The sequence below is a fragment of the Leguminivora glycinivorella genome, chromosome 24, assembly GCF_023078275.1.
Source record: "Leguminivora glycinivorella isolate SPB_JAAS2020 chromosome 24, LegGlyc_1.1, whole genome shotgun sequence".
NCBI classification, from domain to species: domain Eukaryota; kingdom Metazoa; phylum Arthropoda; class Insecta; order Lepidoptera; family Tortricidae; genus Leguminivora; species Leguminivora glycinivorella.
This window is the reverse complement of record NC_062994.1, coordinates 4,423,005-4,495,093: the sequence shown is the minus strand read 5'-3', so window position 1 is coordinate 4,495,093 and position 72,089 is coordinate 4,423,005. Positions and strand designations below refer to the sequence as shown.

General features: G+C 36.4%; 5 protein-coding genes across 5 annotated transcripts; 4 read left to right on the top strand and 1 right to left on the bottom strand.

The window, feature by feature from the left end:
• The first annotated feature begins 32,788 nt into the window (after window positions 1–32,788).
• Window positions 32,789–34,755, top strand: LOC125238969. The gene is made up of 2 exons (XM_048146469.1): window positions 32,789–33,538; window positions 34,657–34,755. The coding sequence occupies exons 1-2, from the start codon at window positions 32,789–32,791 to the stop codon at window positions 34,753–34,755; spliced, it is 849 nt and encodes a 282-aa protein (XP_048002426.1).
• A 20-nt stretch (window positions 34,756–34,775) lies between these two features.
• On the bottom strand, window positions 34,776–35,586 carry LOC125238778. The gene is made up of 3 exons (XM_048146214.1): window positions 35,454–35,586; window positions 35,130–35,371; window positions 34,776–34,898 (listed from the first exon to the last, which is right to left on the bottom strand). Exons 1-3 carry the CDS (start codon window positions 35,481–35,483, stop codon window positions 34,805–34,807), a joined length of 366 nt encoding a protein of 121 aa, XP_048002171.1. The 5' UTR covers window positions 35,484–35,586; the 3' UTR covers window positions 34,776–34,804.
• On the top strand, window positions 35,055–36,581 carry LOC125238777. Its single transcript, XM_048146213.1, has 2 exons — window positions 35,055–35,774; window positions 36,050–36,581. Exons 1-2 carry the CDS (start codon window positions 35,703–35,705, stop codon window positions 36,386–36,388), a joined length of 411 nt encoding a protein of 136 aa, XP_048002170.1. The 5' UTR covers window positions 35,055–35,702; the 3' UTR covers window positions 36,389–36,581.
• Window positions 36,582–49,024: 12,443 nt separating this feature from the next.
• On the top strand, window positions 49,025–66,149 carry LOC125238967. The gene is made up of 2 exons (XM_048146468.1): window positions 49,025–49,574; window positions 65,253–66,149. Exons 1-2 carry the CDS (start codon window positions 49,080–49,082, stop codon window positions 66,147–66,149), a joined length of 1,392 nt encoding a protein of 463 aa, XP_048002425.1. The 5' UTR covers window positions 49,025–49,079.
• A 456-nt stretch (window positions 66,150–66,605) lies between these two features.
• Window positions 66,606–68,399, top strand: LOC125238966. The gene has a single exon (XM_048146467.1). It carries the CDS (start codon window positions 66,606–66,608, stop codon window positions 68,397–68,399), a length of 1,794 nt encoding a protein of 597 aa, XP_048002424.1.
• The last annotated feature ends 3,690 nt before the right edge of the window (window positions 68,400–72,089 follow it).

Below are 72,089 nucleotides of genomic sequence, written 5' to 3'. Positions count from 1 at the left end.
CAAATATTTGTACCTATGTATTATTTCATTGTTTTGATTGTTGAAGCTTAATTAAGTAAAAATGTCATCTCAAACACATCACTTTAAAAATGTAGAGTAGGTGATAGAGTCAAAAGGTCGGGGATTATTTTACATAGTTAAACCTTGTCTCTGTATTCTTTAAAGCGTACCAGAAGCATACATATTTAACAATGCCGATTATCGTCACATGAACAGAATAATTATTTCATCTATACTAAATTTAGTAAATTTCCATGTATGTCGTAACTTCTATAGGTTACTTTAGTAGGTATATTATAAACTGAAAGAGAAACCATACACCAAAGAAAAAGCGATCAAGCCCACTGGTGCATGGTGGCGAAGCCGGGAACCGAACCCAGGTCTCCAGTTGCTACACAACCCCGATCCCCGACCGCCGCAAAAAAAATTTAATAACATAATATTTTGATTGTTCCCTACATCGTATATGGTACGTATCTTAGAGAGATTCAATAGTTGACTAAAATTAAATTGCAATGAAAAAACCCCAAAAATCCTAACTATGTACCATAGGTACTTGGTATAACAGAAATAGGTAGTTAGTTTTGTGTAGGTATTTTTATATTAAGTAAGTACAAAGGGACACAATTCAGAGCACATGGTCTAACGCGCTTACAAATCCGAGATAATTGAGGCGAACGAGGCGAGCTTAGTCTAGCATCAATAAAATAAAGTACTATCAGTTGCAAAATTGCATGGAGAAATTATGAACAAATTCATTGATATATTCGCCATGCACTTTTGCATCTGATAGTACAGTTACATTTTAGCACATTACCTATATATTAAGTAAATAGTGTAAAGACAAGATTAGGTACAAAACTATCGCTGAAAAAAACTGCATTTACAATATGCAAGATTTTCAATCCCCTTACTGACTTGACTTGACACAACATCTAGTTTAGGTTTCAAATTATTTTCTAAACGTTGTGCGTACATGGTGTTTATATTAGTCTAAAGTTATTTTAGCTTTATTGGAGGATTTTTATAAACCCTTAATAAACAAAATTATAGCCTGAAAGATTTTTCCTTCTAAAAGGCTAAAAGTACTCTTCCAAGGATAGGTATATTTTCAGTCAGTGTGCTCCCTTATATCAAGTCATCACACAGCCGCCCTAACCCCAGCCCTCACATATTTCGCGTGCTCGCTTTGAGAGACATTCGAACTATTCCAAGCGGCTGTGCTGAGATTAAAACGTTTTTTTGGCATGAAAATTATACGTGTAATCATGTAAAAATAACAGTTGTAGGTATCATAAGTGGTAGCTTTATAATTACTTCTGTAAATAATTGTATCACAGAAGTGGTTAAAATAGATATTAAATGAGTTTTCATAAGAAATAATTATCTAGTCTAAGCTCACGGTAGTGCGCAGGCCAAGTTCCAGCAACACAAGTTACGATAAAGAACTGAAAATAGACTTATATTGACCGGGACCATCATCCTCCTTGCGTTATCCCGGCCTTTTGCCACGGCCCATGGGAGCCTGGGGCCCGCTTTGACCGGGATATAGACCGTGATTACCTATTTGATTTTTTCAGGTCCCGATATCTCGACGCAGTTTTAATAATATAAGTCTAATTAAACTAACAGTGAATAATTTAAAACTCTAACTGAAAATATATAGCCTAAAATTCTGCAATATATTATAAGAGGACCATTTTGCAATTTCAAGCGCTCATTTAGTGTCTCGAAAATCGGTAAAATGCTGTTATTGAAATACGAGCTATGGTAATTGAGAATCTAGTGGTATTGATATTTTCTACACGTTTCCAATTATATTTATAATTATCATAAAAATTGAGAAAACGTTTCAATGATAGCCTGCTAGTTCGCCCACATTGCAACTGAATCACCACTTCAGCGTTCATTATCCTCACATAATTAGATATTACAAAAGTGGGAGGAAAATTCCCTTCAACTTATTATTATAACTCGTTGTTATTTTATTTTCTCTGCCAATTATTTCTAATAATACACAATTTGCTGCTATTTCTATACAACTTTTCAATTACAACACAAAATCTAAATCTTTCAAACCAAAACCCAGTTTAGAAACAATATTCGCTATACGAACTTTAATTTCAAAAATCAAAATGCCTTTAAATTCCAATGCAAACACGCTTTTACAATTCGCAAATGGTCAAAGAATCAGAAACCCGCCAAACATCTGCCCGTAGCCATAAGCCCCATTTCAATTAGTCCCATTGAAAAACGCGCGTATTCCGAAAGCTTGCGCACACGCATATCCACTCTCAATTAAACCAGCATAAATATACCCAGAGCTCACCTAAAGTTTTAAACGGGGGGGCGAATGTAACGAAACATGCTCAGAGCTCAACTTAAACTGGGGGCGGTTGTAATAGAACCCCAGTTCCCAGGGACCAAACCCCAGACGGTATTGTCCAAATCCACCACGTGCGGGGCAGATGTGCGTGAGTTTTATTTTTAACTAGGCTGCCCAAGCGTCTGTTAATATAAGGATATTAGTTAATGGAATTCCTTTTTGAGATAAGCTGTTTTTCTTTTGGGGGTTTTAGGTTTTTTTTGCAATGGATAGCTGTTTGCTCAGGATATTGCTTGTATTGTTTACTATAATTAACAGTGATCTGGGTTTTGGTAGGAACGCGGCCGTAAATTGTAACATTGATACAATTTAAAGGCCGTGTTGCCTTTGAAACTGTTAGAAAATAATTATATTAGAGTGTAGATGATATTTTTTTATAATAAACTACAATAAAATATAATGTAGGCAGGTAATTTTGCTCGAGTTGCAACCAAATCCCCGATAATTAAAGTATTTGTCTCTATCGTAATTACCCAGAGCGGTTTTCTGAAACTTGTATTATTATAAAATCATGTAACCTTTCAAAATGTATCATAAAATACTGCTAACACATAAAGTAATAAACTAAATAGTATGTGTAAGAAATAGAGTATTTAATTGACATGTAAAGTCAGGGTTCCTAATATGCATTACGGATTCTGCTAACACCTTTTCTTAGCTCAAAACCTAGGTACGTTGCAGAAGTTCTGAACGTCTGCAGCATAAACACAAAGTTTCAAAGAACTCTCATTTGACTTAGGTCCCCAAGCACAGCACTGAAAGATATCTCATGGCACAGTGTTACATACATAAATAAATTTTCATATTTAAAAATATTTTATTTTAAGCGGGTTACTCACGTATTAAGTATATAGCGTTCGACATGTTTCGATCCAATTTTCGAGGATCCTTCTCAAGAGTAGCGACCGACCCCGCCTTTACATGTCGAGAGCGCGACGCAATGCGCGTGTTCGAATTGGATCGAAACATGTCGAACGCTATATCGACTTAATACGTGACGTGAGTAACCCGCTTAAAATAATAGTTATTTGTTATACAAGGGGGCAAAGTTGTATTTTAACGCCGAGTGTGGAATTGAAAAAAGAGCAAGTGAAGGGATTCTATAGTTGAACCACGAGCGAAGCGAGTGGTTCGATAATAGAATCCTGAACTTGCGAGTTTTTTAACACACGAGAAGTAAAATACATTTGCACCCGAGTGTAACACAAAACTTTTCCTCTCACTATAGCGAGGAAACTACAACGCAAAAAATGCGTTTATCGCTGCTTCCAGTAGTTCCACAGGTGGTAAATCATCTATATTACTAGATTCACCTATTTTTATCAATTTTAAAGCAGGTAATTTGACTTTATTCAAGGTCAAATTACTTTACCCACTAGTGGATAAAATGCGTTTTTACCCGCTGGTATTAAAGGACAAAACACGTGTTTCCGAGCTAGTGAGGGGAAAAATATTTTGAAATATGTATGAGTCTCACGGAAGTTTTATAGTTAAAAAAAATTTCCGTTCACAAAATAAAACATTTTCCATTTGCGTGCATTGCGTGTTGCCATTTTGTAGAAATATTGCAAATAAGTATCTAATTCATCTCTTGTCTCATTTTCAACATGGTATCTACTTTTGTCACTATACGCTACACTAAAAAAATTAGTGGTTTGTTTGTTATACTGCTAATGATAAAACTGGTGAGCCACTTTTATCTAGTACCTAATAATTGTGTACCTAATTTACTAATGATCGTCTTCTGGTAAAATACAACTGTAACTATGCCGAATTCGAAGAGGGCACGATAAGATAAAAAAAATCACAACACTTATTATACACAACCATTTTTATTCTCACATCTGTTTGACATGATATGAGACAATGATTATATTATATTATTCGATTGAATGAAGCACTGGCAATGAAGTTTTAATTGACAATTTCTTATTATCAGTCTCGTTGCAGAGTCAAGTTAGCATGTGGCTATTATGTGTAAATTATTGTAAAATTGTTTTCCCCTCACTAGCTCGCAAACATGTGTTTTGTCCTTTAATACCAGCGGGTAAAAACGCATTTTATCCACTAGTGGGTAAAGTATTTTGACCTTGAATAAAGTCAAAATAACTGCATTAAAATTGAAAAAAGTAGGTGAATCTATTAATAAAGATGATTTACCACCTGTGGAACTACTGGAAGCAGTGATAAACGCATTTTTTGCGTTGTAGTTTCCTCGCTATAGTGAGAGGAAAAGTTTTGTGTTACACTCGGGTGCAAATGTATTTTACTTCTCGTGTGTTAAAAAACTCGCAAGTTCAGGATTCTATTCTCGAACCACTCGCTTCGCTCGTGGTTCAACTATAGAATCCTTTCACTAGCTCGTTTTTCAATTCCACACTCGGCGTTAAAATACAACTTTGCCCCCTTGTATAACAAATAACTATTTACATCCATTGACTTGCACAACGTATATATTTACTATGAATTTTTTAAAGATTTTTTAAAGGTCTTAGGTATATTCGATATTTATGTATGTATATTATGTATGTATTGATATACTAATGTATTGGTTAGGTACATATTTTGTATTATATTTATGTACTCTAGTATGTAATTTATTTTGTATTTATGTAGTTTATTTAATTGTTAGCAATATTTTGGATTACTAGGTCAAAACCTTTATTGCACTGCTGTAAGTTTATCTATCTTGCCTACTGGAACGATCATCTCATCTATTCCTAGGTTAGCTGGAAGAGATCCCTTGTAGGGATAGGATAAGCTCGCTTTTGTATCTCTATTCCTACAAATTGTATATAAAGTGTTGTACAGAATAGTGATTGCTACTACTAGTACTACTACTACTATATTAATATCTAATTGTTGTTTACAGTAAAATATTATTTCATATAAGTACATATATTTTGCTATATTAGTATTAATCATAGCACATGTTAATAAAACCACATGTTGATAAGTCAAACCGGAAGCCGCGATACAATATTTTAACAACTTGAAAAAAACCTTATTTCAATGGCATTAAGTCCACCATGGTACTTAATGTGAACATAATCAATTCATAAAAACTTATCAAGTCGAACTCGAACCCGTGGCCCGGAGTATTTCCTTTAAGTTAATGATATTGTTAATTAAAGCATTAGAATGTTGCCCTCATTAGGCCCTTTTTAGAATTACAGTATAAATGCTATTTTTACGTTTAAGTGTGTACAAGTTTCTAATGAGTCGACAACGCGCATGTGACACCCCTTGAGTTGCAGGCGTCCATAGGCTACGGTGACCGCTTTCCATCAGGCGGACCATATGCTTGTTAATCACCGACGTGGTATTAATTTTTTTTATATATATTTGTTTAAAAATTCACAAACGTTGTATGTAGGATTATAATCATTTTTTTAATTACTACGCAAAACATGTCAAGACATATTGTGTAGGTAGCCACATTATTTGTGCGAATATAATGTACGTTTTTAATATAACAGCAATATATATAACTTGATTTGACTGTGACTCTTTGTATTAGAACGGTATTTGATTTAATTTATAATCTTTTTATTACTTAACTGACTTTACAGATGTGCGTAGTGCGAAAATACGAAGTTAAACCTTTCCCTTCGTATTTTTCCGGAAACGTTCGTATTTGTCATGCTGACTGACTGAAATAGGATGACACGTTCGTACATTTCCGTAAAAATACGAAGAAAAAGCTTTCCGCACTACATCTGTACCTAATACTTAATTTATTACATATTATAAGTCTTTATCTTAACTGGGTATTTATTTTTTATTTAAAAATTGTATGCTATTATAATTACAAAATAAATAATATCCCTTTATTCGAGTTTCCATAGCAACCTTCAGTAATTTTGTATAGAAATAGAAACACTTTGTGAACATTATCTTTATGAGGCCAACGACCGACGCTTTTATTTCATTCATCTTATTTTTACTCATTCTGTTCATTCACTTATCTATAGCGCGACAAATAACGTTTACAACATACTCATATCTTATTTAAATTTACCTTTTTATACACAAAATGAGGACAGTCTCACCAACCCCACGTACCCATGTCACCCTACAACGGAAGCTGGCCTATTGTGATAGAGTACCATAAGCGCGCTTTGACGTATTCAGTTAGAACCATGTCGCGTGTATTTGTACAGGATATACTTCAATGGAATTAAAAACAAATTTATATTTGCGGCCAGTTACGGAACCATCTTGTACTGCTTAGTACAATTTTGTGCAACACGCGCGCCGTTATTTATTTCGCCAAAAGTATTTATAAGTTTGTATTTTCGAATATCGAATAATATTTTTTTACAAATTTATTTTTGCCGATGATCGAAGAGTTGTTATCGAACATTTAGTTTGGTGAGTTTTAAATTTTTAATTTGTTTGACTGCAAATGTAAAGTTGTATTTTTGAATAAAGTAGCTCTCACATGAGTTTGGACACGTCGTATTTGCTATTGTGTTTCATTCTATATTAATAAGTAGCATCTTTTTTAGATCAGAGATTTGATGATAAAGTAAGCATAGACGGTCAACCAAGTCTTGTTAGGGTGCATTGGGGTAATTTCGAAAGGGGAATCCTGATATGATGGAAATAATGGTGATAATTATGTGACTTTCGAAAAAAAACGACCTCGAAGTTACCCCAATGCATCCTATTACAAAAAGGCGGCAAATTTACGACGGTATATATAAAGTTAAAATTGTAAAAAATATGTAACTAGAAACTTCTGCACAAAAATGTAACATAGTAAAAAGTTGGCAAATGGCATTATTTTGTGCCAAAATCCTGCTAAATTTAGCACAAGTTGCCAAAGGGAAATCTGAAGGCGTTGGGCCTTCAGATTACCTGGTCCTATTAAGGATCTTTTGAAATCGAGTTTAATCGATAGACGAAGGGCCCTTTACAGAAAAGATCGATTGATCAAAGGTCCTTAAGTGTGCTTAGGGTACCTTTTGTCAATGGTGTATATAATATACATATACTATTTGAATACCTACAGAGTTAAAGGTTAGATGTAACACGATCTTAAAATTATTATGTAGGGTAGTTTTGCGTAAATAATTTTTTTTTTTTTTTACTTTCCAAATTTTTTTTTTTGGTGTTTCGCGGGTCCCAGTCTGTAATCATTTTGGCCCACCTTTCCGGGTGCATGCGGCAGACATGTCCAGCCCAGTCCCACTTTAGCTTAGCGGTCTAAAGTCTTAGGCCAAAAAGGAGATGGCGGGCCGACCTGGGGGCCAATTTTTGAGTCTCACGCGTTCGAATTCAGAAAATTGTCACTGAAAATAATAAGCAAGTCACGGTTTTCAACCGGTATTTTAGTGACAAAATTCCATATGCGAGATTCAAAAATTGCCCCCCCTGGGGGCCGATTTTTGAGTCTCACGGCGTTCGAATTCAGAAAATTGTCACTGAAAATAATAGGCAATTCACCGTTTTCAACCGGTATTTTAGTGACAGTGAGACTCAAAAATCGCCCCCCTGGACGCATTCTACCCAAAATGGTGGGAAAATGCCGACAACAGGGTCGAGTGGAGAAAGCGAGGGGATAGGCCTTTGCCCAGCAGTGGGACACAAAAGAGGCTAATTAAAAATTTTTTTTTTTAAGTTAGTCGCAAGTCTGTAAATAGGCGGCAGATTGTAACATACGCCAGATTATAAAATTCCTAGGCACATCATAAATCGCAATTTGATTTATAGACTTGCAAAGATGTATGTCGATTAAAATGCCAAGTCTGCTAATGTCATGTTACCGTTTGGAATATACATACATACAATACATACATACATACAATACATATAATCACGCCTGTATCCCATAAAGGGGTAGGCAGAACGCATGAAACCACTAAAGCTTCAGTGCCACTCTTGGCAAATAAGGGGTTGAAATGGGTTGAAAGAAAACGAAACTGTGACATTGCAGTGACAGGTTGCCAGCCTCTCGCCTACGCCACAGTTTAACCCATATCCCATAGTCGCCTTCTACGACACCCACGGGAAGAAAGGGGGTGGTGAAATTCCTAACCCGTCACCACACAGAATAATATTTGGAATATAATTGCTCAGTTTATTCCGTTGAAGTATGTGTAAACATAAATCAAATCAAGTGTGAACCTTCTGTGCGAACTCGTTCCATCGTAGGCCACGTCTTCGCCTAGGCCCTTCTATGTCCGTAAGTAAGCCCATCTATAATAATTAAAAAATATATCTATATGTGAGTGTGTTTAGTAAAACGCCCCACTTTGTCGGTTACCATTAAGGCGAGATTTACTTGTATCTATATCTGAATAAACTGACAAAGCGGCTTTATAGCAATCGACAAAGTGGGACGTTTTCCCGTGCACACTCACATATGAATAAACTGACAAAGCGGTTTTATACAAATCGACAAAGTGGGACGTTTTTCCGTACACACTCACATACAATCATACTTCCTTACTTTTTTGATCTAGTCGATGCTTTAGTTTAGATTTGAATTCTCCATCATTATTATCAAATAATGAAATGATAAGATAATGATAAGTGATAAAGCTTCACAAAGCCTCTCGCAGTTCTGAAAGCTATCGGATACTACGTAAAAACCACCACCTATACAATCTTGTTGCCCACAATCGATAATTAACAAGTTACAAGAAAATAGCGGAAAACTATTTTATCACTCGCCTTTCGGCTAGTTTCATAAAACGACACTCATGTTTTAATGCCTCTCATTATGCACCAGTCACATAAATAATTATTATGACTGTGGCTGTACATAACCTAAACACAAAATTAAAATATTGAAAAAAAACCCCCGACACAGTAGATCGATTTTCATAAAACATGGCTAAGAACACTCCCGACTAACTCAGCTTTCAAAAAAAAAACTAAATCTAAATCGGTTCATCCGTTCGGGAGCTACGATGCCACAGACAGACACACACACAGACAGACATACAGACAGACAGTCACGTCAAACTTATAACACCCCTTATAAATAGCATGACACGTTCGTACGTTTCCATAAAAATACGAAGGAAAGCCTTTTCGAACTACATCTGTACCAAAGAGGATCAAGTATTATAGAGAGTTACTGTCAAAGTAAAACGTGTAATCACACTGCATAGACTGCCATCTCTCGACACAAGCTTAAAACTTTTAAACCTCAGTTTCGACAATTTGGCCCATTGGATATTCTTAGCTTGATACATACATACATACATACATACATACAATCACGCCTGTTTCCCAGAGGGGTAGGCAGAGATCACGGATTTCCATTTACTACGATCCTGACAAACCACTTTCGCTTCACACACTTTCATAACGTTTCTCATACACGCTCGTCGGTTTCGAGTACTTCTGACCTGGCCTTTTTGCAATATGTGAGTTAGCTTGATATGTGTTAAAATGTCAAATATTAATATTAGCGCCATCTAGCCGAGCGCCCCCCAAAGGTGTAACGCCATTTAGGCCACCGTAGCTTTTTCTATATGGTTCTGACGGCCCAGCCACGACATTGGTCTAAGCGCGACAGCGGTGAGCGGCAGCTCGGCTCAGCACTCAGCACGGCTCGCTCCAATGTATGACCGCCGCTCACCGCTGTCGCGCTTAGACCAATGTCGTGGCCGGGCCGTCACGTACGTTTTTTTCTTAGACTGTAGCTGTCTATACGGAGTTATAATTATGTGTCTTTGATCTGTACCTAAATTAGTGTAAATCTTGTAACTTGGACCATCGGCAAGGTCAGACGGGTGTGGCTATAGCGCTCCCATTTTAGGGATTAAGACATTAGCTGTGAGTGCTCTACATTCTGTCTGTCTGTCTGTCTGTAACTTTGCTGCTCGTAATCTAGTTACTGAAATTATACTGCTACTAGCTTTTGCTCGCGGCTTCGCTCGCAAATTTCCACCTCCCCCTCCCCCATTTTAGGGAAGTGGGGGGTTAGAAAGAGACAAAAAGTAGCTCACCCACTCTAAAACCCTTCAACTATTTCCACTTGAAAAGTCACGCCAATTTGTCGCTCCGTTTTGCCGTGAAAGAGGGACAAACAAACAGACACACACATTTTCGCATTTATAATATTAGTAAGTATGGAAGTATGGATTACTGTCAAAAATGTGTAGTCACAGTCTCACAGTGCATATAGACTGCCATCTCTCGACTCAGGATTAAAAACTTTTGAACCTCAGTTTTGACAATTTGGCCCGTATTGTTAACTTTATATGTCTTAATATAGGTACTTAAAATTGTCAAATATTAATATTAGCGCGATCTAGCCAAGAATCAACTAAAGGTAGCGCCATCTAGTTGACCATATGTGAGTGTGTTTAGTAAAACGTCCCACTTTGTCGGTTACCATTAAGACGAGATTTACTTGTATCTTTATATAAATAAACTGACAAAGAGGCTTTACAGCAATCGACAAAGTGGGACGTTTTCCTGTGCACACTCACATATTATGTTTTTGTTGAAGGTTCGGAGGCACGTTTTTTCAGACATTATCTGTGTAAACGAGTACTTAAGCAGTTATACCTCTATATCGTCACTACTTTTAAAAAAACTTGTATCTTCGTCTGTCAATGAAATAGTTATTTGTTATACAAGGGGGCAAAGTTGTATTTTAACGCCGAGTGTGGAATTGAAAAACGAGCAAGTGAAAGGATTCTATAGTTGAACCACGAGCGAAGCGAGTGGTTCGAGAATAGAATCCTGAACTTGCGAGTTTTTTAACACACGAGAAGTAAAATACATTTGCACCCGAGTGTGACACAAAACTTTTCCCCTCACTATAGCGAGGAAACTACAACGCAAAAACATGCGTTCATCACTGCTTCCAGTAGTTCCACAGGTGGTAAATCATCTTAATTACTAGATTCACCTACTTTTATCAATTTTAAAGCAGTTAATTTGACTTTATTCAAGGTCAAATTACTTTACCCACTAGTGGATAAAATGCGTTTTTACCCGCTGGTATTAAATGACAAAACACGTGTTTCCGAGCTAGTGAGGAGAAAAGAAAATTGTAGTATGTATGGAATGCGCACAGACTTACTGCTTAACTTTGAGGAGCAGCGTGAGATACGAGATTTTTTCAAAGTAGTGACGATATGTGCTTTCTATCTCTGTCTAGTAATATGTCGAGTCAAACTCATGGTATGGCTACTTCAAGTGTTGGAAACGAAGGGTGCGATATCATCCCATGTAATAAATATTAATGGGAAACAAATTGAACGTAAATTAATTTGGTTTTATCAGTATTATAGGGGCGAGGCCATATGTGGTCCGCTTATACTTTATATTAAACAAGCTTTTGCCCGCGGCTTCGCTCGCGTTAGAAAGAGACAAAAAGTAGCCTATGTCACTCTCCATCCCTTCAACTATCTCCACTTAAAAAATCACGTCAATTCGTCGCTCCGTTTTGCCGTGAAAGACGGACAAACAAACAGACGCACACACTTTCCCATTTATAATATTAGTATGGATTGTACCCCGATCGACGTTGACGAAAAAAACTACACCGTGAAATTAGGTACCTACTTATATAAATATAAATACTTATATAAAATATAGACATTCACGGATGCGGCATCGTGAGGAAACCGAACTAATTCCAATAAGGCCTAGTTACCCTTCGGGTTAGAAGGTCAGATGGCAGTCGCTTTCGTAAAACCAGTGCCTACGCCAAATCTTGGGATTAGTTGTCAAAGCGGACCCCAGGCTCCCATGAGCCGTGGCAAATGCCGGGATAACGCAAGGAGGATGGTGATTCGCGAACGCGGCAGGCCCAGAAGGAGATGGAGGGACGACCTAAACACCTTTCTCACTAAATGGCCGGAAGACGCACTAAACCGGGAGTAGAGATGGGCCGAATACGGACTTTGCCGAATACGAATATTCGGCCGAACATTCGGCCGAATATCCGGCTGAGCCATATTTTAAATCCTTTGTCTTAGAGTTAAAAACGTATCAATGATTGGTAATGGGTACACATTTATCTTAATGTTCCTATAATTTAGTGCCTGTGTGGTGACGGGTTAAGAATTTCACCACCCCCTTTCTTCCCGTGTGTGTCGTAGAACGCGACTGTGGGATATGGGTTAAATTGTGGCGTAGGCGAGAGGCTGGCAACCTGTCACTGCAATGTCACAGTTTCATTTTCTTTCAACCCCTTACTTGCCAAGAGTGGCACTGAAGCTTTAGTAGTTTCATGTGCTCTGCCTACCGCTTTATGGGATACAGGCGTGATTGTATGTATGTAATTTAGTGCATAAGAAAATTTTGGTTTTTGTTTGTTAAGTAAGATACGTTATTTTTACTTTCATACAAAATTATTGTATTTTATATTTTAACGCATTTTTAGCTCCCTTTGGAAAAGGAAGGAAGTTTTTTTTTTATACTACGTCGGTGGCAAACAAGTATACGGTCCGCCTGATGTAAAGCGGTCCCCGTAACCTATGGACGCCTGCAACTCAAACAGTGTCACATGCGCGTTGCCACCCCATTAGAAACTTGTACACTCCCTTTTGCTGTGTTAAGTACACAGCAAAAAGGAGTGTACAAGTTCCAAGGAGGGTTCGGGTTGCCGACGACTCAAAGGACAATAGACGGAACAAGTTAGTTCCGTAAGTCCTCCCGTCATCAGCACACCGCACCCTCGTTGAGCTCCTTCCTTAGAATGCAGAAATAGGATGTCATTATGTGATGAATTACGAAACAACTTACGCTATTTATTTACTTTGTTTATTCGGTAAATATTCGGCAATGTCACCGAACTATTCGGCCGAATACGAACATTGAAAAACTTGCCGAATATGCCGAATACCGAATATTCGGCCCATCTCTAACCGGGAGTCATGGAGGTCAAGGGGAGAGGCCTTTGCCCAGTGGGACACCATTATAGGCTAGCATAAAAAAACCGGCCAAGAGCGTGTCGGGCCACGCTCAGTGTAGGGTTCCGTAGTTTTTCGTATTTTTCTCAAAAACTACTGAACCTATCAAGTTCAAAACAATTTTCCTAGAAAGTCTTTACAAAGTTCTACTTTGGTGATTTTTTTCATATTTTTTAAACATATGGTTCAAAAGTTAGAGGGGGGGGGGGACGCACTTTTTTTCCTTTAGGAGCGATTATTTCCGAAAATATTAATATTATCAAAAAACGATCTTAGTAAACCCTTATTCATTTTTAAATACCTATCCAACAATATATCACACGTTGGGGTTGGAATGAAAAAAAATATCAGCCCCCACTTTACATGTAGGGGGGGTACCCTAATAAAACATTTTATTCCATTTTTTATTTTTGCACTTTGTCGGCGTGATTGATATACATATTGGTACCAAATTTCAGCTTTCTAGTGCTTACGGTTACTGAGATTATCCGCGGACGGACGGACGGACGGACGGACGGACGGACGGACGGACGGACGGACGGACGGACGGACGGACGGACGGACGGACGGACGGACGGACGGACAGACAGACATGGCGAAACTATAAGGGTTCCTAGTTGACTACGGAACCCTAAAAAGGACATTCTTACAAAGATTGACTGAGTCTAATATAAAATTAAGATTTCTAGTTTAAGAAAATCCTTTTTTTTAACCCCCGGCGCATAAACAACGTGGTGTTATAAGTTTGACGTGTCTGTCTGTGTGTGTCTGTCTGTGGCATTGTAGCCCCCGAACGGATGAACCGATTTAGAATTCCATCGTTTTTTTTTGTTTTCTAAAATTTGCCAAGAAAAAAAAAATATATCGGAAAGGACATCTACATATTTGTGTGATACTTAAACAGATATTTGATCCTGAGTCGTGGTTATTTTTCTATGTATATAAGTATGTATTTATCTATTTAAGTATGTATATCGTCGCTTAGCACCCATAGTACAAGCTTTGCTTAGTTTGGGGCTAAGTTGATCTGTGTAAGGTGTCCCCAATATATTTATTTTTTATTTATTTATCTAGTACCTATGGGCTCAGCAGGCGTGTACCTATTAGGCTATGTAACACCCAAAAGGCTAGATTTTTCAAACACCCAGGGATTTGGTCAAAGTAACCCCGATTTCAAAGACATTTTAGGATTTGGGTCGAGTGGGTATAAGCTTGGACACTTTACAAATAGATAGTCCAATTGACGAAGACGTGGATACTGGCGTTTATTGAATAGAATAGAATAAATAAATAATAAATATTATAGGACATTCTTACACAGATTGACTGAGTCCCACGGTAAGCTCAAGAAAGCTTGTGTGAATAGAATATAATTAGTTTTATTGCGCCATTTTGAGTCAGTACTATATTTTTACTGAGGTTCTGTTTAAAAATGAACATGTTTTAAATCCTGACGCAAAAACGATGGGGTGTTATAAGTTTGACGTATCTGTCTGTCTGTTTGTGTGTGTCTGTCTGTGACATCGTAGCTCCCGAGAGTCCCAAACGGATGAACCGATTTTGATTTAGTTTTTTGTTTGAAAGCTGAATTAGTCGGGAGTGTTCTTAACCATGTTTCATGAAAATCGGTCGAAGGTTTTTTTCAAAATTTTAGTTTTGTGGTTATTTAGGCATTGTACGACAGATGCTGGCGACATTTTCTTGACGTCGTTGTGCGAAATAGTCGCCAGCTCTTCGGTTCAGTTTTAGAATCCAAAATCGACTCATAAACACCTGTTTAAAACCTATAATGAATTAAAAAAACTACTTACATATGTTTCACGTGGTTGTACAGAATCCGCTGACTCCTAATTCTGACTAATCTTAGTCTAAACAGCGGACAGATGACTTACCCATAAGATGAAGCATTGGAGAATTTTGTTTAAATTTTAAATTAATCATTAAAATTACCATTTAAAATCACGAACACGTAAAACATTTATCCCAGTTTTTGATACTAAGAAAACATTTTTCAACGTTTGTTTGGACCTACAAAGGCGTAGAATTTTTTTTAACGTCATATTTCATCGCCATTTTTATATTTTTCATTTTTGAGATGTTACGCAAAAACTCTCTTGTAAGAAATATTTTTACAGTAATAGCTTCTAGGTATTTAAAGAAACCCCTTTTTAACCCCCGACGTAAAAACGACGGGGTGTTATTTTTTACGTGTCTGTCTGTCTGTTTGTGTGTGTGTGTGTGTGTCTATGCCATCGTAGCTCCCGAACGGATGCACCGATTTAGATTTAGTTTTTTTTTTTGTTTGAAAGCTGAGTTAGTCGGAGGTGTTCTTAGCGATGTTTTATGAAAATAGGTCCACTATGTCGGGATTTTTTTTCAAGATTTTAATTACTGTAAGGAGCTGCAGAATCAAGTACAACTATATTAAGTTTTGGAGCTCAAATATCTCAGCATATTATGACTTTGTAAGTTCATATAAGAAAGTTTTGATTAACTTTGCTATTATTATCTCTTGGCTTACTTAACGTCATAATAAATACCCTCTAAAATATAAGTGATGTAGTTCGCAAAGCTTAGTATTTTACAAATAATAAATACAAGTATATGTCTAGTATGGTATTTAAAAAAAAACTATATCTACTGAGTAACAGTCGGTCGGAGTCTGTGGAAAGTAATCTGTGAATCAGCATCTTGTTCTGCTGACGATCCAGACGTAATACAAAACCATGTTTGTATGGCGCCGTGCCATAGTCTATACTAGTTATGTATGGTAATTATGGTCATATAATATACATAATACTATGTAGTAGCTGAATGACGTATGGTCGTAATCACAATTAATGCCGTTTGTTGAAATGTAACTTATTGTTCATTGTTTTTTTACGCTGTAGGTAAAAATTATTTTTTTTTAATTTATTTCAATTTTTTTTTCGATTTGACTGTGGATAGATGTCTCAACTAAAATTGGATGCATACATATTTATTTCTAAAGAATGACAACTACGTATTTACTATTTACAAACCGATATGTCTCACATAAAGAAAATAAAAATCGCTGGAATCGAACCAGTGTCCTCTGTTTACCGGTCGGATGCCTAAACCACTCGGCCATCCGGTCACAGTGGTATTTGATCTTTAATGTCAATGATCTAGTAAAATTATAGCTTACGCATATTTCTAATGGAGTTTTTCCAATAGAAAAAACTATAAATTCTGAAATGACTCATGAGCAAAAAAAAACAAAACAATGACTATATACCTAATGATAATGAAAATGAAATATTTATTTTTCAAGTAGGCATATTACAATGCGCATATGAACGTCAAATAAAGTCAACTAAACAATTTAATATATGTACAACTTAGAACTACACAGATTAATATATATTTACATGAATTCTGAAAATGTATTGTATGTATATGTGTTTAAACTATTTTTTTTTGTTTTCAGATTGGAACTGTGAAACAACATTGACGTAAACAGAAATGGTAAGTTTTTTTTCTTTAATTCTATATTATTTAGGTAATTTTACCTTCTTCAAAATGTTATTGGATTCTCAATGTACAGTCAACCAATTGGAACCCTAGGCCACTCTACAACCATGTCAAAATGACAAGCAGTAAGAGATTTCTTACAATCTGATTTATGACATAAGGTACAGCGGGGCAAACCTCGACTGGGGGGCAATTGTAACAGATCCATTTTTTCCATTATTACACTATGATGTTGAGTTCTACATGTATCCACTGAACACGCCCACCATATGTAACCGGCGGACACTCTATTTAGTAATGCAAATATTGTAAAACATTGGTTGACTGTATTTACATAGTTTGGGGAAAGTTTACTCATATTTAGGGAAGGGGGAAAACCAACAAGAAGGTGGGTCGACGACATTAAGGACATAGCGGGAGACAAATGGCAAGAAAAGGCAAAGGACAGGAAACAATGGGCAAAATTGGAGGAGGCCTTTACCCTACCGAGGGGTTCTCATCACAAATAAAAATAAAAAGTAACACTAAAAATGTACCTGAAATTTAAAATGTAAAATTATTTTTTATCTTTTAAAAATTGTCGCATGTACATTAAGTAATTTTAATAATGCATGTAAAAAAGTGAGAAAAAATAAAAGGCTTATTTATTTATTTATTTATTTATTTATTTTATTTACTCATATTTACTTGCAAGTTGTGATTTCTAGGTTATATTTGTATGAAGCTTATTTTATTGATAAAGTATATCTAAATAGTAATGTTGTCACATTGAAACTGTCAGTGTCAGAGATAACAATAACAACATTGACATTATATAATTAAGATTATGTAGTTCGATGTCTTAGTAATATAGGGTTCCTTTACTTTTAACTATAAAACTCCCGTGAGACTCATACATATTTAAAAATATTTTAAGCGGGTTACTCACGTATTAAGTCGATATAGCGTTCGACATGTTTCGGTTCAATTTCGAGAACCTTTCTCAAGAGTAGCGACCCCGCCTTTACATGTCGAACGCTATATCGACTTAATACGTGAGTAACCCGCTTAAAATATTTTTAAATATGGTTCCTTTACTTGTTTATTTAAACTTTATTGCACAATACAAAACCGGCCAAGTGCGAGTCGGGCTCGCGCACAAAGGGTTCCGTAGCAGCAAATATTTAACCAAAATTACAGTTAAATCAACCTATCTCAAAAACTATAAGAGATACTTTGATCAAACCAAAAATCGTTGAAAGAGTTAATTAGCATGCATCACCTCTATTTTTTTTAGAATTTTATACCCCGTAGTTATAAAAATAGAGGGGGGGGGACATACTTTTTACGACTTTGAGAGCTGATATCTCAAAAACCGTTCACTTTAAGAAAAATGTTTTTTAGAAAACTTTATATCATTTTAAAAGACCTTTCCATTGATACCCCACACGGGTATGTACATCGAAAAAAAATTTTCATCCCTCAGTTACATGTATGGGGGGCCCCACCCCCAATTCTTTTTTTTACTATTTAGTGTCATAATTTTGTAGCGGTTCATACAACACATATTCCCATCAAATTTCATCACTGTAGTACTTATAGTTTCCGAGTAAATCGGCTGTGACAGACGGACAGACGGACAGACGGACAGACGGACAGACGGACATGACGAAACTATAAGGGTTCCGTTTTTGCCATTTTGGCTACGGAACCCTAAAAAAGTACAAATGGCGGACTTAATGCCAGATGGCATTCTCTACCAGTCAACCATGGGCTAAACCGAAAGATTAAGCAGGGTCCTAGTATAGTTAGCGTGTAATGGAAAAGAATTTAAGATACAAACAATATCCATATATGCTACATATAAATACAGACCTAATATTATACACTTAACTTAACCTTAACACCTAATATTATAACTTGTTCTTCAAAACTATGGCTGATAAAAGTAACAATCGATTAAGATCATTTTGTTAGACAATAAGTATACAACTATACACAATTATACAGATGTAACATGAAAAAACAGAATCATTTTAACAGCGTATTCCTCATCATATTAAAAGACTAAAATGCCATAAAAACATACATACATACATATAATCACGCCTGTATCCCATAAAAGGGTAGGCAGAGCACAAGAACTACTAAGTTTCAGTGCCACTTTAGGCAAAAAGGGGTTGAAAGAAATCCAAATTGTGACATTGCAGTGACAGGTTGCCAGCCTCTCGCCTACGCCACAATTTAACCCATATCCCACAGTCGATTTTACGACACCCACGGGAAGAAAGGGGGTGGTGAAATTCTTAACCCGTCACCACACGGGCCATAAAAACATTTCTGGATTTCGCCAACTTTCAAAATGTTGCATTAAAAAGAAACGATTACTTGTTTATTATTTTTCAGAACAACGCTATTTTTTTGATGGCGTTGATGCCATTATCGGACATAATATAACTATCTTAGTTAATAGGTGTCAAAAAATAACTAGTAACTTATTGCAAAAAAGTATTTTTTAAGAAAAAAAAATGTTAATTTTTTTTTAAGTGCCAGTTTTAAGAATAACATTTACTTTTTATGTGAAGATACATCCAAAAAAAATTGTTATAAGTTTGACGCGTCTGTCTGTCTGTGGCATCGTAACTTTAGAACGGGTGAATCGATTTAGATTTCGGTTTTTTAGTTTGAAAGCTGAATTCGCCGCGCCGGGAGTGTTCTTATAGCCATATCTGATGAAAATCGGTCACATTTTGACAGCGGTTTTTCGAAAATTGTAATTTTGTACTGTGGTTATTATATTGTTCATATTTATTGAATTTTATACAGAACCCTAACACATGTAGACAGATAAGCCTGGCCTTCGCCCGTTGATAAGAACTTGATAACAAGCGATATCGTTCAGTTGTGTTTCTGAATTCAAATAAAATGCCCTTTGAGTTGTTAATGTTAAAAATGTGTGTAAAATTCTGTGGTTGTGTGAATCAGTGACGTGTAATTTCTTTAAGGGTTATTAAATTGAAATAGCCGCCATATAATCGATGCAAGCAGTGGCCCGTTTCTCGAAAGTTACAAGCCTTGTATTACAAGTGTGTTTCCATGACAACCCATAAGATTTGACAGTTCGCGTACTAGTAAGTCACCACATAAAACTATTTTACTCGAGTGCGCATAATTATAATAGGCGAGACGACTAAAAAAAAACTAATTAGTCCGCCAGTTAGATTATCAAAGAATTTTAGACACGTATTTTTTCTTTTTTCTCGTAAACGAAAAATTATGACGGTACAGTGCGTTGACAATCGCGTGACGTCACGCCTAGGTACAATTTTTACTTAGAAGTGACGTAACAAGTCCCCACTCCGGAACTTTGATGCTCTATATCTTTGTATTTTTTCATTAATTAAAAAAGCGAAAAATATGTGTTCAGTATTTTTGGACGATCTAACTGACGGACTAAACAGAATGGCATTTTTTTATGTTGTCTTTCTTCATCCCTATTATATGATACTGGTACTGAGAAAATAGCACAAGTTGTACTATATGTAAAAACATAACTTCAGGTACATTATATACACGAAAGTTTCATTCATATTCATATTCATATCTATTTATTTCATTTCATTCTCTTTTTCTTTAATACGTAAGCGGTAATTAGCGCAAAACTTCCCAAAATCTCTAGAGAAATTACTCTATAGTTACCCTTACATTATTAATTTTATCATACGAAACAATAAATAAACGAGAATCACCCTTAAACATGAAATAAATGTCATATACAAAGAAAGCCTGTGTGGTGACGGGTTAAGAATTTCACCACCCCCTTTCTTCCCGTGGGTGTACGACACCCACGAGAAGGCGACTATGGGATATGGGTTAAATTGTGGCGTAGGCGAGAGGCTGGCAACCTGTCACTGCAATGTCACAGTTACGTTTTCTTTCAACCCCTTATTTGCCAAGAGTGGCACTGAAGCTTTAGTAGTTTCATGTGTTCTGCCTACCCCTTTATGGGATATAGGCGTGATTGTATGTATGTATGTATACAAAGAAAAAAATACCAAGGCCTCTAAGGGTCCCGAGATGGCATCGAACCAGCGCCCTCCGTTTACCGGACGGATGCCTAAACCACTCGGCCATCGGGTCACGAAGGCAAGGGTCGAAAATTCCAAGTATAACTATTAACATTTCCGAAGGCTCGTGGCGCCCTCTCATCATGTATAATAGTAGTGTAGCTACTTAAAAAATACAAATAAAAATATTTTCTATTAAAATATTTTCTATTAAAATATTTTCTATGAAAATAATTGAATGTTATGAAAATATTTTATATCAAAATATTTTCTATTAACATATTTTGTATTAAAATATTATCTATTAAAATATTTTCTATTAAAATATTTTCTATGAAAATAATTGAATGTGTTCTTAGAGTGAGTCCCTTATTAATAATGACTTAAGACTGAAAATAATCATTAAAATCGGACCACGGGTCTCGGAGTAATCAGGTTTTAACATACATAATATGAACCCGAATATATAACCTCCTTCTTTATGTTCTGTAAAGAAGTATGTTAATAACTTAGTAATATTAAGATTAATAGTACATTACATCAGAGGCCGGGAATCCGTTTTCACGCCGAGGCATGTATAGTGCTTTTCTCAAACATACAATGAAATAAAAAAAAAATGCTCTAAAGGACAATATTTTATAAAAAAAAGTTACTTTGCAGGCCTAGGCCTGAAAAATAATATGAAATCCCTTTACAGTCCTCTCGAGTTGTTGCGCCCAAAAAGCGATACTTCCCAGCCCATTTTAAGGAACGTAAAGACAATATTTCATTGCATGTTTGAGAAAATGATATTTTAATCATTGCAAGTTCGGCCCTATACTAAGCAAGTTATAGTTCAATTTGATATGACAACTAATGGGAATGTAGCCGTTGAAAGCTAAAATCAATCTTAACACAGATTAATAAAGTTCAAATTTAAATGGACATCGTGAAGCGTAACCATAGGTTCTCGAAAGAAATTTTGGACAAAGACTGTCAGCTGCCATTTTTTTTTTAAACTTAACAAAGGATTTTTGACAAAAGTTCGGGTTTTTTTGTAACAATGGGGTAACATCGGAAGTTGCGTTGCTGTGGGCTTTTTATAATGATGTTGGTGTTTCTGTGATTCGATTCTTGATTTATTCGATTTTAATAAGGTGAAGACAGGACTTTATTTTAATAATTACATAGTATTTACATTTAATAGACCTTGATAATGCAATATATAAAAATCACAGTTTTTATATACAGACTGTGTTTATAGAATTCCGTTAACTTTAAGGGAAGATCCATTACATCAAATGAAATTAATTTCTCTAAGAAACTAGCTTAATAATTGCTGAAAACGTGTGTCACACCTGCCTTTACCTATTCCTAATGTTATTTGTTTTGACATGTGCCGTCAATCACTTGACACTAACTTGAATGTTATTCTTAAGGATCTCTCACACTTAATGAATTCATTTATTATGTATGCAAAAGGATGATTTTTTTTTTTGAGAATTTAACTAAAAGTGATAAACAGGGTGGTTCCTGATAATGAACCTAACGACGTGTCGAATGTCGAATTTAACGGAAAACAAAAAAAACACGGTGTATTTTTCTTTATTTTACGCAAAAATATTATCTGTGCAAGAATATTTTGCGAACATAGTATGCCTATTTCAGAATTTCTGGAAGTGTCACCGAGCTCATCTAAGGTGGAAAATTGGTTGTTTCTCAATAAATAAAAAGCTACGTCAACCGCTTACAACCGTACGTCTATAAAAACACCAATGAGTTTCGCGCCATTAGAGAGAATTGGGGTCAATTGTTCCTTGTTTGCTGTCCGCCATCTTGGATTTCGGAAATGGGCCGGCATGGGAATATTGTGCGTATCGTGTTCATATTATAACAGGGTGACCTAATTTTTTGAGTATTTTTTTGTATATTTTTTGTCAGATTTGGATAAAATGGGTAGGATTATTAAACTTCTCATTTAGTTGGAGTCACCAAAAAAGTGTCAATGTGTGCGTTAGTCCGTTTTCACATTATCCGATTCGATATCGGATGTCCGAAGGATTTCAATGGAAAAAATTCAAGATAGCGCCTGCAATGTATAGGATATCGGTCCTACATCCGATATCGGATCGGATAATGTGAAAACGCACTTAAGTAGCGTTTTTTTTTGCGTAACTATTAAAGTTTAAGATAGTATAAAGAGAGAAAGTGAAAAGTTTCAGAAAATATTTCCATACGATTACAAACAGAAACACTACCCAGGAATAATCAATTTCACTCCATTTGGAGGACCTTCAGCTTTTTTAACCAACTTCTAAAACTTTTGTTTTTTGAAACTGTCACAGAAAGTTCGCTCGCTAGTTAATATATGCAAAACCGCTGGATTTGGCGCTAGTGGGTAGGTATTATTTTTAGTTCTGTCTATGCAAAGTGAATGGTATAATTGGGTAGGTAAAGTTTTTTGAAATAATATATTCTTCACCACACTAACTGGTAAAGTATTCGCAAACGGATAGCAAAATTGCATTGTATCCACAAAAGTGCAAAGTAATTTCATACATATTTTTACTTGATGCCTTGGGCTGGCTGGTAGAATTTACCTACAAATAATTATTTTGAATCATAAATATTGAATAGATTGCTGGATTTGATTTAGTTTGATGTTTTATAGTCAGTGTTCGTGTTGGTGTGGTGAAAAATGTTGTGTTTCACTCGGTGGCAAAGTGTGTTTAGCCTAATACGTAACGCTCGCAACGCTCAAGATTTCACTTTTTGAACCACTTGCTACGCCCGCGATTCAATATTGGAATTTTTCGCTTTCCCGGGTCGGGTATCAATATTGGCACGGCTAAACAACTTTACCCCCTTGTAAAACAAATAATTATTTTCTGATAGAATACGTTATAACGATCACGGAATGGTGACTCTTATTTAAATTTCGTTTTATTTATTAATTATCTTCTTTTAAGTGACCAAAATGATTGTGAAATTTAATGGCGGTTGAGGTGACAATGCCTTTGCGCGTTCGGCATGTATGAAATTAGAAAAAAACACGAATGACAGCTAAATGACACTGACAGTTGATATTGCTTTTTTTTTTCTAAATGAGATCAGAATGTGCCAGAGCCAAACTCACAAGGCATGGTCTTTAATCTGTTGTTTAAGATAATAATTTTAACTGTAACATTCCTTAACAGTTCTGAGAACTAACAATGTCTGATGACTATTCCAGCTAGCAATGATCTAATTGTCATATCGTTTAATTTATACGGCATAAGTAGGGTATAGAGTATGTTGAGTTCTTTGACATTTAGTATAGCAATGTAGAAATAGTCTTAAATATAAGGGTTTTACATATTTTTAAATTAAATGAAAAATGATAAAATTCACACCTCTGGCAGGACTCGAACTTGAATCGCTCGAATGTTTCTGATTGATAATAATATTTTTTTTGGGTATTTGTATGTATTCTGCCCAGAATAGAGAGCTTATAAAATTTTCCCAAATGTTATGAAAAATTTACCTAAATAAGTGTACTCGATTCGTAACTCTAATATCCTTTTATTCTGCAACTGCATATCAATTATACATCATCTATGACATATGTGCGTAATAAAAAAGGCCTTTTATTTCCTACAAACAATTCATGCATTTTACAATTAGCTTATTAATCTGATACATCTGTATTCCAAAATATTTTTTTTTTGTAATTTAGGTATTTTATTTATTTTTATTCTGCAGGAACCCCTCCAAAGACGCCCAGTTTTCCCTGTCCTGGGCTATTTTTTTTCCATCCTGTATACTCATGTTTTTTGTTGCATTTGTTATCGTATTTTTGCTATTTATAAAAAAAAATCCTTTGTACTTTTGTGCGTTTTTAAGAGGAAGCTAATTCGTAAATGACGAAACAAAGAAGTATTTAAACCGATTACTGAAAATCCGAATCATACGAACGGTACGAATTAGAAAAAAAAAATAACTCGCTCACAAAATTTGTTTTAAGTTTTTGAGGAGAACATACGAAATTATTGTCCCCAAGCTTAAACGAAAACCTTCAGTCAACCATTATGACCCATAATAGTTTAACTGTAAGATAAAATCTATAAAATATTATTATTTCAAATCTGTAGCCGACATTTCCCCAACCTCCCAATATCTGTTACCACAGATAACCTCCATTGTTGTCATTCCCAGTTCCGTATCATCCAATCACAGCTGATATTCTCTTGCAATTTGTAGTTAAAATCTTTGAAAATGTTGTTAAGAAATGTGGAAATCCGTAGCTTTATTTACTAAAAGATTGTGGTGTTTTTTTAACAAACAGTTAATTTTTACCAAATGTAAAAAATTTTTTTTATCTAAGTCGACTATAATATCACAATTTCGTTCCTTGTTAATTGAAAAAAGTAGCATTGAAACATCTGCAGTTTCATGTGCTCTGTTTACACCTTTTGGGAAAACAGGTGTGAGTTTATGTATGTGATTGTGCATGTACCTATAAAATAGCATAGTTACGGGCCGTTTGCAATAAATTGTTTCAATTCTCTCCAATATTTTCTAATTTCCTTATGTTTATTTTTTTTTTAATTCACCGAATTAAAGTACTTAAATAATTAGATGTATGTAAAAAATTTAAGCAATAACTACATAATACAATTATTTATTAGAGATGCAACGAATAGTTGTTTGGCCGGATACCGGATACCGAATATTCGGCCCAACCATCGGCCGAACATTCGGTATCCGGCCGCCGAATATTCGGAAAGCAGAATTTTACCTACAATACCTAAAATTTTATCAGGGAGTGTGCAGCAGGTTTTGACTTGTTGATAATAAAGGGCTATGATTATAAGTATTATAATAATAATAATAATAAAATACTTTATTGCACACTACAGAAGAAAAGAAACATAATTCAGAACAGATACAACGTGGTAGGTAACAACAGGCGGTCTTATCGCTAAAACAGCGGTCTCTTACAGACAACCTTCAGATAGTCGAGTGGCGATCGGAATAAAATTTACGGGTGGTGCAAAAAAGAATAACAGAAGGCTAGTACCTAAATGTACAATATAATAAAATACATATACTACAAATATAAAAACTATGATAGACTACATATACTAATAAATACAACAATATATGAGATATAACTATGGAGACCATTTCAACGACATGAAATTTCTTGGAAAACAGAAAGACATACATTCATTTTTATAGATTATACATACTTTCTTCTACTTTTTACATTTAATTTGTTTGCCCCAAAATCATTCAATCAAAAATAGCACATCCGGTATCCGGCCGGATAGTACGGCACTATCCGGTATCCGGCCGAATATTAAAATAAGGGCCGAATAGGCCGGATACCGAATAGTAACCGAACATTCGGTGCATCTCTATTATTTATCGTGCAATGAAGTTTAAAAGATTTTTTTTTTCCGATACCACCCTGTATGACTTCTCTTGACATAGAAAAAGTAAATAAAAGGCATATCACTATTACTAACTTTTGCCTCAGAAAGTAAGATGTCTGCTCCCATGAGACACCTTGCTTCTGTTTTACTTACAAACTTTTATTGGATACCTTGTTTTTTGCGTAAAATAAATAAACATTAATTTATGTGGAGATATTTCGTAGTTTTGTACAGTATTTTTTATTTAATCTAGCTATTAATATGAAAATATGTGAGAATGTTTAGTAAAACGTCCCACTTTGTCGGTTATCGTTAAGGCGAGATTTACTTGTATCTTTATATGAATAAACTGACAAAGCGGCTTTATAGCAATCGACAAAGTGGGACGTTTTCCCGTGCACACTCACATGCCACACAATTATGCCTGAATGTTAATTAAATAGTTTTCTAAGTTACTTCCACTACAAAAGATTCTCCTCTATGAAGAATTAGGTTAATGTGTACCTACTTAATTAAAATATTAGATTCAGATTTATTTACACAAAACATTTTGATGACACAAAAAAATAACATTAAGTACCTACCCAGTGACTGAATTATTTAAAATGAAATGATTATTAAATCTCGGAACCGAACCTAAAAATATCATCACAAAAAAAAAACTAAAAGTAAATATTCAAATTTGGAATCGAACGTAAAAAATGAACTGTCATCAGCCAGCAAAAAACGGGAAGTGAAGATAGGAGCTGACCCGGCCGATAACGAATATGATTCTAAATTCAAATTTTGAACGACAACCGTTTGTAGGGTTCTGTGGACTATTTTAACACAGTGACTTTGACACTTGACACTGATTCTGTGTCTATTTCTGGGTTGATGTAAGATTCATGAAATAAAAACAATATTGATACAATATTGATATTGAAGACAATATTGATGTAAGATTGTTATTCAGCGTAAATATTTCCTTGTTGAACGGCGAGATTGTCATTATTGTGAAATAGGCCACTGCTCGTAAATTATATTATAACAGGTATTTTATGTAACAGTTATTAATAACAGTTTTTAAGTTTTAAGTTATCATTTTAAATAGGCTAGTTTTCTATACTTAAAATTAAATATTTTGGGCAGTGCACGAAATAAAGCACCACATAATTAGAAGAAAAATATTATGGACAGTAGTTATTTTTAAACATAATTTCTATTGAATAAGTCAAAGAGAAAGATATAAAGTAAATGAATTGACCGCGACGTCACTTCTCAGTATTTCATAGTAATTCCGTATTAGCAAATCGTTTTGATAATTCTTAAAAAGAAACAGATTTTTCAGTACAGATAGTGTTTTTTTCACGCACTAGTGCGAGAAGTGGTTCATTATATGCCAGGTCGAAACTTCGGAGGCTCATCTGTACTGAAAAACGTCGTACGATACACGTGCGAAAAGGAAATTCGTAACTCGTGTCGATTAAAAACACTCCCTTCGGTCGTGTTTTAATTTATCGCCACTCTTTTCGAACTTCCTTTTTTACGCACTTGTATCGTAATGTACTATTACTAGTAGGAATCTAGCCTATTATATTAAATGAACATTTTCAGGCAACTATCGTACTGATAGGTAGGTAACTTAAAACTAGCATATATTTTGAGAAAATATGTACTTATGTAAGAAAAATAAAGTATCTACGCAAGTACGCACAATACCTGAGGAGGACTTAATGAATTTTGGCAGTACCTACCAGTCAACTATAGGGCGAAAAACAAATGGACTCAAGTGCTTCATTTAAATATTTATTTATAATCCATAACTTAATAAATCTTTATGCAACAGTTTTTTAATTTGCCAGTCGGTCTTGCTGACAAACTTAACTTACCAAAAATATGATTTTATTCTACTTTGAAAAGAACCAGAAATATACACGTCCGATTCGCACTTCACCCTTTTCCGATTTCCAAAGGACCAGCTATAATGACAGTCTGAATCTTTATCTATCTGACCCACATTTCGTGGCACTGCCAAAATGGTGGCACAATAGGCTACTAAACTCATACCGAATTTGGCCCAATAAATGATTGTCTTCTGTAGTATTTGACTTAAAATAACAATATTTTAGATTTTGGGTATTAAAAGCGTATGATGACTACGTATTTTCGATTAAAAATGTGTAATTTTTTTATTTATTTTGGCCACCGAAAACGCTCTCAGCGATGTTTGTGACGTCATCGAATTCGAACCTTAATGCATGTCAAAACAATCACTGACATTGAACTTTATGTCTTCATACTTAAAAAGTCAGAAAATGTTACATAGATAATTAACAGGACTGTGTTGTTTTCGCCTGATTACGTAAAAGCAAACTTTAAAAAATATTTTTGGCTGTTTTTAAGTCAATAATAAAATATGATAATATTTTATTTCGGTTAATTGGACAGTGCTTAATCATATAAGACAGACTTTAAAAAAATAGGTCAAATAGCCTAATTCAAGTTGATGTCCATTGAAATTTGTGGGCCAGTTATTTAATTGAAATGATTAAAGCAATCTCATGGTTTTAATTATCCTTGACATTCCCAGAGTACTTATTGAAGTACAAATTAAAGTTGTATATCCATACTGTGTCTGTTTGTTTGTCCGCCTTTCTCGTCCAAACGGAGCGACGAATTGACGTGATTTTTTAAGTGGAGATAGTTGAAGGGATGGAGAATGACATAGGATACTTTCGTCTCTTTCTAACGCGAGCGAAGCCGCGCTCAAAAGCTAGTTGGTAATAAACTTCAAATATGTAGAGATTTTGGGCTAAATTCCTTAAATTAGCTATCTTACATTTCAAATTCGGTCCAGTAATGAAGGAGATATCGAATAATAAACATATAGACGACTTGATAACCTACGCCCTTGAGATTTGGAAGTCGGTACGGTTAAATGACTTAGGGTGCCTTGGGGTAATTTCGAAATACAGAAATAAATAAATAAATATTAAATATTATAGGACATTCTTACACAGATTGACTGAGCCCCACGGTAATTTCAAGAAGGCTTGTATTGTGGGTACTCAGACAACGATATATATAATATACAAATACTTATATACATAGAAAACGTCCATGGGAATCTTAATAAATATGATAGATATAATGATGATTTTCATGTGAATTTCGAATAGACGACTTTCGAAATTACCCCAATGCACCCTAAATGTGTTAACGAAAAATTAAAACGAAGTTCCTCTTTATAAATCAACAAAAAACAACTCATTTAGATTCCATAATAGCTATTTTATTGGAGCAAGGTGCTATACAAACCCATCTTTAAACTTTTAAAAGTAAGATATCCTTCAAATTTCAATAGATTAACTACACGTGTTTCTTTCTTCATAAAAGACCTTTTAAAAATCACGCCCAGATACTGAACAACAATGTGTACTGTAAAGAACCTAGTAGAACACAATACTGGCCTGTTTATCGGTGACGACATCGTTCTATATTTGAAATTTAAATTGATAAAGAATAAAAAAGGGTGATGTGGAAAAAATCATCGTGCGATTTTCGACGCTTTTCTTTTGAACTTAAGACTGGGAATGTGTTAGTTTTAAATGCGTTTATGACCTTTTGATGTGATATTATTTTGTAGTTGACAGTTCTTAGGTTAACCTTATAAGGATTTTAGTGCTAAACAAATAAGGTTGCTTTTGTAAAGAAGAGAGACAGTGTTAAAATTCTTAAATTTGTTTTTAAAATTGTTTTGAATCTAAAATCGAGTTGTTACTTACAGTTTTTTCGGTTGAATTTAAATTCTTCAGTGAATAATTTTGGTGCAATGATTTGAAATGTCCCATAAGAAATTCAAATAGTTTTTTCCGTGGCTGCTTGAGTTTATTTTTAAACTTATGGCTATAGGCTGGTCTGGGTTGTACAATCAAATTTAAATATTTTGATAGTGTTTCACACAGTCTTTTGAGTCGTACGGTCCAACGTAATTTCTTTGGGAGGAATATTCATTTCTCGAAGTAAATACAATTAATTTAACAAACTAATTTAAATATTCGTTTGTTTTTTGAACTTTGGATTGTAATTTTTGTTTAATACAGAATGATGTGCCGCAGGGTAGACTTCTAGGACCTATGTTTGAGTTCTGAAATAAAATCGTATGTCTCATTGAGCTAACTCAATGATAGGTTACAGAAAATGATCCGAATATTGCGAATTTGTTATGAATAAACATACAATAAACATACAATCACGCCTGTATCCCATAAAGGGGTAGGCAGAGCACATGAACTACTCAAGTTTCAGTGCCACTCTTGGCAAAATGGGGTTGAAAAAAAAAACGAAAATTGTGACATTGCAGTGACAGGTTGCCAGCCTCTCGCCTACGCCACAATTTAACCCGTATCCCACAGTCGACTTCTACGACACCCACGGGAAGAAAGGGGTGGTGAAATTCTTAACCCGTCACCACACGGGCTTAATAAACAAATAAATATACATAAAGGACATTTTTACACAGATTGACTAAGTCCCACGGTAAGCTCAAGTAGGCTTGTGTTGTGGGTTGTGGGTACTCAGACAACGATAATATATATAAATACTTATATACATAGAAAACACCCATGACTCGGAAAATAATATATGTGTTCAACTCATCACACACAAAATGCTCTTACCGGGATTCGAACCCAGGACCGGGTCGTCACTAAACCAAAACAGTTGTCAGCAGATAAAGTGGCATATTTTTATTCAGAAACGTTTTGTCCGTGACAAATAGTATTCATTTATACAATTCCTATCCAAATACTGTTATTTTAATCAGAATAAGTCTTTATAAGTTGTGATGAGCGATCATGAAAGATTTCATTCATATTGGATATATTAAATCAAAAAAATGAGTCTGGTACTTGGATAATGATAACCTGTTGGCTTATAATTAAAAACTGTGATTAAGTTTATCTGTTTTAATATGACTAAACTGACAAACATATATGAATGGAATATGTCAAGATTTGTTAACTGTATGATCTTTCTAGATTTGATTATTGAGAGTTTAGGAAAATGTCCGAAGACCAGCCTTATCTTTGAGTTTAAATATCGGACAGTCATAATATAGACATCAGTTACTGTCAAAAACCTTCATAAACCACAGTTTCATTTTGTTCCTGGATATCCATTTATAATCTGCCTGTTTTGAGCCTCGAACTACATACTACTACTTACTCTGTGGCAATAGTGGTAGATAGTGCTCATAATTTCAGTATTTTGAAATAGGAACGATACTCGTTGGTATCAAAAATCTTCATTAACTAAAGCTTTATTTGGTTCCTACGTATCCGTTTATAATCTGCATGTTTCGAGCCTCGAACTACATGCTAATACTTACTCTGTGCTAATAGTGAGTTCAGTTCGTTCACCAATCACAAACCTTCATCTTCATAAACCACAGTGTCATTTGGTTCCCACATATCCGTTTATAATCTACAATTCTACATATTTCGAGCCTCGAACCACAGTATAATAAAGAGTACTATCGTACAGTATGGCCACTCCCGCTCTCCGCTGAAAATGCCGTCCACCCCGTCTCGGTTACCTCACAGTTACCGCCTGTCAAAAATGCGAACAGTCGACCTGTCATATCTCACTCATACAAGCATGGTACGCGTTCACCTACACGAGCTTAGACTGTGTGTTAGAAACGCGCCTCTTTCATATATTTGATCGCCAGTGTCCGAGGTGTGCTCGAACTAGATACTATTACTTACTCTGTGGCAATAGTCCCCACAATTACAGTATTTCGTAATAGGAACGCGTCTGGGGCGGACGTCCGCGTTCAATTTGCGACAGGATGCGACCAATCGCGGCCCCGCGCGCAGGATACCGCCGTTCGAATTTTAAATCTTTGTTTTAAACCAGACCATAGAATCCTAAAGGCAAAGTGTAAACTTAGTTCGATGCAACCAGGGGCCTATTGCATAACAATTTACAACTTGTATTACAAGCGGAACTCTCTTTCTTATAAAATGAATTGGAGAGGGACTACCGCTTGTAATATGAGTTGTAAATTGTTATGCAATAGGCCCCTGTCCAGTCCAGTTTTTGATTAGTGAGTTGTGGCACATAAAATATTGGCGCAGAATACCGGTGTTCGAATTTTAAATCTTTGTTTTGAAGTTTTTGAACCAGACCATCGAGTTCTAAAGGCCAGTATAAACGACGCTACTTATAGTTCGACGGAGACCATAAATTTAGTCAGTAACAAAATCTTTCTCTCAAAACTGTTCTCTTAAATTGCATAACCGATTTAGGTGAAATTTGACATAGAGATAAGGTAAAGAAAATATTGGGAATTTTTAGTCAATCATCAATGTTATCATCAAAAGACAAAATCACGCACGTATGCACGCACGTTCTGCACGTATGTTCTTAGATAACGGTAGTACGCTAAATTTTGTTACGACTGATTTGTGTAATAAACTTAGGTTGCGCACTTATCCAAACCAATCAGGGATTACTGGTATCATGAATCAGACTTCCAGTACGTCGCAGGAATGTGCCATTCAAATTCATTCATATGACGGTAATTACAAAATGGACGTCGAGTGTTCCGTCGCTCCAGTTATCACTTCACATATTCCGCATAGATATATTAGATATCAGGATATTCCATTCCCGTCCGGGATTATATTAGCAGATCCAAAGTTTAATGAGCCGTCTTCCATTGACATTTTAGTAGGTGCCGAGATATTCTGGGATGTTCTTGGAGTCAGAAAAATTGAGTTAGGTCCAAATCAGCCCACTCTTCGTGATTCTAAGTTCGGATGGCTGGTGTGTGGAGCAATTATTCATCCTAAAGTGGACGTGCCACAGACGTGCATGTTCACGCACGAGCTGCCTTCCGATTCAGGTGTTGATATATCTAGATTTTGGGAGTTAGACTCAGTTGCACCTAAGCACAAGTTCACGCCGGAAGAAAACGCTTGTGAGGAACACTTTCAAAAAACTACGACACGTGATGCTGACGGTAGATTCATGGTTTCCATGCCGTTGAAGGAGTCGCCTGAGGTTCTGGGGGACTCATATCAGCGTGCTTTGGCTACATTTCTGTCAGTAGAGCGTCGTTTAGAACCTAATCCAACCTTGAAAGACCTCTATGTAGATTTTTTAGATGAATATGAAAGTTTGGGTCATATGAGTAAATGCATGGGTGGTGAGCACGGAGTGTCGTGTTTCCTGCCACACCATGGAGTGCTTAGGGATTCCACCACAACCAAATTGAGGGTAGTATTCAATGGTTCAGCCCCCACAACCTCAGGCAAGTCGTTCAACGACATTCAAAGGGTTGGGCCAACTATACAAGACGATTTGCAGTCAATACTCATGCGTTTTCGTCAGCATAACTATGTAGTGACCGCTGATGTCGAAAAAATGTATCGACAGATATTAATACAGGATTCACAGCGGTCTCTGCAGAAGATACTGTGGCGGTCGCATCCGTCGCAGCCAATAGCAATATACACATTAAATACAGTGACATATGGCACAGCTAGTGCACCTTATCTTGCAACCAGATGTCTCACTCAGTTAGGGTATGATTCAAATGACATTAATGTCAAGCATGCAATTTGTCACGACTTTTATGTTGATGATTTTTTATCAGGCAGAGACACGGTTGAGGAAACTATTCAGTTATGTCATAATGTAACACAAGAGTTAGAGTCAGCAAGATTTAATTTGCGTAAGTGGTATTCCAATAATAAAGATATTTTACTTGCAGTTAATCAAGATGTCAGTGGTTCAGACACTGTAGATTTGAGCAATGAAGAGTCATCCAAGACTCTTGGTTTAAATTGGTCATGTTTTCAAGACAGCCTGACATTTGCCATTAACGTCGATACACAGAGTAAAATTAATAAAAGGTCAATTTTATCGACAATTTCACAGGTATTCGATCCACTCGGCCTGGTCGCTCCATGTATAGTAGAAGCGAAAATAATTATGCAGCAGCTCTGGATTAGCAGGTGTTCATGGGATGGTGAAATTCCTCAATCAATTAAAGATGCGTGGGTCCATTTTGCACATACATTGCCATACTTGAACAATTTGTTGATCCCGAGGTGTATTAAGTTACCGAATCCAACCGAAGTCTCACTTCATGTATTCACAGACGCCAGTGAGAAAGCATATGGTGCATGCGTTTATGTACGTAGTGTAGGCAATGACGGGGCTGTTAGTGTCCGTCTCTTGGCATCCAAGAGTAAAGTAGCTCCGATTAAACCTCAGACTACAATACCGCGTTTGGAGTTGAGTGGAGCTTTGCTTGGCGCGAAGCTTTATACAAAGGTGTCTTCGTCACTCACCTTAGCCATAGATCACTGCGTGTTTTGGTCAGATTCCACAATTGCATTAGGGTGGATTGCTGCAAATCCTCTGAATCTAAAGACGTTCGTGCGTCACAGGGTAAGCGAGATTCAGGAACGTACAGCTGGCTGTCAGTGGCGTTATGTACCGTCGAAGGAGAATCCAGCAGACTTAGTTTCTCGTGGTCTCAGCGCTGATCAGTTAGGCCATACTTCTCTGTGGTGGTCGGGTCCACAATTTATTCAGTCAGATCAGACGCAGTGGCCAAGCAATCCAAATAAGAGATCCGACGGGGATCTCCCCGAGATGGTAGAGCGTTCTCTTGTTGTCAATCAGCCGCCTGAAAACATATTTAGTACATTAATAAAAAACTCATCCAGTTACACAAAACTCAAGCGTGTCATGGCATATGTTTTTAGGTTTATTCATAATAGTCGCAGCAAAGAAAGCAAACAGCCTGGCTTTTTGACATATAAAGAGCTGGAAAACTCTTCTAACTTTCTTTTGCGTAGGGCTCAAGAAGACTCATTTCCTAACGAGATTGAGTTATTAGATTCAAAGAAACAATTACCTCGAAAGTGCAATCTGCGATCTCTGTCTCCGTTTCTCGGTGATGACAAGCTCATTCGTGTGGGGGGAAGACTGAGCAACTCTAGTTATGATTACAACCTTAAGCATCCAGTGTTGCTCAGTTCCAAGCATCATCTTTGCAGGCTGATATTCAGGTTTTTTCATCTCACATTTTTGCATGCAGGGCCTCAGCTGCTCCTTGCTACCGTCAGGCATAAGTATTGGGCTATTCGTGGCAGGGACCTGGCGAAAAGTACAGTTTATAAGTGCGTCAAATGTACCCGTTTCAATGGAAAAACCATACAACCCATCATGGGTAACTTACCGAGAGAGCGTGTTGAATTAGAATATCCATTCCTTGAGACCGGTGTCGACTATGCTGGTCCGGTCATGATATCCAACCGGAAAGGCAGAGGTAGTGTGCTTGTAAAGGCGTATATTTGTGCATTTGTGTGCCTTGCAACCAAAGCGGTGCATCTCGAACTTGTTTCCGATATGACAACGGAAGCGTACATTGCAGCCTTGCGCAGGTTTATTGCTCGGCGTGGTAAGCCGCAGACAATATTTTCCGATAATGGCACAAATTTTCAAGGTGCTTGTAATGAATTCACAAAGGTTCTTAATGCATCGTCGTCATCAGATGTCGGTGAAGGTATTAAATTTTCATTCATACCGGCTTATGCAGCACATTTCGGCGGGTTATGGGAATCTGCCATAAAATCTGTTAAGCATCATCTCCGTCGTGTGCTTGACCAGACACACATGACGTATGAGGAAATGTCTACACTTTTAATCCAAATTGAGGCAATTTTAAATTCAAGGCCACTGACCCCAATGTCAGATGACCCAAATGACCTTTGTCCCTTAACTCCTTCCCACTTCCTAATAGGGCGATCCACACAGTTCGTACCACATCCACAGATTACGGCAACCAACATCTCATCGCTTCAGCGCTGGAAACGCGTCGAGCTACTCAAGCAGCAGTTTTGGCATCGCTTCTCCACTGAGTATGTCCTTTGGCTTCAACAGAAGACAAAATGGCACGAATCCACGGGAGAGCTTCAGGAAGGTGCTCTGGTTGTTGTCAAAGACAGAACTCTGCCTCCCCTTCTCTGGCAACTTGGTCGAGTCGTCCGAGTTATTCCTGGCAGTGATGGCATCGCACGGGTGGCGGATATAAAAACAAAGAAAGGAGTCATCCGCAGGGCTTTCAACAACATCTGCCCTCTGCCTGTCAACAATCAAATTGCTCACCCTTGAGGCCGGGAGCATGTTACGAAACGTTCGAAAACCACCCTGGTTTTCGATCCTTTCTTCGTTTAGGTTAAGGCATTTATTTTCTATAATTAAAATCAATTTTTCCAATTTTTATCAATTTAATAATAATAATTCAATTTAATTTTTAATGAATAATCATGTATCTGTTGACATTTCAATTTGTATATTCTTTGACTAAAATATTCAGTATTGTTCGAGTCGACATTATGCATTTTATAAATCTTCAGTATTAATTTATTCAATTTTTAATTTCATGTTATTGGTAATGTTTTAATTCATTCACATACTACTTGACTATTTTTTAAATAAAATATTCATTGAATTGTATAATTATAATAATATTTCAAATCTCTAGTTAAATCTAAATTTACAAATGGCAATGTGATAAGTTCAAATTTGACAGCTTTTAGAGCTTTTAAAAACTTACGGTTATTCCGCCTCCAACGACATTCACTGTACCACTTTCTTTGTCTTCCACAATTTGGATTAAACCAGCACCAAACTACAGTCCGCTTATTATTTCTACCACCACTACGAAGACCTGAGACCAGCGAAGATTTTACAAGTGTGAAATCTAAAGTAGAATAAAGAATTTCAAGTTTTTAACAAAATTAAACCAATAATATTTTCCTGCAAATCATGACAAATGACGATCTGAGAGGCATTACGCCACATAATGACGTCATTTCTTATTATTTATGTCGCCCCATATTCCGTATTGTGTGCCTAATGGGCGTTTTGGACATTATTCCCTTTTGATAAGGTTAGTAATTGTTTGGTGAAATGAAATGAAAAGTTTTATTTTAAATATTTTGTTGCGTTCACATGTATAATATTAATAAAGACAAATAAATTAATAGTTTAAAAAACACTATAAAACACGCTTTTATAAATGCACGTAAAAGCCAAAAATAAATGATGGATCGTTCAAGTTGTCTCTATTTGTGAGCTGAAGTTTAAAAACTATGTGCTTTTAATTATAATATTTGATTGTAAAAGCGTGGGGCGCTGGAACAGGAAAGACTTTCTTGTAAACAAATACTAATCCGAACTTCCTGGCGAATGAAGTTGCATTAGTTATTTGTTATACAAGGGGGCAAAGTTGTATTTTAACGCCGAGTGTGGAATTGAAAAACGAGCAAGTGAAAGGATTCTATAGTTGAACCACGAGCGAAGCGAGTGGTTCGAGAATAGAATCCTGAACTTGCGAGTTTTTTAACACACGAGAAGTAAAATACATTTGCACCCGAGTGTAACACGAAACTTTTCCCCTCACTACAGCGAAGAAACTACAACGCAAAAAATGCGTTTATTTCTGCTTCCAGTAGTTCCACAGGTGGTAAATCATCTTAATTACTAGATTCACCTACTTTTGACAATTTTAAAGCAGTCAATTTGACTTTATCCAAGGTCAAGTTACTTTACCCACTAGTGGATAAAATGCGTTTTTACCCGCTGGTATTAAAGGACAAAACACGTGTTTCCGAGCTAGTGAGGGGAAAAAGAACATAACGTTTACATATGCCGCCTAAGGGTTACCAAAGAGAACCAAAGATATCTCGTCCACGAACAAGAACTCTGCATCCTGTCACTGTAGACACTTTCCCCTTTTATACTTTGATTACCGGAAAAAAGCGGCGTTCTAAGTGTCGGTGACTGTCGACTCTCCTCGCTACTAGCGCATATTTTGTCTGAGTTCGACAAACTGGTATCTACTTTGAACACTGACTTTTAATTGATTTGACTGTTTAATGTAGAACCTACTAGTCATGCTGCAACTCCAGTTAGCGCGTCAATCTGTGTAACCTCCTTCCCGTAACATTGCATAATTTGATTTATCAGCAAGTTATACAAAAAGTCTTTCCTGTTCCAGCGCCCCACGCTTTTACAATCAAATATTATAATTAAAAGCACATAGTTTTTAAACTTCAGCTCACAAATAGAGACAACTTGAACGATCCATCATTTATTTTTGGCTTTTACGTGCATTTATAAAAGCGTGTTTTATAGTGTTTTTTAAACTATTAATTTATTTTAAATACAACGTTGATCTTTCTTTTATGCGGGGGGCTTCGCCCCCCGAGCCCTCCTTTGTTTGCTCTTAAAGGTCACAAGAAAACGCTAACCCAACTACGTTAATCTTTCCTTTATGCGGGGGGCTTCGCCCCCCGAGCCCCCCTTTGTTTGCTCTGAAAGGTCACAAGAAAACGCTAACCCAACTTATCTTAAATACTACGTTGATCTTTCTTTCATGCGGGGGGCTTCGCCCCCCGAGCCCCCCTTTTCGTTACTCTTAAGGGTCACAAGAAAACCCTAACCCAACTTATTTTAAATACTACGTTGATCTTTCTTTTATGCGGGGGGCTTCGCCCCCCGAGCCCCCCTTTGTTTGCTCTTAAAGGTCACAAGAAAACGCTAACCCAACTTATCTTAAATACTACGTTGATCTTTCTTGCATGCGGGGGCTTCGCCCCCCGAGCCCCCCTTTTCGTTACTCTTAAGGGTCACAAGAAAACCCTAACCCAACTTATTTTAAATACTACGTTGATCTTTCTTTTATGCGGGGGGCTTCGCCCCCCGAGCCCCCCTTTGTTTGCTCTGAAAGGTCACAAGAAAACGCTAACCCAACTTATCTTAAATACTACGTTGATCTTTCTTTCATGCGGGGGGCTTCGCCCCCGAGCCCCCTTTTCGTTACTCTTAAGGGTCACAAGAAAACCCTAACCCAACTTATTTTAAATACTACGTTGATCTTTCTTTTATGCGGGGGCTTCGCCCCCGAGCCCCCTTTGTTTGCTCTTAAAGGTCACAAGAAAACGCTAACCCAACTTATCTTAAATACTACGTTGATCTTTCTTTCATGCGGGGGCTTCGCCCCCGAGCCCCCCTTTGTTTGCTCTTAAGGGTCACAAGAAAACCCTAACCCAACTTATTTTAAATACTACGTTGATCTTTCTTTTATGCGGGGGCTTCGCCCCCGAGCCCCTTTGTTTGCTCTTAAGGGTCACAAGAAAACCCTAACCCAACTTATTTTAAATACTACGTTGATCTTTCTTTTATGCGGGGGCTTCGCCCCCGAGCCCCCTTTTCGTTACTCTTAAGGGTCACAAGAAAACCCTAAACCAACTTATTTTAAATACAACGTTGATCTTTCTTTTATGCGGGGGCTTCGCCCCCCGAGCCCTCCTTTGTTTGCTCTTAAAGGTCACAAGAAAACGCTAACCCAACTAATTTTAAATACTACGTCAATCTTTCTTTTATGCGGGGGCTTCGCCCCCGAGCCCCCTTTTCGTTACTCTTAAGGGTAACAAGCAAAACCCTAACCCAACTTATTTTAAATACAACGTTGATCTTTCTTTCATGCGGGGGCTTCGCCCCCGAGCCCCCTTTGTTTGCTCTTAAAGGTCACAAGAAAACGCTAACCCAACTTATTCTAAATACTACGTTGATCTTTCTTTCATGCTTCCCCCTCGTGCCTCCCCTCCCCCCCTTTTTTCTGTTCTTATCTTCCGGCACCATCATCAGGCCTTGAAACCTAATCGTAGTCATAGTTCATTACAAGACTTTTCTAAGAAGCCCAAAAACAGCTATGATACGATGTTCCATCATGTAGTTCCAGTTCATACCTTCCGGCTCCATCATCAGACCTTGAAACCTAATCGTAGTCAAAGTTCATTACAAGACTTTTCTAAGAAGCCCAAAAACAGCTATGATACGATGTTCCATCATGTAGTTCCAGTTCATATCTTCAGGCTCCATCATCAGACCTTGAAACCTAATCGTAGTCAAAGTTCATTACAAGACTTTTCTAAGAAGCCCAAAAACAGCTATGATACGATGTTCTATCATGTAGTTCCAGCTCATATCTTCCGGCTCCATCATCAGACCTTGAAACCTAATTGTAGTCAAAGTTCATTACAAGACTTTCCTAAGAAGCCCAAAAACAGCTATGATACGATGTTCCATCATGTAGTTCCAGTTCATATCTTCCGGCTCCATCATCAGACCTTGAAACCTAATCGTAGTCAAAGTTCATTACAAGACTTTTCTAAGAAACCCAAAAACAGCTATGATACGATGTTCCATCATGTAGTTCCAGTTCATATCTTTCGGCTTCATCATCAGACCTTGAAACCTAATTGTAGTCAAAGTTAATTACAAGACTTTTCTAAGAAACCCAAAAACGGCTATGATACGATGTTCCATCATGTAGTTCCAGTTCATATCTTCCGACTCCATCATCAGATCAGCTCAACAGTACCATATTATTGTATTGTCATCGGAACTACATATAGCTGCCAATTTTCATTACGCTACGACTCCTGGAAGATGGTTAAATTAGCTTCCTTAGATTCCATTACATACATAGTTACATACACGACGACCTAATAAAAGCGTGTTAAAAAGAAAACAATTGACTGTGATGTAATTTTTATAAGAATTAAGTTCTTAGAGATTTTCTCAATGAACAATGAACCACATAATGACATCAATGAAATTTAATTTTTATTTTCTTGCAGACAAATCCACAACAATTAGAGTAAAAAGTAACTTTAAACAGTCTATAAACTCTGTAATTTACGCGAAAATACAAATAAAACCTCCCACAGATTAAAATATCGAAACTCCAAAAATACTGGCAACATCAAAAACTTACTTTTAATTACAAGGCAGTTGACAGATAATTTAAACTCAGAACAGCCGACGCCAAATAAAATAGCACCCTAATTTTATGACGATAAAGTACCTACCTACCTAGATTTTTAAGTTGTTCTTCGAAAGAGCGTTCCATTTTTGAAATTAGAGGTTTTAATTAAAGAACGCGATATTCGCGTTGTTTTTTTAAACCATTGTAATGAGGGTTTGGGCCGTGCCTGTGCCTATTGTGCATTTGTTTCGTCAAAGGAATTCTAGTGGTTTTTTCTACCGGTTTTTATTTGCTTTTTATTATGTCAAGGCCTCTTATCTACAGATTGTCCCAAAAATACGTAGGATAATGATTTTGTCAGTGAAGAATATACCTGTTTTTTATGAAATGTCAATGTAATTTTGACATGAACAGTGTTAAATATTAACAATATTGTAGTCACGTAGGTATTTTGGGACTAACCTCAGCCTCAGGATGAGATGACTCAAGCTAGAAAAGGCGATGTGTCAGTTTCTACAAAAAGTCACACATTCTCTAAATTCTTCTTTCTATGTAGTAGTTTTTAAAAGTTTTAAGCAATGTATTTTGATAAATGTTCTCTAAACTATCTAAATAGTGACTCTTACATAAATAAAAATCGGCCAAGTGCGAGTCGGACTCGCGCACCGAGGGTTCCGTACAAACCTGCAAGGTTTACAATTATTAAAAAAAAATATATTATGTGATGTAACTAAAAATTTATGGTTTTCGTAATTTTTCCTTTATCTATGCTATAAGACGTTGCTTCGTACCAAATTTCAAGATTCTGAGTTCACGGGAAGCACCCTGTAGGTTTTGATTCCCTTGCGAGTGTCGAAAATTTGCGGCATAAACGGCTGTATCTTTTGATTGCGTTGGCTTAGAAGTTTGATTTTTTCACAGCTTCAAGGGACAGTAGACCTGAGTAATTGATATAAATTTCAGCTTCATACCTCCACGCGTTCCTGAGAAAAAGGGTCTTGACAGACGGACGGACGGACGGACAGACGGACAACAAAGTGATCCTATAAGGGTTCCGTTTTTTCCTTTTGAGGTACGGAACCCTAAAAATTAACGTATCGGCCCGTCCCGCTCTGTTCTAGAGCCGAGTAATCTTAAAGGTAATATAAAAAATAAATAAAAACAAAAACAATAAAAATTGGCTACGTTATGGCTTGTTCAGTTGTAATGTAACATTCTGTCTGTCTGTTTGTCTGTCTGTGTGTGTGTCTGTCTGTGGCATCGTAGCTCCCGAACGGATGAACCGATTTAGATTTCGTTTTTTTTCTCTGAAAGCTGAGTTAGTCGGGAGTGTTCTTAACCATGCTTCATGAATATCGGTCTACTATGTCGCGGACGGGGGTTTTTTCAAAATATTAATGTTGTGGTTAGGTTATTTTACAACTCATTGTACTTTAAACGTAACAAAACCTACAGAATAGTGTTGCGACCCCTTTAAGAGGGTGTTACTTGTTAGGTTAGGTTAATTACGAACGGAGTTGCCGTCCTAAGTAAATCGGGCTAAATTTGATACCGGGCCGGTTTACATGCCGTTTCTGCGAGTGGAATAAAATGTACAATTCTTACAATAACTATCCTGTTTTACACATATTTTATTTAGAAATAGAAAGAGAAATATTTTATTCATGGCATAATTATACAACAGTGAAACAAAAGAAAAAAAGCTACACGTACAAAAAAGAACAACAATAGTTATTTGTTATACAAGGGGGCAAAGTTGTATTTTAACGCCGAGTGTGGAATTGAAAAACGAGCAAGTGAAAGGATTCTATAGTTGAACCACGAGCGAAGCGAGTGGATCGAGAATAGAATCCTTTCGAGTTTTTTAACACACGAGAAGTAAAATACATTTGCATCCGAGTGTAACACAAAACTTTTCCCCTCACTATAGCGAGGAAACTACAACGCAAAAAATGCGTTTATCACTGCTTCCAGTAGTTCCACAGGTGGTAAATCATCTTTATTACTAAATTCACCTACTTTTATCAATTTTAAAGCAGTTAATTTGACTTTATTCAAGATCAAATTACTTTACCCACTAGTGGATAAAATGCGTTTTTACCCGCTGGTATTAAAGGACAAAACAAGTGTTTCCGAGCTAGTGAGGGGAAAAATTATTTACAAAACGTAACAAAAATTAAGTTGGTACATATTTGCCATGAAATGGTCCTGACACTCCTGACTCAGCATCATCTTACTTTCCCATGAAATAAAACTTGTACGTAGAGGAATTAGGAGATAATTCTGATAATAGTTCATAGATAACGCCAAACATAACATCAAAAAATATTGGATTAGCACCCTTAGTGCGTTTTCACATTATCCAATCCGATATCGGATGTAGGACCGATATCCTATACATTTAAGCCGCTATCTGTGATTTTTGCCTTTGAAATCCTTCCGACATCCGCATGTATTAATGTATGTATTAATTATATAGTAAGTTTATTAAGTATATATGTATAATATTTTTATTTATGTATTGTATTGTACTTCAGCTATTTTTGATTAATTCTAATCTGTTATTTTTTATTCTCTTTGCACCATTTTTACTTGTCTCTGTTTGGCCCGATGGTTGACTGGTAGAGAATGCCATTAGGCATTAAGTCCGCCATTTGTACATTTTTTTTTTAATTTATGTGCAATAAAGTTTAAATAAATAAATAAATAAATATCGGATCGGATAATGTGCAAAAGCAAGTCCTTTGATAAGGATAAAATACAAAGGTTCAGCCAGCAACAAAGATGTATACAGAACTTTATTGACTGTTACATTAAGACGATACGGTACGGGTCAATTCTTCATACAAACGCTCTCGACTATTTCCTCCCTGGTTTTTGAAGATAGAGCAATGATTTTTTCAACACAGATTGTTATTATTTTTATCTGTGTCGGACCGTTTTGATTTTTTTGATTTTTAAAGACTCTAGAGCCAATCAAAAATTTCCAAAAACGGCCTTTTTCATTGTGGCGCAAAAAAAGGTGTGATACTCAAGATTGGTAACAATTAACCAAAAAAGCTAAACGGTCCGACTTAGATTATTTCATTGTTATTCAGATTCTCAAATTTCGTTCCGATTGATTAAGTTTTGAAGGAGGAAAGAGTCGAGAGCGGGACCTCGATTTTAAAGATTTTTTTGAAATATCTTTTGACTGAGTTGTTCTTAATGGACAATTTTTTTTCGATAAATCTAGTTAATAACACTTGTATATTTAACTAAAATTCCCAAGTTGAAAGGGGGGCTCCTTTCCATTTTAGCATTTTCGCTACCGTATCCTCTTAAGGTGTGTAACACTGGAGGCCTTGGTCACTTTTTCTTTGTATATGACATTTATTTAATGTTTATAACATAATAGTAGTATTACTACTTAAAAATACAAGTTAAAATATTTTCTATGAAAATAATTTAATTTGTTCTTAGAGGATCTTGGAATTAGACTTGTACTATTATATATTCTGTGGAATTAGTTGTCAAAGCGGACCCCAGGCTCCCATGAGCCGAGGCAAATGCCGGGATAATCAATGAGGATGATGCCCTCAGAAATGCGTGGTTAAAATCGCTCGCAGTGCTCACGAGTACCCTGTGACGCCGTGTCTTGCGTGGGCGACGGTCGCGCGACCGTCGCCGTCGCGTCTCATCGCATCGTCTACTTCCATATCGATAAGGTTTGATTTCGTATGCGTCGCATCGCCGTCGCGTCTCATCGCATCGTCTACTTCCATATCGATAAGGTTTGATTTCGTATGCGTCGCATCGCCGTCGCGCGACCGTCGCCGTCGCGTCTCATCGCATCGTCTACTTCCATATCGATAAGGTTTGATTTCGTATGCGTCGCATCGCCATCGCGCGACCGTCGCCGTCGCGTCTCATCGCATCGTCTACCTCCATATCGATAAGGTTTGATTTCGTATGCGTCGCATCGCCGTCGCGCGACCGTCGCCGTCGCGTCTCATCGCATCGTCTACCTCCATATCGATAAGGTTTGATTTCGTATGCGTCGCATCGCCGTCGCGCGACCGTCGCCGTCGCGTCTCATCGCATCGTCTACTTCCATATGGATAAGGTTTGATTTCGTATGCGTCGCATCGCCGTCGTGCGACCATCGCGCGACCGTCGCCCACGCAAGCCACGGCGTTAGGTAGGTACATGTAAACCTAGCGTACGGAATCAGCCCAGGTGTCTCCTTGTTTGCCTGGCCGCTGTAATTATGTGGGACCGCAAACTACAGCTGGAGAGCAAAAACGAGCTTAAAAGGACATTGGCACTAACAGGGTATAGTCCTGGGGGCCGATTTTTGAGTCTCACGGCTTTCGAATTCAGAAAATTGTCACTGACAATTATGGGCCATTTTTTTCAAAGTTGTCCACCCCACTTTTTTTTTGGATTTGGAATTTTTTATGTGGTTTCAACTCAGAATCGCGAGCTCTTCCAATTCTAATAGGAGAAGAAAGTGTCCCAAGGTTTTTTTCCCATTCCGTTACCATTTTTTCATACATTTTGTATGGCGGTAACGGAATGGAAGGTTCGAAAAAATGTATGGAAATCTTGGGACATTTTATTTCTCCTATCAGGATCGAAAGACCTCGCGATTCTGAGTATGAATCGCGTAAAAAATACCCATGTTACAAAAAAGTGGGGTGGACAACTTTGAAAAAAAAATGGCCCTTATAGGCAATTCACCGTTTTCAACCGGTATTTTAGTGAAAGTGAGACTCAAAAAACCTTTTTAGTACGGAACCCTAAAAAAACGGTGTTACAATCACGGAAGTGTAGTACATATTCGTATATGTATAAACTCACCTGTGTTCCCTAAAGGGGTAGGCAGAGCACATGAAACTGTTCAAGTTTCAGTGCCACTCTCAGCAATAGGCTAGTTTCCTATACTTAAAATAAAATATCTTATGCAGTGCACGAAATAAAGCACCACATAATTCGAAGAAACATATGGACAGTAGTTACGTTTAAACATAATTTATAAATTTAATAATATTGTCTTCGGTTACCGCGATAGTTACTCATGAAATAAAACTATGGAAACGGATTAAATCGCGTATAATGAATGTAATAAGTCAAAGAGAAAGTTTTAAAGTAAATGAATTGACCGTGACGTCACTCCTCAGTATTTCATAGTAATTCCATATTAGCAAATCGTTTTGACAGTTCGTCAAAAGAAGCTGATTTGACAAGTAGGAAGCTAGCCTATTAATTATGTAATTTATGGTTCTCAAAGTAGCCGTTTGGGGGCGATGTGCACTTTCTCCATACAATGTAATTTTCCGTTACTTTTACGCTATCGAGTTACATATTTAAAACTCGTGTTAGCTTCACTAGAAACTTCAATTTTACGGTTCACTTTTAAAAAATACAGATGGAAAAAATTCACAAAGCCCTATTGTTAAAAAAGTTTTTTAAAACCTAAAAGACCGCATTGAGACTAGGAATTCATTTCGAAAGATGCTTTTAAAAGTAGAATCATCAAAGGTATTGCAGTTGATTGATGAGATTTGCGCTGCAGCGCCGCGTAGTCGCGAGTAGCGGAACTAACATGTTATTAATTCACTTGAGAGCATAGATTCTCTGCTTGAGAGTAAATAAAAACATTACACGACCAAATGAGAAGGTGAAGAAAGACAGGTGGCTCAGTGGGAAATCCACTTGGCTTTGTGTTTGGTTGCTTAACCGACAAATGCAACCGAAAATATTCCCCAAAAATATGCAAATTATTTGTTCGTACTTATAGGTACTGTATCTAATATCTATACGTATCTATACCAAAATTATAAATCGGTACAGCGCTTTAACCCTTAAATGCATGGTGATGTATATATGCATCATATATTTGATGCCCTGTGGCTCAATATGTAGCTAACCAAAATCACATTTATAGCTTAATTATTATTCAGTATTTATTATTATTTAATAAATAATTAAATAAATTAAATAATATTATGATTTACTATTTATTATTTAAGGATCACCCGTGTGGTGACGGGGTAAGAATTTCACCACGTCCCCTTTCTTCCCGTGGGTGTCGTAGAAGGCGACTGTGGGATATGGGTTAAATTGGGTTAAATTGTGGCGTAGGCGAGAGCCTGGCAACCTGTCACTGCAATGTCACAGTTTCGTTTTCTGTCAACCCCTTATTTGCCAAGAGTGGCACTGAAACTTGAGTAGTTTCATGTGCTCTGCCTACCCCTTCATGGGATACCGACGTGATTGTATGTATTTAAGGATAAAAATGAAATGGCGGAAAAGTGTGAAAAAACAGGATGATGGCGATTTTTAGTATGTGATTTAGGCAGATTTTTTCGGAGTTAGTAATTAGTTTTAGTTTAAACAGTTTATCATGGGGGTTTCACAAATAGTGTATCTTTCTAATAGTAGTCAAACTTTACAAATAAAACTTACCAATAATTATATATTTATATTTAGTATTAAAATCGGTATTAAATATTTTTTTTTTATTTTTCCCAGAGTCCGAAAACCATTGTCTATCACATATATTAATATCTCGTTAAAAGAAAAATTCATGCATTTAAGGGTTAAGTATGAAGAGGCAACACAGACAAACAAACACACTCGCATTTATAATATTAGTATTCAAATTCCATAGTTCAGGAATTAGAGGTCCATAGACAACAAGCCATAAACTATATTCTGCAGACGGCATTTGCTGACACGCCCGCTTGTTCCCAGACTATGCATTGGGCAGTGCATTGCCCATTATTCGTGTTAAGGCCTGAGAGGAGCGGAGCGTTCGGCGTGGCGGGCGAGCGTGTGTTCATGCACCTTCACCCTATGCAGCGGCGTCTCAGGACCACAGTATAATAAATAGTACTATCGTACAGTATGGCCAGTCCCGCTCCTGAAAGTGCCGCCCACCCCCTCTCGGTTACCTCACATTTACCGCCTGTCAAAAAGGCGAACAGTCGACCTGACATATCTCACTCATACAAGCATGGTACGCGTTCACCTACACCAGCTTTGAATGTGTGCTAGGAACGCGCCTGTCATATATTTGATCGCCAGTGTCCGAGTTGTGTCAGGATACTTGTATGAGTTTCAATCAGTCAAGTTTTTTTTTTTTTTTTTTTTAATAAATCGCATAGTTGTTTATATTAATATGCAAACCATACTTAAATCCAACACACTAATTCTCGCCCTCCCAGTTTCCGGGAGGTAGCTGGCTCCTCGCGAGTAGGGATCCGTAACTCGGAACCTATGAGCGAGGAACAGATGAAGTCGGTGCACAAATACCTGACCCTCGCCATTATGACCCAATGGTCGAGCGCAAAGGGTGGTGCACCGCAATTTGTGGGCTTCGTTCACAAGACAGGCTGGATCCTGGTCACATGTTGCAACCAGGCGAGCAAGGACTGGCTTATGAACGAGGTGCCAAAGGCGAAGCCGTGGCCGGAGGCGACACTCTCTGTTATCCCAGAGGAGAGCTGCCCAAACCAGCTACGGCGGTCACCTTTATTCCGGAGTCCGAGGCGTCCTCAATAGAGGATGCCTTGGTGCTGCTCAGAGCCCAGAACTTTGGCCTGAACACGGAGCTCTGGAAGGTGCTAGGGGAGAAGGCTGAGCAGGGTGGCAGGGTCGCCACCTTTGCCCTGGATGAGCCTTCTGCCGAAGCTCTTAAAGCCAATGGCGGTGAGGTGGTAATTGGCTTTAAGAAGGTGCTGTTCCGGATGAAGGGGGGCCAAATGCTCCCCCCAAAGAAACGGTCCAGCAAACCCAGCCCCCCGCTGAACCTACTCCAGGCCCCAGTACTGCGGTACCTGGCAGTCGACCGCAAATCCCCCAGGGCTCTCGTGGCCTGGGTGGTGGGCGTTCGGCAGCCAGAGGGACGGGAGGCAGGACGAGAGGCTCGTTACCCGGTCGTGGCAGGCCCCAGAACTCGGTGGCAAGAGGGTCCCTAAGGGAACTCCGATCCAACGAGGCAGGGGAATGCCCAATCGGGTACGAAAGAACAACGCCTAAATGGGGGGCCCGCCGGGGCCCAACACGTGCGCACCTGCGAGGGTCCTGCAAGCAAACATACACCATGCGGCAGCCGCCACGGCCATTGTCGAGAGCCAGCTTGCAGGACACGTCGACCTCGCACTACTACAAGAACCCTGGGTGCGGAACTCAGACATACTAGGACTAAAATCGGTTGGTAAAGTTTTGTACAATACTAATGGAATAAAGCCTAGGGCATGCATTGTTTTTAGCAAGAACATTGACTTTCTACCTGTTCCAGAGTTATGCACAGACGACCTGGTAGCAGCGTATGTAAATCTCAAGGGATGGAGTGGGCGGAGGGTCATACTCTGCTCGGCATACCTCCCTGGTGAAAAGCAAGACCCCTCTGCGGATCTAAATGCAGTGGCGGAATACGCCCGCAGACACAACGCAGAACTGCTGGTGGGATGCGATGCAAATGCTCACCACACCAACTGGGGGAGCACGGACATTAATGATAGAGGTGAGTTATTACACGAGTAGTAGGATACCCCCGTTACCAGCCCGGGTCTGGGGCCTGCTCCCAGGACCCCACCACCGCCCATCCATGGTCTTGCTAAACCTAAAAAAAAAAAAAAAAAAAAAAAAAAAAAAAAAAAAAAAAAAAAAAAACTAATAGCCCCCCATTTAGATTCATTGCGCTGGGTCTCGACGCTCTCAGAAGCCTCCTTCTAGTATTTACAGAATACGTTCTTTACACAATACACCTTGTGCACGACGGTCACAAAAGGATTACCGACCCTTTCTATTGTTCGATCTGGACTCGGCGCTAGACCATTGTTACCCTACCCAGCTACCTGGCAGTGTCATGCACACCTTTTCCTTGTGTCTCATACTGATAGGTATTTTATAATTAATTTTTAGTATAACTTTGTGATCATATGGATTGCGATTCTAACCTAACCTAACCTAATTAAAATACCTAACTTTTCCATTCGTAACCTAACCAAATTTAATTAAAACCTACTCTTAGTTAACCTAAGTAGTCTAGACTTACCTTTATGAAACCTAACTGAGTTTCACCTACTTTTATTTTTATTTCTATAAATGTAGGTATTTATGAAATGTATTATAATTACGTTTTAACTTAAGAACTTCTGAGTTACATTTAAGTTTATCCAAATACCTAAACTTAACGATCCTATCTAGCGTATCTTTCTTTTTCTCGAATATTTATGATATCTTATACCTATTTCTATCATACATCTCTTTGTTGTATTACCAAATTTGTACATATGATTAATAAGTCAATTTTTGATTACGTCTTAATAAAAGTTAATTTCCCATCTTATCAAACTTTTTTTTTTACATATATTTCAATGTTTTGTATCTGAATAAACCTCGGTAATTTTGTGAAGTTGCGTTTTTGCTTAATTGCTTTATTTATTGTACCTTCTTTGAATAATTTACTTACCTATGTCTATTATTATTTTTTATGACTTGTGTATTGTTTAAGAGAATGCATACTTTCAATAAACTTGTTAAGACGTGAGAAACTGAGAACCGGTTAAAACATGTTTAAGGCTAATTCTATGTGAATAAAAATGTCTTTTGTGCATTTTTAAAGATAATATATATTTATTGTTTCCGTTTATTTGAATAATTCGGGTTTTAGGTAAAGAGATCCTTCGACGAACATGTCAAGGCATGATACTTTGTATTCATATTTAACAAAGCATTAACTGGTGTAAACATGTTTTAGACTAACGCACCGGTAATTCTTGTGACTTGAATTTTTTATTGTAACAACTTAGTTGCTTTATTATAGATGTTTATTGTATTGTAAAATGACAAAAAGTTTATTGTTTGCGTTCAGGTATAAGATGAACTGGTTGAAACAAGATTTATGGTACGTTCCCCTGCTCTCTACCATATTACGAGTATAAAAGCCAAAGAGAGTCGAGGCTGAATAAGTATTCCTGTAGAGGCAGCCTTCTGTACCAGAGCTCCTTGTATCTAGTGTGGTATATAGAGAAGTGGAGTGTGCGTTTAAAAGTGAAGTGTTTATAGACAGATCCAACAATGGACGTGAGTATGTTTTTCTTTTTAAATAACTGTAACCCATATTGCCTTTTTATAATATTGTTTCGTCTAGTGTTCTTTGTATTTAATTAATAGAATTGTTAATAGTGTTTAAAATATTGTCTTTCATTGTTTCAGTTCTCTGAAAATACTTTCAAGAACTATTACTACCCGGAAAATCAGGGTGATTCAACCGATGAGGAAGGTACAGCTGGTTTCAAAGTTAAGCAAGCCCTCGCAAAGAAACGTCCTGGAAATAATATTGACAGCTTCTTTGAACGACCTAAAAAGCAGTGTAAAACCTTGAAACGGTCTTCGAATGTAAGCAAAAGTTCGCCAGAAGGCGTGGCTAATTTATCATCTGGACAAGATGATGGGGCGTATTCATCTCACTTAATTAAAATAGAGATATATGATATGCAAACAATCAAAAACATCCCACCCACGGAACACTGGAAGCACGCGGACGTCAGACTGAAGTATTTTGCGTTGGAAGACGACTTGGAATTACAAAATACGCGAAATATTGTATATAATATTACAAAACAATTAGCTTCTAAGGACACATGTGTAAAATATTTTATAGATAATAAGAAACAGTGATAAATATAATTTTTAACGATAGCAGTAGGATAGTGTTAAAGTGTTTCACATTTCTTATCTTTCCTTTTTATGATTTAAGTAAATTTCCTTGTAAGATATTCTTTTGCATTGTTTCACATTAAAAATGACGAAAAGTGTTAAGTCGGTCCACTACATTTGTTAATATGTAATAACCCTCTTTGTTTTATAAAATGTATACTCTTTATTGAATTACTTAACGCAGAAACTCAATGTGGGGAGGCGGCCTCGTTTGACAATGGATTCTCTGAACTGTGATGTTTATGATGCGGAACTTATAAGACTCTGTGAAGTAATCGAACTAGATGAAGAGTTATATGAAGCCGCCCGACTTGTGAGCCAATGTCACGGAGAGACGTAAGTTATTTTCACTTAAAATATTCATGTTCCTGCATGTTCAAACCATTTAACGAATACCTGCTTCATGTTGAGTTTTAACTTGTTATGACTGGATCTTGTTTCTACTTGTAGCGATTATTCCATTACCTGCTGAACAATAGGATAGTTTTTTAACGAGGCGATACTTGATCTTATTGTTACGTTGATGGTAAGGTGGGAGAGCCCACATATATAAACGGGGTATCTGAGATTGTTATCATTCAGTGTTTTACCACCGTGCTTCAATAATTGTAATACTTATTTGTGACGTTCATTTCCAAAATGGTTTTTACTTACTATCATATTGGTCCCACTTTACCTCGTGACAAGATTGCACAATTAAGTAAAGAATTTATTTTAAAATGTTTCCATAACAGTATAAGGCTCTGGTACACAGAAAATAAGTTACCTTCTACATTAGTGGAAGATTTTGATATTAAACCATACTTTACACCATGTAGTGGTCATTATATCAACGATTCCAAGAAGAAAACTGTATCTGAAGATGTAATTGACGGTGTTTTAATGATGCAAGCCTATTGTCAGCAGTGTCGAAAAGATTTGAGTTAGTATAAATGAAGTAACATTTAAATATTTTTAATTATATCTCGCATCAGAGTATTTATAAATGTATATGTTTTCGTTGTTTTAGATCTTCTCAAATAGGAGGTGGATTGAAAAGGTCGGCTACAGTTTTAGAGACAGAAGAAGAAGAAGTATCTGTTAAGAAAAGTCGCCTAGCTGTTGAGCCTACATCATCAACGTCATCTAAACCAACCCCTTCTGTCATTGTAAGTACAAATAATAATGCTGAAATTGAATGTTCTGTATGTAAAAAGTTAGTGTCTAAAAGATATTTTAAAAATCATTTAAACAGTAATCTTCATAAAAATAATGTTATAAGATCTGACTTAGAATGGATTGATGTTCAATTAATTGAGAATGCGTTTAAGAATAGGGTGGCCACTTATAGAATACTACTTAATGAAAAAGTTTACCAACCTTTTACACCTGAAACTATTTTACAAAAGAATAGAGATAAAATCTTTGCATTATTGGATCGTTCCCTTGGTAATCATTTTGCATTGAAAGTTAACTTTATTCTAAATGCCGATTTTACACAAGAGAGCAAACAAATCAATAATACTTTTGATTTCCAACTATGTAACAATATTATTGATACTAGTAGCGACAAGGATGAAATTTTCGAGTCCGTGGTTAAGGATATATTAACAAAATTATCTAACTTTGAAAGAAAAGACAGTGGGTGGGGTTTAGTAAAATTTAACTATCTAGATGTTAATGTTAACAAATTTAATCCGTTGCGCGGTTCTTCTTATATTGAGTTACCACGAGATATTCAAAATAAAAAAGCAGTTATTAATGTAAAAAATAGTGATCAAGAATGTTTTAGATGGGCAGTATTGTCAGGATTATACCCCCCAACAAACCATCGTTCAAACTGTACTAAATCGTATATTGTTCATAAAAATAAATTGAATTTTAGAGATTTAACTTTTCCAATAAAATTGGGGGATATTCCAAAATTTGAAAATTATAATAATATGAGCATAAACGTTTTTGGAATTGAATACAATTCTCAAAATAAAAAACATGATATAGTAGGGCCATTGCATTTAACAAAGTGTAGAAAAGATATCCATTTGAACTTATTGTATATATCCAAAAATAGTAACGGACATTATTGCTTTATCAAAAACTTATCTAGATTAGTATCTAAGCAATTATCAAATACACAGCATGCTGTTCATATTTGCGATGGATGCTTATCCAACTTCACAACTCATGAAAATTTAATGAAACATCAAAGAAACGATTGTTTCCATGTTTGCACACATTTACCTTCAGAACAAGATAAAAAGAAAAACTGGTTCAATGAAAACGTTCCCACCAATGAAGTTACCTTCGATAATTACGAACGTAAATTAAGGGTGCCTTTTGTTGTTTATGCTGATTTTGAAGCCTTTTTAAACCCAATAGCAACACAGTCAAATAACCCTACAACATCTTCTACTACAAATATTCAAAAACATGAGGTATATAGTTTTGGATATTATATTAAGTGTTCTTATAATGATAAATTGTCTGTGTATAGAACATACAAAGGTAAAGATTGCACCCAGGTATTTATGAAGTACATAGAAAAAGATTTAAAAAGCATTTGTAAGAGGAATACTTTCGGAAAAACTCCATTGCCTTTATCCACTGAAAATAATAAACATATTGCTCAGAGTAGGACATGTTACATTTGTGATAGAAATTTAAATAGTGATTCTATCATTTCCTACAATTTCCATACTGGTCTTTACGAAGGCGTAGCACATACATTTTGTTCTGAAAAATACAAAGCACCTCAATTTATACCTGTATTTTTTCATAATTTGAGTAACTATGATAGTCATTTCATAGTACATGGACTTGGTTTGGTGGAAGGGGACATTGAATTGATTCCACATAACAAAGAAAAATACATTTCATTTTCTAAGAAGTTACAAATAAATAATCGCACAATCAAATTGAGGTTTGTAGATTCACTTAAATTTATGCCCAGCAGTCTTGATAAACTAGCAAAAAACTTGTTTTCTAAACAATTTCATGAATTAAAATTGAATTTCACTTGTGAGGACGATTTTAAACGCTTATTACGAAAGGGTGTGTATCCGTATGAATACATGACATCATACGATTCTTTAAAGTTAACTGATCTTCCCTCTAAAGACAATTTTTTTAGTTCTTTGACTGATAGTCACATCTCAGAAGATGATTATAATCATGCAAAAGATGTTTGGTCCCACTTTCGTTGCAAAAATATGGGCGATTATTCCGATTTATACCTAAAAACAGATGTTTTGTTACTGGCTGACGTATTTGAAAATTTTAGAAACCTTTGTCTTAAGACCTATGGTTTAGATCCCGCTCATTATTATACTGCTCCAGGATTAAGTTGGGATGCAATGTTATTTACTACAAAAATAAAATTAGAACTCCTAACTGATATAGATAAAATATCATTCATTGCAAAAATATTCGAGGTGGCATATCGCAATGTAGTAACAGATATGCGAAAGCTAATAATAAATTTATGGATGATTTTGATTCAAACATACCATCGTCCTATCTTATGTATTTTGATGCAAACAACCTTTACGGATGGGCTATGTCTCAATGTCTCCCTACAGGTAAATTTGAATGGGTTCATGTAGATACAGACTTCAATATAACCGATGACGCTGATCATGGTTTCATATTAGAAGTTGACCTCGAATACCCTAACGAAATTCATGACTCACATTCAGATTTACCATTCTGTCCTGAAAACGTTTGTTTGGGTAATTGTAAAGAAAAAAACTGATTCCTAATTTAAATAGAAAAACTAATTATGTAATTCATTATCGAAATCTAAAACAGTGTTTGAAGAATGGTTTGGTATTAAGTAAAATACATCGCATTCTTAAATTTCAGCAGTCTATGTGGTTAAAAAGTTACATAGATTTAAATACCCACATGAGATCGCTGGCATCATCTGATTTTGAAAAAGATTTTTTTAAACTAATGAACAATTCAGTGTTCGGTAAGACTATGGAAAATGTTGCAAAACGTGTAAACGTCAAATTATTAAATCACTGGGAAAATCGAGGGAAATCGCAAGGGGTTCAGTCTTTGATAGCTAGACCTGAGTTCCACAGTCTATCCATATTCTCAGAGAATTTAGTAGCTGTTCAATTGAAAAAAACTAAAGTCTTTTATAATAAACCGATTTATTTGGGGTTTTGTGTATTAGATATATCAAAAACTTTAATGTATGACTTTCACTACAACTACATGAAAATCAAATATCCTAACAAACTCAAACTTCTTTATACAGATACAGATAGTTTAATTTATCAAATTTTCACTAAAAATTTTTATGCAGATATAAGACAAGATCTTAATTTCTATTTTGATACATCTGACTATCCTCCTATCAATAAATATAATTTCCCACTTATAAATAAAAAGCGATTAGGATTTTTCAAAGATGAAAATAATGGTAGAATTTTAAAAGAGTTCGTTGGTCTAAAATCTAAAATGTATGCCTTAGATGTTGAAAAGTATGATGAGAATGATGACAAAAAAGGTAAATATGGTGTTTTATCAAAAGCTAAAGGAGTCAATGTATGTGTTACAAAGAAATTTACTCTAAATAATTTCAAAACATGTTTATTTAATAAAAATGTGCAACGTGCTCAAATGCTAAGATTTAAATCTATAAAACATGTAATATTCACTCAAAAAATTAATAAAATATCATTATCTCATGATGATACAAAACGTTACTTATTAGAAAACACTTGTGACACCCTTGCGTGGGGACATTGTAAAATAAAAAAATAATTTAAATTTTGTCATGTAAATGACAGAACATTCAAATTCGAATTATTGTTTGTAATATATATTTTTTATGTAAATTTGAATAGTTAACTTAAATTTAATTGTAAATTATATTTTAATTAATTGTCTAATTTAACATTTATTCGTGTTTTGGCATAAGAATATTGTAAACATAGATTTATTGTTTTTTATGTTTAAATTTAAATTGGTGGTTGGGTATATAAAATGTAACAATAGATTATAAAGAAAAGTGTTAATATCAAAATAAATATACATATTTTTTATCAGGTTTTTTTTTTTTTTTTTACTCTACTTTAGTTTAAATAGTAATATGTTTATTGAATAGCACCATTTAATGTCTATCCGCATTCATATCAACACTGTTAAACATATTACAGCATTCAAAGATGATTCATTTTTATCATCCTTTCACTACCATTGTCGCAGGTCCCAGTGGGTGTGGCAAAACTCAATTTGTTACAAATTTTTTGAATAATACTAAAGAGATATGTAACATAGAATTTGATGAAATTATTTGGTGTTATGATGAAATGCAACCTCTTTATAATCTAGAAAATGTAAATTATAGTCAAGGAATACCAGATTTTTCAATTTTCGATGGGAAAAAACCTAAACTTCTAATAATAGATGATTTAATGAGAGAATCAGATGGACGAGTTGTTGATATTTTTACTAAAGGAAGTCATCATAGAAATTTAAGTGTTTTTTATATAACACAAAACATATTTCATCAAGGAAGAGGTCAACGTGATATTTCACTGAACACAAGCTACATTGTATTTTTTAAGAACCCTAGAGATAAAACTCAAATACGATACCTGTCACGACAAGTTTGTCCTGAAAACTCAAAATTCGTGGATGAAGCCTACAAAGATGCTACAAAGGATGCTCATGGTTACCTTATGATTGATCTGAAACAAAATACAAATGACATATGTCGTTTTAAAACAAAAATATTTCCATTTGATGGACATTGCACAGTGTATGTACCCAAAAAAGGATTTAAATATGATAAAAATCAACAAATTTTAGTCAGTTCTACATGATGCATGCAAGAGTAAACACATATAAACATTTATTAGAAGCATTGCACTTGCTTAAACCCAAATATCGTACTGCATTACTTAAATCTTGTGATGATGAAGAGATCAACATTATATGCGAGTGCATTTATAATGTTCTGAATGGGAAAATTCCTTTAGAAAAAAAGGAAAAAACAAAGTTAAAAAAGTACAAAGACATATTAAGGAAATTAGTTTCAAAAGGTAAACATAAATTAAGAAAAACGGTTATAATTCAAAAGGAGGTGCCTTTTTACCTATTATTTTAGGAGCAGTTCTAAGTGCCTTAGTTAACTCTTTATCATAAATAAACAAAATGGAAAACACGAAAAAAATGTTATTAGTTGAATCGGACTTTATTGAAAAGTTGAAACGCAATGAGAACCCTCCTGAAAATTCCTCATCTCGGCTAGATGAAGAAATGCAAAAAATTCTCAAAAGTAAAATGAACGATCGTGAAAAATGGATGCTTTATTCTCAAGCATTGCAGCGGTTTCTACATTTTATTGAAACAGATCGAAAACCGTTTAAGATACCTATAGTAATGGAGGGGTTCGATCAATTCAACAAAGAAAGTAATGATATCATAAATTCAAAGATACCCAAAAAGGAGGAGACAGAATATAAGGAATCAGCGAAAGGTGATGTAACTGAGATAGCTGCACCATCTTTGTTTAACACGACACCTGGTGAAATAAATCAAGAATCAATGCCGATCAGTCCATCAAAAATAATAGAGATATTACCTAAATCTTATGAAAAAAAAGCTAGAACGCTATTAGATTACATTGTTTTAAGTAAACCTAAAATTTGGTGGAAGCAGACTGGTGAAGTTGTTATAAACAACCAGACTATTCAAAATAGCAATATTACCGATTTGGTGAGCGACACGGTTAGATGTCTTAAACGTCCTAAACCAATTGGGTGGGAAGTGTTTGCTTTACTTTTAAAAGATATCAAAGTTCCTAAGTCATGCATTGGTAATCCTACAAATTTAGCATTTATTAATGACACTCCTTTGATTGAGCCCTTTACCCCCTCTACTTCTATAAGAACACGAGCCTCGTTAGATAAAGAAAACAACACATCTACTCCTCTTACTACACCAGTACAAAAATCATCTGCAAAAACTATAAATTGGGAAAGATGGACTCCTTATTAGATATTAACAGAATCTACTATGATATCTCTCATCCCGCTGGTTATAGCAGTTTAAATAATTTAACAAAGGAAATGAAAGGTCAAATGAATAAAGAAGATGTAAAAAAATGGTTACAATCTCAAGACACGTATACACTACATAAACCTGTTCACAGGCGGTTTACTAGAAATAGATACATTCTATCTAACTTTAATGAACTTTGGCAAGCTGATTTGAGTGACATGAGTACATATAGTCAATTTAATGATGGTTACAAATATATTCTTTGTGTTATCGATGTATTCAGTAAATATGCTTTTGCAAGAGCCATGAAGAAGAAGGATTCAGCAACAGTTAAACATTGTTTTGAAAGCATATTTACTGAAGCCAACTCAGTTCCTCGTCATATCCAATCTGATAAAGGTACGGAATTCGTTTCAAAGGTGGTAAGAGATTATTTCAAAAGTAAAAATATTAATTATTATACCACTAATAACCCTGATATTAAAGCAAGTATAGTAGAAAGGTTCCAGAGAACTCTTAAAACGAAAATGTGGCGTTACTTCACTCATAAGAATACATATAATTACATAAATGTTCTACAAGATCTTCTTTATTCTTACAACCACAGCTATCATTCAAGCATAAAAATGTGTCCAGTTGATGTTAACTCTAATAATATTATGACTGTTTGGTGTAATTTATATGATCGCAATACAGATAGACAAATCTCACTAGAAACTGCAAAACTAAACGTAGGAGATCATGTTAGAATCACTAAATACAAACATATATTTCAAAAAGGTTACGAAAGTAATTGGAGTGATGAAATATTTATAATTAATTCAATTATTAAAAGATCTCCTCGGATTGTTTATACACTAAGGGATTTGGAAGGCGAACGCATAATTGGGACGTTCTATTCAAAAGAATTACAAAAAGTAACTTACCTCCCCTCCAACGAGTATAAAATTGATAAAATATTACGTTCACGTCGAGTTGCTGGCAGAAAGGAAATACTAGTGAAGTGGCAAGGTTATCCTAATAAATTTAATTCTTGGATACCTGAATCAAGCTTAAAGAAAATATGAGTGATAATAGCTTTTATTTAACTTTGTTAAGTAATAGTTCATCCGATTATTACACAGATAATACGACTGCACATTTTTTAACAAAATTACCAAAGACCATTAAATTGGATGGAGAATGGGTAGTTGGTTTGGTGGAATTTCAATACCCTTGTTCTATGTATAATGTACAAGAGCATGAAAACATAATTTATATAAAGAAAAAGTGTTTTCGCCTGCTGACAAGACTTCAAAAATTGTGGATATAAAAACTCATATACCAGCCACTACTTACGATAATATAGATCACTTTCTTCAAGCGTTTAATGAAAACCCTCAGTTAAAAAATAATGTAAAATTTCGTTATGATGAACTAACAAAAATGATAGGAGTAACAACATCAAATAAAGATATCACTTCTATCATAACAACCCCAATACTAAGTCTTCAAATGGGTTTTAAACCAAGAACAAATTTGAAACAAATCACATTGGGAAAAAACCCAGCAAATTTATATTTAGGTTTACCATCTCAAATATTTGTTTATACAGATATCATTCATCCACAAGTAGTTGGAGATGTTATAACATCGTTACTTAGAATAATACCTTTAGATCCAACTAAGTTCATTTATGGAGCTTATAAAACACATATTTTCTCACCTGCTCACTATGTACCAGTTTTACGAAGAGAGTTTGATACAATTGAAATAGATATAAGAACAACAACCGGTGTTAGAGTACCATTTCAATTTGGGTCTTCTTGCGTGAAACTACACTTTCAACGTGTAAAATGATGTATAACAGATCATCAACCTCTTGTCCTTACGAACATTATTATTCACACCAAGCCGGCTCTGGTGTAGGAATTGTCTATAAGGGAGTTCCATATCAAAGAGGACATGGTATAGGCAGTTTTTTGGGAGGCCTATTTAGATCCGTACTCCCTTTATTATCTAGTGGTTTAAGAACCATTGGAAAAGAAACTTTAGGAGCAGGAGTTGGACTCTTATCTGATATGGTAAATGCTCGCCCTATAGACAGTTCCATACGATCACGATTCAAGGAAGCAAGTGCAAACCTGAAAAGAAAGGCCGATGAAAAAATTGATTCCCTTATGTCAGGATCTGGGTATAAAATGTCCAATAAAAGAAGGGAACCGCTCATTGCTCTAAAAGCATCGCGACGAAGAGGAAGTAAAAAAAAAAAAGATATAAATAACGATATATTTTCAAACTAAATAATGTCATTTTTACATAATCATTCATGTGAGTGTGCGAAATCTGAATTAGATATATTTGCCCTTCCATCAACTCAAACAAGCATTGAAAGCGGACAGTGGATTCATTATAAACCAATTTCATCTTTAAGCGATGACGGTCCAATCGAATTTCAAGTACCTGGATCAGGTGATGACTACATAGATCTATCACACACAATGATACACATTACTGCTAAAGTGTTGAACCAAGATGGTACTAAATTAAAAGCAGATGCTGCAGTTGGACCCACCAATAACTGGTTACATTCTCTTTTTAATCAACTTGATGTATATTTAAATCAAAAACTCATATCACCACCAAACAATACATATGCCTACCGTGCTTATATGGAAAATCTTCTCAACTACGGACCAGCAGCCAAAACAACTCATCTTACTTGTGGATTGTGGTATGAAGATACGCCGGGCTATATGGATACTGTTGACGTTAACAACAAAGGGTTTAACAAAAGGCTGGAATTTATCAAGGAGAGTAAGGAAGTAGAAATGATTGGTCATTTACATGGTGATATATTTAATCAAGAGAAATTCTTAATAAATGGTGTAGAACTACGTATTAAGTTAGTTCGCTCAAAAGAATCATTCAATCTTATTTGCCACCAAGATAAAAAATTCAAAGTACAAATAATGGATGCCAGCCTCATTGTAAGGAGAACGAGAATCAATCCTAGTGTTTTGTTAGCCCATCAAAAAGTATTAGCCACAACAACTGCGAAGTACCCCATTACGAGGGCAGAAGTTAAGGTTCTCACAATACCGACGGGGGTTCAGGGTAAAACATTAGATAATATATTTCTCGGACAAATTCCTAAAAGATGTATTATTGGATTTGTATCAAATTCAGGTTTTAATGGTAATTTAGCATTAAATCCGTTTAATTTTCAACATTATAATATGAATTCATTTAGTTTGTTCGTAGATGGTCATGAAGTTCCTTCTAAAACATTACAACCTTCATTTAGTTCTGGTACAATATATCACACTCTATTTTCTGGAACTGGTATTCATTTCCATAACGAGGGTAATGGAATAAGCAGAACAGATTTTGGTCAAGGTTATTGTTTATTGTGTTTTGATTTAACTCCTGATTTATCTGCTAATTCAACTTCACACTGGAATCTTGTTAGACATGGTAGCGTTCGGATAGAAGTACGTTTTGATTCCGCTCTAACTAGTACCATTAACTGTATTGTGTATGCAGAATTTGATAATATAATTGAAATAAATAAAAATCGTGATGTATCTGTAGATTACAATAGTTAAGAAACATATAAATACCCCGTTCTCTTTAATTTATTTTATTTGGAATTCATCATTGTTTGCATGATCATCAATAATTTGTATATGTTACTTAACTATGGATACTAAAGAAATTCAATTTTGTATGAGGAAACTAAACCCATTGTTTAATTCAAATGTTTTTGCTGCCAACAAAATACCTATTCGGGTTAATCTACCTACCTTTATTGTCAGTAATTTGGACCCTGATTCAAAACCGGGTTCCCATTGGGTTGCTATACACATTGATGTAAATGGTGTAGGTGAATATTTTGACTCCTTTGGCAGGAAACCTTCCGGTTATCATAAGTCATTTCTAGATAGAAATACGAGACGGTGGTTTTACAATAATAAATCACTTCAAAACCATTTCACTTCTGTTTGTGGTGAATATTGTTTAGTTTATTTGTATTTTAAGTTTCATGGAAAATCTATGAAACATATGCTTAACTTGTTTTCTGATAATTCTTTATGTAATGATCTAGTATTACGAAATATGTTTAAGACCTTTTTTGTGAAATAAATAAAAATACGTGTACTGGTAATAATGATTTTTATTTTTAATTCTCACATAGTTACCTTTATAAAACTACAGACATTTGACACCATTTTATTTCTTATTTATTTTGTTTGGAATGTGAAACAATGCAAAAGAATATCTTACAAGGAAATTTACTTAAATCATAAAAAGGAAAGATAAGAAATGTGAAACACTTTAACACTATCCTACTGCTATCGTTAAAAATTATATTTATCACTGTTTCTTATTATCTATAAAATATTTTACACATGTGTCCTTAGAAGCTAATTGTTTTGTAATATTATATACAATATTTCGCGTATTTTGTAATTCCAAGTCGTCTTCCAACGCAAAATACTTCAGTCTGACGTCCGCGTGCTTCCAGTGTTCCGTGGGTGGGATGTTTTTGATTGTTTGCATATCATATATCTCTATTTTAATTAAGTGAGATGAATACGCCCCATCATCTTGTCCAGATGATAAATTAGCCACGCCTTCTGGCGAACTTTTGCTTACATTCGAAGACCGTTTCAAGGTTTTACACTGCTTTTTAGGTCGTTCAAAGAAGCTGTCAATATTATTTCCAGGACGTTTCTTTGCGAGGGCTTGCTTAACTTTGAAACCAGCTGTACCTTCCTCATCGGTTGAATCACCCTGATTTTCCGGGTAGTAATAGTTCTTGAAAGTATTTTCAGAGAACTGAAACAATGAAAGACAATATTTTAAACACTATTAACAATTCTATTAATTAAATACAAAGAACACTAGACGAAACAATATTATAAAAAGGCAATATGGGTTACAGTAATTTAAAAAGAAAAACATACTCACGTCCATTGTTGGATCTGTCTATAAACACTTCACTTTTAAACGCACACTCCACTTCTCTATATACCACACTAGATACAAGGAGCTCTGGTACAGAAGGCTGCCTCTACAGGAATACTTATTCAGCCTCGACTCTCTTTGGCTTTTATACTCGTAATATGGTAGAGAGCAGGGGAACGTACCATAAATCTTGTTTCAACCAGTTCATCTTATACCTGAACGCAAACAATAAACTTTTTGTCATTTTACAATACAATAAACATCTATAATAAAGCAACTAAGTTGTTACAATAAAAAATTCAAGTCACAAGAATTACCGGTGCGTTAGTCTAAAACATGTTTACACCAGTTAATGCTTTGTTAAATATGAATACAAAGTATCATGCCTTGACATGTTCGTCGAAGGATCTCTTTACCTAAAACCCGAATTATTCAAATAAACGGAAACAATAAATATATATTATCTTTAAAAATGCACAAAAGACATTTTTATTCACATAGAATTAGCCTTAAACATGTTTTAACCGGTTCTCAGTTTCTCACGTCTTAACAAGTTTATTGAAAGTATGCATTCTCTTAAACAATACACAAGTCATAAAAAATAATAATAGACATAGGTAAGTAAATTATTCAAAGAAGGTACAATAAATAAAGCAATTAAGCAAAAACGCAACTTCACAAAATTACCGAGGTTTATTCAGATACAAAACATTGAAATATATGTAAAAAAAAAGTTTGATAAGATGGGAAATTAACTTTTATTAAGACGTAATCAAAAATTGACTTATTAATCATATGTACAAATTTGGTAATACAACAAAGAGATGTATGATAGAAATAGGTATAAGATATCATAAATATTCGAGAAAAAGAAAGATACGCTAGATAGGATCGTTAAGTTTAGGTATTTGGATAAACTTAAATGTAACTCAGAAGTTCTTAAGTTAAAACGTAATTATAATACATTTCATAAATACCTACATTTATAGAAATAAAAATAAAAGTAGGTGAAACTCAGTTAGGTTTCATAAAGGTAAGTCTAGACTACTTAGGTTAACTAAGAGTAGGTTTTAATTAAATTTGGTTAGGTTACGAATGGAAAAGTTAGGTATTTTAATTAGGTTAGGTTAGGTTAGAATCGCAATCCATATGATCACAAAGTTATACTAAAAATTAATTATAAAATACCTATCAGTATGAGACACAAGGAAAAGGTGTGCATGACACTGCCAGGTAGCTGGGTAGGGTAACAATGGTCTAGCGCCGAGTCCAGATCGAACAATAGAAAGGGTCGGTAATCCTTTTGTGACCGTCGTGCACAAGGTGTATTGTGTAAAGAACGTATTCTGTAAATACTAGAAGGAGGCTTCTGAGAGCGTCGAGACCCAGCGCAATGAATCTAAATGGGGGGCTATTAGTTTTTTTTTTTTTTTTTTTTTTTTTTTTTTTTTTTTAGGTTTAGCAAGACCATGGATGGGCGGTGGTGGGGTCCTGGGAGCAGGCCCCAGACCCGGGCTGGTAACGGGGGTATCCTACTACTTACACGACTTCCTTCTATGCTATAACTTCCAAATTCTAAACTTAGGGTGTGAACCAACCTTTGTCACTAGGGTCAGGAAGGAGGTTTTGGATCTGACTTTTGCATCCGTAAATCTAGCCAGGTACATTCAGAACTGGAGGGTAAGTGATGTGGAATCTCTGTCAGACCACAAACATATATGTTTCAACATATCTTTTTCTCTTAGCGTACAGACTTGCACCTTCAGAGATCCTCGGCGGACGGACTGGGAGGGCTACAACAACAGCCTGGAGCGAAACCTGGACTCAGTAATGAAGGTAATCAAAACGAAAGAGAGTTTGGAGCTTGCGGTAGAGGTAATCTCAAATGGCATTGTTAGGGCCTTTGAAGATAACTGTGCTCCCAAGTTCAAATCAACCAAACGTCATGTCCCTTGGTGGAATTCCAAGCTGAAGAAACTCAGGGGCAAGACGCGGAAGTTATTCAATAGGGCTAAAAGAACGAACGACTGGGAGACATATAGGAAAGCCCTAAATGAATACAGCAAAGAGATTAGGAAAGCCAAGAGAGCATCATGGAGGAGGTTCTGTGAGGAAATTGAAAATACACCTCAGGGAGCGAGACTTCATAGGCTACTCTCGAAGGCTAGGACTAGTCAGGTTGGCCTACTGAAAAGGCAGGATGGCTCCTACACTACAAATGAATTGGAGACGTTGGAGCTTTTAGTCGAAACTCACTTCCCAGGAGCAGCTTTGTCAAACAGTTCAAGGGTTAGCGAGAGCCTGCATAGGCCTCGTCCTGAAGACTGGAGGCAGGCTGCCACTGTTATAAGGCCGGGGATAGTGAGGTGGGCTATAAACTCTTTCAAAACATTCAAAACGAGCGGTCTGGACGGAGTAAGCCCTTTATTATTATAACGTGGTGCTGAAGTCTTGATTCCGCATCTGGTAAGAATCTTCAGAGCGAGCTACGCCTGGGGGTACTTACCGGAACAGTGGAACAAGGTTAAGGTATTATTTATACCAAAGGCGGGAAGGAAGGACTACGAAATTGCCAAGTCCTTCAGACCCATAAGCCTTTCCTCGTTCCTTCTAAAAACCTTAGAAAAGGTAGTTGATAAATACATCAGAGATACCTATCTTGTAAGGAAGCCTATCCACGACAGTCAACATGCATACCGGAGGGGAAGATCTACGGAGACGGCCCTTCTGGAGCTGGTGGATAGAGTGGAAAAGGCCTTAGAAGATAAGGAAATAGCTCTGTCGGCCTTTCTCGACATTGAGGGCGCTTTTGATAACACTCCAATTCGGACACTGGTGGAGGGGCTAAGAATCAAAGAAGTGGACTCCACCACGGTCCGCTGGGTGCAAAGCATGCTCTTAAATAGGAAAGTTAGGCTAGACCTGCTGGATACCACACTAGAAGTGGCCACTGTGAGAGGTTGCCCGCAGGGGGGTGTCCTATCCCCACTGCTCTGGACTCTTGCAGTGGACGGACTTCTGCGTAAGTTGGCGGATCTCCAAATCGACACTCAGGGGTACGCAGATGACCTTGTGGTGACGGTGAGGGGAAACTGCCAAAGTACTATATCGTACCTTATGCAGAGGGCTCTCAACACCATAAACGCCTGGTGTGGTGAAAATGAATTGTCCATCAATGCAAACAAGACAATTATAGTTCCATTCACGAACAAACAAAGGCTGGATAAATTAAAACCTTTGGTCATGAATGGTAAAACGATTCCGTTTTCTTCAGAAGTCAAGTATCTGGGGATAACACTGGACCAGAAACTGACCTGGAACCAGCACCTGAACGGAACTCTACTGAAGGCCAAATCGGCCCTGGCAATATGCTGCCGTCTCGCAGGCAACAGATGGGGTCTTAAACCCAAAATTGCCTTATGGTTGTACACTGCTATAGTGAGACCAATAGTGTCCTACGCCTCTGTAGCATGGTACAAGAAGACGCTGCAGAAAGTGGCAGTGGCGAAGCTCAGCAGACTGCAAAGAGCTGCTTGTAGCATCGTCACTGGAGCAATGTCATCCTCTCCAACAGCGGCACTAGAGGCCCTGCTGAACCTGTCGCCACTCCACCTCTATCTGGAACTAGAAGCAAGATCCAGCATACTGAGAATAGTGGCTACAAAGAGAGGAGGGTGGATATCACAAACACTGAGACTATTTACTGAATCAGTGCTTGATATCCCTGTACTGGGGATGCCGACAGACACCATGCACCCCCAGTTCTGCCCACAGAAACTTTACTCTGTGGAAATCCCGGAAAGGGAGGACTGGTCAAACAGTCAAATATTATGGAAAGAAGGAAGCCTAAGGTGGTACACTGACGGCTCCAAATCCGGATCTGAAGTAGGCTGCGGAGTATACGGCGAAACGCCTAGAAGGGCTAAAAGCCTAAATCTAGGACGGTATTGCTCTATATTCCAGGCAGAGGTATACGCCATCTTAGAATGCGCGTCAATCAACCTGCAATGCAACTACGTCAACCATACTATTTACATCCACTCGGATAGCCAGGCGGCACTCTTAGCCCTAACTTCGGACGTCATAACGTCCAAGCTGGTTGAGAACTGCAGGCAACTATTAAACAACCTTGGATCCAAAAACAAGGTTGTCTTAAGATGGGTCCCGGGGCACGCAGGCATCGAAGGCAACGAGAAAGCCGACGAGCTTGCACGTACGGGGGCAAAGGGTAAGCACCATGGCCCAGAGCCCTTCTGCGGTATCCCGAAAAGCCTTACGAAACTAACCCTAAAGACCTACTGTCAATACAAAACTATTCAGCTCTGGAGGAACACGCCAGGCATGAACCATTCCAAGGCTCTCATCAGAGCCTACAGCAAAAAGGCATCCTCAAATGCCTTGGCGCTGTCAAGGAACCAACTTCGCAACCTAGTGAGGGTGCTGACAGGGCATTGCCACCTGAACAAGCACATGCACACTATCGGGAAACGTGCAAACGGGCGGTGCAGATTCTGTCTAGAGTCTGATGAAACGCCCCTGCACATCCTGGCAGAGTGCCCCTCTCTAATGCGCACACGTAACATGATTCTGGGCAGCTACCAATTTCTCCCAGAAGATGTGAGGTTTCTCGATCTCAAAAAGATACTACAAGTCTTTGAATTTGTAGGACTTGATCGAGAGTTGTAGTAGGTGGCGATCACAATAGATCAGAAATGGTCGCAGTGATACATAAGGCGCCCTGAAGCCTTACAAAGCCCCTAACCTAGAAGAAGAAGAAGAAGAAGAACACACTAATTGAAAATAGAAAAGAACTTAATAAAAACTACGAAAAAGTAGCGATTAATGTAAATGATTATTGATGATTGTTTCTATATGTTATCAGTACCACTACTCGATACTAGGTGTCTACCTGTCAACAGTGTTTCGTCTGCCAAAAATTTAATATTAAAACAGTTTACAACTTATATTACAAGCAGAAGGAATTGAAAACAGAATACTGATTAATACTATTGTAATATTAGCTAAACATTGGTGAACATTAGACTCTTCGTTCGTCGCGACATCTATTGGCAAGTAGCAGTGCTGATAATTTACGCTATTTGACGCGTGATTGTCGCTAGATGTCACTACAAATAACCCACATCAAAGACATATGTAACTCCGTATAGACGGATGAAGTCGAAGTAAAATCTCAAAACCATAATGAAAAAGGTACGGTGGCCGAGATGGCGTTACACCTTTGGGGAACGCTCGGCTAGATGGCGCTAATAAAAATATTTGACATTTTAACACATATCAATCTAAGAATATGGTCCAAATTGTCAAAACTGAGGTTCAAAAGTTTTAAGCCTGTGTTGAGAGATGGCAGTCTATGCACTGTGATTACACATTTTACTTTGACAGTAACTCTCTATACTACTCAATCCTCTTTGCCCACTTTGAGTTACAACTCTTCCCTTACTTATTCCTCTTTGTTTATGATGGAAAGCCCCAAATATTTGAGCTACAACACGTCTAGCCTATCGCGAACAAGTCAACACAAAGGCCCTAATGCAAAAACTTCCCAATCGAGTTTGCCACTTCACTCGCTTCTCTGTGCGGTATAAATATTGTGAAGTGCTGCTTATATAAATATGATATTTTAAAAACTCTTCTACAAATATAAATATTATAGGATTTCTTAAAACTACGCGGTAGAAGAATCCAGTATGTTTGTCCCGTCTTTCACGGCAAAACGGAACGACGAAATGACGTGATTTTTTAACTGGAGATAGTTGAAGGGATGGAGAGTGACATAGACTACTTTTTATCTCTTTCTAATCCCCCACTTCCTTAAAATGGAAGGTGGAAGTTTGTATGGAGCACGTTGTATGAAGCCGCGGGTTGAACCTTAGGTTAGCTATAAGCCTGAAATGTTTGGGCGATGGCAAATATTGTACTTGGATAAGATATGGATTGGATCAGTCGGTGTAAAAAGTGACGTTTCTGGTGTAGGCAAGAACTGTCAAATGACAGTCAAGTCAGTATCAAAATAATCGTATTTAATAACCATTAGAGTCATACTGCAAAGCAAAGTGTGACAATATGTATACAGTGCGTAAACGTAATAAGGGCGATAAATGAAACCAGGCGTATAATTCAATATTGTTATCATTAATTAAGAGGTGTTTTTGATTTACTCTTAATTTTCACCCCATAATGAATTTTTGAAAAAAATCTCAGCAGCAATGTACTGTAAACGTGGTTGCGATGACAATCAATGACAACTGTCAACGAGCGTTTAACGGGAGTGTGTTTGCATTACGTTGCGGGCCGAATTAATTTGTATGGATATAAAAAATATTTCAATTTTAAGTAAAAGTTATCTAATTACATTTTATACGTCCTATACTCACCACCGTTAAGAGGTTCGCCCGTATTAGGTTTACACCCTGTATAAAAGTTCTCTAACCTTCAATATTGCCACTATGTGTAGATTTAAACTCATTTTTTGTTGACTTTGCACCTTTTAAAATCCCGTTGTAGTTCATATTTGAAATTTTTGTTCTTTTTGAAGGAACTCCAAACTTAAGAAGATATAACTTGGTTCATAGTTTGCTTAGACAGTCTACCTATACCGAAGTTGTTATACCGTTCTAACATTTCTTCCCCAGCCTGTACGAATCCCAAGCGACACATACAACTCGGCTACACGTCAAGTTACCTTATAAAAATCAAATCACACACGCCCCTTCGTCCATTCATTAACCAACAAAACCAGTTACCTTCCCCTGAATTATTAAACGCCATTTTGTGCACGGATAGCAATTTCATGATACATCCCGCCCTGGGACTGTTATGATGTTCCGAATAAAGTATGCATGTTCGTATTGACGTTGGGAGGTTGGGTTACAGCGCCATCTTGCGACGAGTAGCGGAGGCTGTGGTTTGAGGATTTGCGCTAGGTGGCGTTTTTGTTCATGTTTTGAAAATAAGTTTTGCCATGTAATATTATTTTAACGAATAAATGGGTAAATGATTACATAAGTACTTAAATTATGATGTGAGTTGTATCTTGGATTTTTTTAATACGAATGAATGAAATAATACAGAAGTTTACAATTAAAGTTTTGGTTTTTTCCGTACGACGCACGGTACGTAGCGTGCAAAACGTCAAATATTATTTATGACCTGTTGCCTGTTACATAAAAAAAAACTATTAAAAATTCACGTCTGTACGAAAGATCTGGGGGCCGATTTTTGAGTCTCACTGTCACTAAAATACCGGTTGAAAACGGTGAATTGCCTATTATTTTCAGTGACAATTTTCTGAATTCGAACGCCGTGAGACTCAAAAATCGCCCCCTGATCATAATATTTAGCTTTTCAGCCCCTATAGCACAACTTTCCTTGTCGCGCGCGACAAGGCAAGTTGTGCTAAAGGGTCAGGAAGAGTTTTATTGTTTGAAAAATGTCTTTTTCGTCTGAAATTTAAACAGTACCTAATTCTAATTCTATTCAAATGTTATTATTTTTGACTAAAAATCGTACCTCGATTTCTTAGCGCCACCTATTAAATACTATCATAACTACTCTGATGATGCCTACAATTTTTAAGACGCTTTTATTAGGTCGTCGTGTATGTAACTATGTATGTAATGGAATCTAAGGAAGCTAATTTAACCATCTTCCAGGAGTCGTAGCGTAATGAAAATTGGCAGCTATATGTAGTTCCGATGACAATACAATAATATGGTACTGTTGAGCTGATCTGATGATGGAGTCGGAAGATATGAACTGGAACTACATGATGGAACATCGTATCATAGCCGTTTTTGGGTTTCTTAGAAAAGTCTTGTAATGAACTTTGACTACAATTAGGTTTCAAGGTCTGATGATGGAGCCGGAAGATATGAACTGGAACTACATGATGGAACATCGTATCATAGCTGTTTTTGGGTTTCTTAGGAAAGTCTTGTAATGAACTTTGACTACAATTAGGTTTCAAGGTCTGATGATGGAGCCGGAAGATATGAGCTGGAACTACATGATGGAACATCGTATCATAGCTGTTTTTGGGCTTCTTAGAAAAGTCTTGTAATGAACTTTGACTACGATTAGGTTTCAAGGTCTGATGATGGAGCCGGAAGATATGAATTGGAACTACATGATGGAACATCGTATCATAGCTGTTTTTGGGCTTCTTAGAAAAGTCTTGTAATGAACTTTGACAACGATTAGGTTTCAAGGTCTGATGATGGAGCCGGAAGATATGAACTGGAACTACATGATGGAACATCGTATCGTAGCTGTTTTTGGGCTTCTTAGAAAAGTCTTGTAATGAACTATGACTACGATTAGGTTTCAAGGCCTGATGATGGTGCCGGAAGATAAAAA

Bases quoted from the DNA above. Each gene is read 5' to 3' on its own strand.
- LOC125238777 (XM_048146213.1), top strand. From the start codon at position 35,703: ATGGCACAAATTTTCAAGGTGCTTGTAATGAATTCACAAAGGTTCTTA. The intron at 35,775-36,049 runs GTGAAGGTATTA...CCACATCCACAG, and splicing joins ATCGTCGTCATCAGATGTCG to ATTACGGCAACCAACATCTC.
- LOC125238969 (XM_048146469.1), top strand. From the start codon at position 32,789: ATGGACGTCGAGTGTTCCGTCGCTCCAGTTATCACTTCACATATTCCG. The intron at 33,539-34,656 runs GTTGGGCCAACT...CGTGCGTCACAG, and splicing joins CGTTCAACGACATTCAAAGG to GGTAAGCGAGATTCAGGAAC.
- LOC125238967 (XM_048146468.1), top strand. From the start codon at position 49,080: ATGGGGGGCCCGCCGGGGCCCAACACGTGCGCACCTGCGAGGGTCCTG. The intron at 49,575-65,252 runs TTACACGAGTAG...GTATCCTACTAC, and splicing joins TTAATGATAGAGGTGAGTTA to TTACACGACTTCCTTCTATG.
- LOC125238778 (XM_048146214.1), bottom strand. From the start codon at position 35,483: ATGGATATTCTAATTCAACACGCTCTCTCG. The intron at 35,372-35,453 runs GTAAGTTACCCA...ACTTTTCGCCAG, and splicing joins TAATTCAACACGCTCTCTCG to GTCCCTGCCACGAATAGCCC. The intron at 34,899-35,129 runs GTAATTGTTTCT...ATATGTTTTCAG, and splicing joins TCGCAGATTGCACTTTCGAG to GCGGCTGATTGACAACAAGA.
- LOC125238966 (XM_048146467.1), top strand. From the start codon at position 66,606: ATGCTCTTAAATAGGAAAGTTAGGCTAGACCTGCTGGATACCACACTA.